The sequence below is a fragment of the Nicotiana tabacum genome, chromosome 16, assembly GCF_000715075.1.
Source record: "Nicotiana tabacum cultivar K326 chromosome 16, ASM71507v2, whole genome shotgun sequence".
Classification (NCBI taxonomy): domain Eukaryota; kingdom Viridiplantae; phylum Streptophyta; class Magnoliopsida; order Solanales; family Solanaceae; genus Nicotiana; species Nicotiana tabacum.
Window position 1 is genome coordinate 128,504,488 of NC_134095.1, and position 72,089 is coordinate 128,576,576.

At 38.2% G+C, this 72,089-nt stretch overlaps 2 protein-coding genes and 1 long non-coding RNA gene across 9 annotated transcripts; 1 reads left to right on the plus strand and 2 right to left on the minus strand.

Annotated features, from left to right (window-relative positions):
• Nucleotides 1-16,630: 16,630 nt before the first annotated feature.
• Nucleotides 16,631-25,490, minus strand: LOC107781923 (putative late blight resistance protein homolog R1A-10). 6 transcript variants are annotated; one of them, XR_012700286.1, is made up of 4 exons: nt 23,032-24,826; nt 22,261-22,379; nt 17,263-17,364; nt 16,631-17,001 (listed from the first exon to the last, which is right to left on the minus strand). XR_012700286.1 is itself a non-coding variant. In XM_075233345.1 (4 exons), exons 3-4 carry the CDS (start codon nt 22,261-22,263, stop codon nt 18,839-18,841), a joined length of 2,352 nt encoding a protein of 783 aa, XP_075089446.1. In that variant the 5' UTR covers nt 22,264-22,379; nt 23,032-23,064; nt 24,833-25,490; the 3' UTR covers nt 18,280-18,838. The 6 variants fall into 6 exon arrangements, 4 of the variants coding, with proteins under 4 accessions (XP_075089446.1, XP_075089445.1, XP_075089447.1 ...); XM_075233345.1 differs by lacking the exons at nt 16,631-17,001; nt 17,263-17,364 and adding exons at nt 18,280-21,187; nt 24,833-25,490 and having other exon boundaries at nt 23,032-23,064; XM_075233344.1 differs by lacking the exons at nt 16,631-17,001; nt 17,263-17,364 and adding an exon at nt 18,280-21,187 and having other exon boundaries at nt 23,032-23,064; nt 23,147-23,799.
• Nucleotides 25,491-43,325: 17,835 nt separating this feature from the next.
• LOC107781924 (uncharacterized) lies at nt 43,326-52,522 on the plus strand. Of its 2 annotated transcripts, none has more exons than XR_012700287.1 (3): nt 43,326-43,606; nt 51,928-52,137; nt 52,292-52,522. It is a non-coding gene; the product is annotated as an uncharacterized LOC107781924 (long non-coding RNA). The 2 variants fall into 2 exon arrangements; XR_001647114.2 differs by having other exon boundaries at nt 43,369-43,606; nt 51,765-52,137.
• On the minus strand, nt 52,181-56,078 carry LOC142170767 (putative late blight resistance protein homolog R1A-10). Its single transcript, XM_075233348.1, has 3 exons — nt 55,903-56,078; nt 53,010-55,372; nt 52,181-52,865 (listed from the first exon to the last, which is right to left on the minus strand). The coding sequence occupies exons 2-3, from the start codon at nt 55,313-55,315 to the stop codon at nt 52,622-52,624; spliced, it is 2,550 nt and encodes an 849-aa protein (XP_075089449.1). The 5' UTR covers nt 55,316-55,372; nt 55,903-56,078; the 3' UTR covers nt 52,181-52,621.
• Between the last annotated feature and the right edge of the window lie 16,011 nt (nt 56,079-72,089).

The window sequence follows — 72,089 nt, forward strand, 5'->3', positions numbered from 1 at the left end:
CAAGCATATGGTACTTAGAGTCGGACTTGTGACCTTCATTTTTTAGAGAGATAAGTGAAATTTCATTTGCTTCGATTTGTGTGTCAATATTTAAAAGGTGAGGTTCGATTAGGGAGAGTTGAGGATGTGAGAGTTTGGGTTCCACAATGACCAAAGTAAGTGAGAAAAGCTCTTTGATGAAATGTGTCAACTCTTGATGCTCTTGTGTCGCACTTGATCCATAGTTTTCAAAGTTTTAAATGTGTTAATGATGCATTCATATTGAGGGCAATTGTTAGTCCCAATTGATGCTTGTTGAGGTTATTTTAGGATAGCTGGAATCACTGGGATGTTTCTTTAAGGGGTGGGTCTTATTTTGTTTGCTTGAGGACAAGCAAAGGTTTAAGTTTGGGGGAGTTGATAAGTTAGGATTTTAAAGTGTTTATGTCCCTACTTGCCTATGCTTTGAGTATAAATTAATACAAAAACAGTCCCAAAATGCTCACAAGTTGTGCTTGATTGCAAGGTTGACTGACAAAGTGACGAGATGTCAAAAATCGGCTCAAAAAGGGGTGAAACCTGCTCAAGTATCAAAGACCAATAGACGTAAAGAAAAAGGGGCCTAGTGCGGACCGCGTAATAATGACCGCGGACGCACTAGGAGGTTCAGAGACTGGACATTTTCGAGCCTAAGGTCACACGGCCCGCAGAGAATCTTCGCGGCCACACTCCTTCTCTGTGCGGTCCGCGTTCATAGGGTTCACCAAAGGGGCATTTGTCCTCAAGCGGTATGCGGTCACGTCTGCGTAGACCGCGCCAGTTACCGTTGCGGCCGCGGTACACTCCCACGCGGTTCGCATCCCCCAGTTCAAGTCATCAAACAACTGAAACCCAAGAACCAGTGCGGCCGCGGTCCATTTTGTGCGGCCCGCACTGACCCCATAGGGGTATTTTTGTCCAGTTTTTCCAACCTAGTATAAATAGAACATTTTACTATTTTTTTAGAGAGGAGGTCAGATCTGAGAACAGGAGAATAGCTACGCTTGGTGTTGTAGCCATTTTTGGCATATTTGCTTCCCATTAACAATAGATTATTGTAGTTTCTTCTTAGTAATTAATTAATATGTGTAGTTCTTCATTTATTTCTTCAGTTTCTTCTTTAATTATGTGTAGCTAAACCCATTAACTAGGGTTGTGGCTCAACCCTAGTGTGGGTAATTGATGGGTGTTGTCATCTAGGGTTAGATTGACTATGGGTGTTTGTTATTTAGGTTGATTTTATGATTTAATTTAGAATTGGTGGTTGCAAACACTGATTCAAGCTTTGTGGGTTTAACTCTTCTTGAGAAAGAGAGTTTATGACCTCAAAATTGATCCAACAAGGAATTGGGATGGACTCATGAGAATTGATAGTCCCAATTAATGGGTTAAATCTCGAGAGAGTAATCACCCTACTTGAACCCTAGTTGCTTGGTCTAATTTGCCAACCCAATTGGTCTCGAGAGAGTCAATTGGGTAAAATCATTCTCTCTACCGAGAGGTGTGAGAGTGGGTAAAACTTGTGCAACGATTATAGCATAAACCCCAAACAAGTCAATCGAACCTAAGTAACATTTACCCGTCAACTAGCCACCAAGGTAATGCCACAACCCTAGTGCTCTTCCTTCCCATATAATTACAACTTAGCAATATTCTCCTAGCATAATCTAGCTTTAATCCGTAGTTTTATAATAGTAGTTATAAATACAAAAACTCAAAAGATGATTGAAGTGACATTAGAAGCACAACCACAACTCTAGGCTAGACAAAAAATACAACTCCACTACTAGCTCCTTGTGGAAATTCGATCCCGGACCTCTATTCGGGTAAAAGCTATTGTGATCTGCTCTTCCTACCATAGTGTAGTGTCGAGTCGGCAGCGATCAGTATCCACATCTGATAAGTTTCTAGTTTGTAGTTTTTCTTGTTAGGTATCATCTCTTTCCATTGTCCCTTATTTTGTACCCTTTGTTTTGTTTATTCCCTCTTCTTGAGTCTGTTTGGTCAGAACAAGTGAGAAATGACTTCAAAATTTGCTACCATCCTTCCAATTGAATAAAACAGAATATTTCTAGCACATCAAAGCAGCATAAGATAGGAAAGAATAGTATGCGCACTGAGTGGGTGGTGATTGACCTGCTTTTGGATTTATGTGAAATACAAAGGTTCGGTATATGTCAATTCATTAGCACAATGCAACATATAAAGGGTTTGGTTTTGAACGGATCAGAGGTATCTTCTGTGATAAGGGTGACAGAGAAAGTGGTTAGTCAATAAACAAGCAAGGTCCTTCGAGTTGAAATCAAAGTTATCATGGGAAGTGAAGGAGCAATCGCCCTCAAAGTCAAGGCCACAAACCAACCACCATGTTTAAACTCACATTTTTTCTTTATTTGAAACAGGGACGAAGACTATGTCCAAATCAAAGCTTGGAAGCTTGAATTTTTCAAGTGTCGTGCCCAAATTTTGTCTGCACAAAGGCGGTTTGAGAAGGGGAAAGAAAATTTGTTCGATCTGCAGGAACCCTCCATGAGGAAAGCATGGTTTAGGGGCAAGGAATTTTGTTCGTTCTGCAGAGATCCTTCAGGAAGAGAGCATGGCTTAGGTAAGTTCATTCTTGGCTTTTCAGGACCCTCCTGGATAATGGGATTTAGTTTTAAATGTTCAGGACCCTCCTAGATAATGGGATTTAGTTTCAAGTTTTCAGGACCCTCCTGGATAATGGGATTTAAGTTCAAGTTTTCAGGACCCTCCTGGATAATGGGATTTAATTTTAAGTTGTCAGGACCCTCTTGGATAATGGGATTTAGTTTTAAGTTGTCTGGACACTCCTGGATAATAGGATTTAGTTTTATGTTTTTTGGACCCTCATAGATAATTAGATTCAACGTAAGTTTTTACCTTGAGGAAATAGAATTTAGCTTTCAGGTTTCACTCTTAAGATGAGATTTAATTTTACTTTCTTCCAAGGCCCTCCTGGATAATGGGATTTAGCTTTTAAATTCTTAGAGCTCTTTTGGATAAAAGGATTCGATTAACACTCACAGATGTTCCAGGTACCAAACTGGGGCAGAAAAATTCTTTTGTTTAGTCTGTTTTGTTATAATGGCAGGCGCCCACCTGGAGAACAAGGGAATACATTTCATGTTTTGGAATCAGGCGCCCACCTGGAAAACAAGGGAATACATCTCAAAGATTCGGCATCAGGCGCCTACCTAGAAAACAAGGGAATCCATTTCAAGTTTTGGCATCAAGCGCCCACCTGGAAAACAAGGGAATACATTTCAAGTTTTGATATCAGGCGCCCACCTGGAAAACAAGGGAATACATCTCAAAGTTTTTGCATCAGGCGCTCACTTGGAAAATAAGGGAATCCATTTCAAGTTTTGGTATCAGGCGCTCACCTGGAAAACAAGGAAATACATTTCAAGTTTTGGCATCAGGCGCCCACCTGAAAAACAAGGGAATATATTTCAAGTTTTGGCATCAGGCGCCCACCAGGAAAACAAGAGAATACATTTCAAGTTTTGGCATCAGGCACCCACCAGGAAAATAAGGGAATTCATTTCGAGTTTTGGCATCAGGCGCCCACTTGGAAAATAAGGGAATACATTTCAAGTTTTGGCATAAGGCGCCCACTTGGAAAACAAGGAAATATATTTCATGTTTTGGCATCATGCTCCCACCTGGAAAACAAGGGAATACATTTCAAGTTTTGGCATCAGGCACCCACCTGGTAAATAAGGGAATTCATTTCAAGTTTCGGCGTCAGGTGCCCACCTGGAAAAAAAGGGAATACTGTCACGGCCCAAACCAGACCCGATCGTGATGGTGCTTCTTGTGAAGACAAGGCCAACCGACACAATTCCCCATGTCAACCATTTTCCATTAAAATTTGTTTTTATACCATTTATAAACCTTTAATATCATAATGAATATTTAAAAGAAAAATGCGGAATAATTACACAAGCCCAACATCGGGGTGTCACTAGTCATGAGCATCTACCAAGTTCTGAATATAACAAAAATAGTAAAATGTACTAAATACAGAAATGAAAATGAGAGGAAAGAAGTGGTGCTGCGAACGTCGTACAGCCACCTTGCTAACTTTGATGACTCTGCGTCTGAGCAACCAATACCCGCTACCTGGTTCTGAAATAACTGAATCTGCACACGAGGTGCAGGGAGTAATGTGAGTACTTCAACCCAGTAAGTAATAAGAGTAAATAAAGACTGAGCAATAGGAAACAACACCATTTTTAATTCCTTCCGACAGAATCCAGCTCTTGGTAAAAAACATTTAAATTCCTTCCGACAGAATCAGTAGGGATTCAACACCATTTTTAATAAAAGAGCTGAAAACCATAATCAACCCCTCAGACAAAACATAGTTCGTAAACAGCCCCTCGGGCAAAATAGGAGTCATAAACACCTCCTAACATGAAAATCTCAGTGGAAATAACAAAAGCCAAATCAATGATTAAGTTCTAAACACCTCATAAACCCCAGCTTAAATGAAAGTTGTTTAAAAAACATTTTCCTAACATTTTCGACAGAGGCTCAGTATAAAGATGAGTGAAAACAATCATTAAATCAACATATTCGATGGAAAGTCACTCTAAAGAGAAGTGAAAATCAATAAGTTCATAATCATGCCCCTCAGGCAAACATCACTCATGTGCATGTATATATCTATCGCCCCTCGGGCTAGCCTCTCAGTCACTCGTGACTCAACTCCTACCAATCAACACTCGCACTCAGCACTCACGCTCAATAGGTACCATATAGTAACCGATGCGGCGTGCAACCCGATCCATATATCGCTGCAGGGTGCAGCCCGATCCATATATATAGTCGACTGCGCTCACTGGGGGTGTGCAGACTCCGGAGGGGCTCCTACAGCCCAAGCATTATATCGCTGCGGCGTGCAGCCCGATCCATATATATATATATATTCCTCACAACCAGGCCCTCGGCCTCTCTCAGTCATTAACCTCACAATCAGACCCTTGGTCTATCTCAGTCATTAACTCACAATCACTCTGACCATCAGTAAAACAGGAAACCCAGCCCAAACAGTTTTCACATTTTTAAGAAATATAGTGATAAAACCAAATTTAAACAATAACCATGTAAAAACATGATTGAGGATATGCTTTAAAAAAAATAGAGTGAGGAAAAATAGTAAAAATGCCCTTAAGGGTCTCAACAGGTCAGCACAAGGCCCCAAACATGGCGTACATCCAAGAATATAATATCAATCTCTAGAATATGGAATATCATAAGGTTTCAAATCAAATATGCGACTTAACAATCGTACGGGATAGACCAAGTCACAGACCCCAACGGTGCACAACTCCACGCTCATCATCTATTGTGTGCCTCACCTCAAAATAAAACAACGATGTGTAATCCGGGGTTTCAAACCCTCAGGACAGTATTTACAATCATTACTTACCTCGAACCGGCTAAATCTCTAGCTCGCGATGCCTTTGTCCCTCAAATCGGCCTCCACACACGTCGAATCTATCCAAAATCAGAACAAGAACATCAAGATATGCTAAGGGAACAAAGCCCAAGCGAAAACAATCAATAAAGGGTACAAATCCCGAAATTAGCAAAACCCGAACCCCGAGCCTGCTTCTCGAAACTCAGAAATTTTTCCATCAATAGATTCTTCATCTCCCCACGAGTCTATGCATATCAAGAATACCAAAATCGGAGTTTACATGACCCCTAAAATCCTCAATTTAAGGCCTCTTATTTTCAAGCCAAAATCCTCCATTTTTAGCCCTTAAATTCCATTAATTACAGCCTTAATCCATGAAATACTACCATAGAAATGTGTTTTAAGCCGAAAATCCTTACCTTAACAAAGTCTCTTTGATTTCTCTCATCAAAATCGCCCAAAGCTCCCAATTCCGAGTTCAAAAATGGTTGACCCCTTCAAAAATCGCGAAGGAAGAAATATATACATTTTGCCCAGGCCTAACTGCATCTGCAGTCCAAAATCTGCCTCTTCGGTACCGCATATGCGGTCAATTCCTCCGCTTCTACGGAACTCACTTAAAGGCCACATACCGCATCTACGGTCACCTTTTCGCATCTGCGACTCCGTAGGTGCGGCCCATATACTGCATCTGCGACTCCTGGCTCTACTCCTCCAAACCACATATGAGCCTTCCCTTCCGCACGTGCGACACCGCACCTGTGGTCCCCAAACCGCAGATGCGAAAACACCAGAAGTAGCAACTTCAGCAGCTGCAATTACACTTCAACTCGTCCGTTAACCATCCGAAATTACCCCGAGGCCCCCGGGACCTCAACCAAAAGCACCAATATAACCCAATACCTTATTCAAACTTGATTCAATCATCAAAACACCTCAATCAACATCAAATCTACCAAATCACATCGGATTCAAGCCTAAGTTTCTAAAATCTTCCGAAATACACTTTTGATTAAAAACCCAACCAAACCTCGTCCGAATAACCTTAAATTTTACACACACATCCCAAATGACATGACAAAGCTACTGCAACTCTCGGAATTCCATTCCCACTCTTATATCAAATTCTCGCCCATCAACCGGAAATCTCCAAAATATCAACTTCGCCAATTCAAGCTTAATTCTACTCCGAACCTCCAAATTTCAACTTTTGGAATCAGGCGCCCACTTGGAAAACAAGGGAATTTAGTTAAATTTTCGGCATTAAGCGCCCACTGGGAAAATAAGGGAATTCATTTCATGTTTCGGCATCTGGCGCTCACCTAGAAAACAGGGGAATGCATTTCAAGTTTTGGCATCAGGCGCTGACTTGAAAAACAAGGGAATTCATTTCAAGTTTTGGCATTAGGCGCCCACCTAGAAAATAAGGGAATACAGTTCAAGTTTTGGCATCAGGCGCCCACCTGGTAAATAATGGAATTTTCAAGTTTTGGCATCAGGCTCCCACTTGAAAAACAAGGGAATACAGTTCAAGTTCTGGCATCAGGCGCCCACCTGGAAAATAAGGGAATACATTTCAAGTTTTTGCATCACGTGCCCACCTGGAAAACAAGGGAATACAGTTCAAGTTCTAACATCAGGCGCCCACCTAGAAAACAAGGGAATACAATTCATGTTATGGCATCAGGCGCCCATCTGGAAAACAAAGGGAATACATTTCAAGTTTTGGCATCAGGCGCCCATCTGGAAAACAAGGGAATACAGTTCAAGTTCTGGCATCAGGCGCCCATCTAGAAAACAAGGGAATACATTTCAAGTTCTGGCATCAGGCGCCCACCTGTAAAACAAGGAAATACAGTTCAAGTTCTGGCATCAGGCGCCCACCTGGAAAACAAGGGAATACAGTTCAAGTTCTGCCATTAGGCGTCCACCTGGAAAACAAGAGAATACATTTCAAGTTCTGGCATCAGGCGCCCACCAAGAAAATAAGGGAATACAGTTCAAGTTTTGGCATCAGGCGCCCACCTGGAAAACAAGAGAATACAGTTCAAGTTTTGGCATCAGGCACCCACTTGGAAAACAAGGGAATACATTTCAAGTTTTGGCATCAGGCGCCCACCTAGAAAACAAGGGAATTCATCTCAAAGTTTTGGCATCAGGCACCCACCTGGAAATCAAGGGACTTCATTTCAAGTTTCAGCATTAGGCACCCACCTGAAAAATAAGGGAATTCATTTTAGAAGTAAGCTCAAGACAATAGCAGGATCCGCCCGAAGAATGAGGCCGATTCAAGTTAGAAATAGCAAAGGCTCGTTTCAAGAGTGCAAGTCAACAGTTCAAGATGCGCGGCAGAGCCGCAGAGGTTTCAAGATCAAGTTTGAAGTTATATAGATAGGATTTTGTAATTCATAGATCATAGATTAGTCTAAGTTCCTTTTCATTTTATCTCGGTGTAATAAGGAGTTCAGCAAGCAGTAGCAGCCGCAGCAGTAGTGAGATCACAGTTTCTCAATAGTCCCAGCTACCAAAACTTTCAGAACTGCATTGGCATGATTCCTTTATAGACAAGGATATGTAGGAACTCTCGGAAGCCAGATTCGATCAGATCTTTCAAAAATTCTTCTCACGGTGTATCCAAATGGGCAAAATCGCTCGTATCTGCTCACTTTATCTTTGCCCAAAAATTCTTCTTGTTTCCGAGAAAAGAGAGGTAATTGTGAACATGTGATTTTTGCCCTATTCAAAATACTCCTATAAAATCAAAGGAATAGATTTTTTCCAATTATTTGCCATTTTATAGGATTTGTTTTATAGGATTTTATTAATTGTTTGCATTTTTGTGCACGTTTAATTTTTATAAAAATAATCATCATAAAAATGCCCCAAAAATATCAAAAACAAAACACCATGCATTGCATTTAGATTTTGTCTTCACATTTTTACGATTAATTTGTTAAGTAATTGCTTTATTAAAATAAAAATCACAAAAATTGGCTCATTTTATATTTAGCTTTTAATTTTAGATTAGCAATTTTCTCTTTTAATTTAGGATCAACTAATTTTTATAAATATTATAATTAGATAATTAGCTCAATTTTACATTTTAGATTAATTTAAAATTTAATTTAGGATTTTTATTAAAGAAAAGAAAAAAAAGAAAGAAAAAAAAGGAAAATGAAATAAGAAAAGGAATTGGAAAAGGAAAAGATGCCTAATTTGAAATTGGGCTAATTCTTACACCCAAAATCGGTCCAAACCCAAGCCCAAAATCCCCCATACCCGGTCTAGTCTCTTACATAAACCAAACAACATCATTATGTCACGTTTGATCTAGACCCTTCATCTAATCTGATCCAACGGCTCCGAACTCCCATCCCAATTACCTTAAAACTATCCAAATTGGACCCCCAAACCCTAGAGACCGGTCCTCACTTCCCCCATATCTCATCCCTGTTATCTCTCAAGTCACCACCGTCCGCCGCCGACCGGAAATTACGTCACAACAGTGGCAACACTCCAAACCACCCCAAACCTATACCAGATAATCACCAGCCTCCCCTTTATACTATCCCACAATCAATTTTCCCAAAATTCCCACCCATTTGCTTTTATCTCACATCTGAGACTCTAGCCTCAAACCCTAAAACACTTAAAAAAACAAAAATCATACCAAGTAACCCACAGCCTTCCCTCACCACCATCCCACCACCCTTGCTCCTAAATTCATCTTTTTATTTCTTCAAAATTCCAGAAAACCCCTAGCTTACCCATTTTGCTGATTTCTCTTCTGACTCCTCGAGTTTCAATGCACGATTTGAGTCTAAAATTACATTAACTATTCGTTCTCAGCAAGAATGATTGCTTAATGTATTTTTGGACCCACTTCAAAGTGCGATCGGAGTCTAGCCAACCAACTGATCCGGGGTCCGTTCCTTCATTCCTGAACCTCATTAGGTATTACTTTCCCCTTGTTTTCTTGCCCTATTTTTATATTCACTTATGTTCTGATCCACACCTATTGAAAATAAAATAAAATAAAAAATGAGTTGTTAGAATTTTTCTTCATCTCTGTCTTTTGTTTTGGTTAATTAAGCAGTAGCATTAATTAAAATCTTAGGATAAATTCCTTATATTGCGTATCTTTTCCAGTTATCTCTTCTTGCTCTTTTTTGTTTTAGTGTTTAGCTGCATGCTTTAAGTTATTACGTTATTTTGTGTTACTATTACCTGTTCGATTTGAATGTCTCATACTAGTTTCTTAGATTCAATCTGTTATGTAGTACTAGTTTAAGTTAGGTTGTCATTAGTCATTTGAATTAGATTTAGATTTCTGATTATTAAATCTGAAATTCATCATGAAATTGGGTCCTTTTAGATTTATTTTAAGATGCCAGATATCCACACTTTTGGCTTTGTTATTTGTTGTTTGATTAGTCTATTTGATATTTGCTTGTTTATTTTTGTTTGTCATAGTTTGTAAGTCATTAAGGACTTGTAGGGGTTAATCGAAGAAATAAAAACTTAAGGGGGTCATGGGAGGGGTATACAAACAAAAGTTTGGATAGAAGCTTCTAAATTTGGGGCAGCTGGCTCTATTTGGCCACCACAAAAATGTTGAAACTAATTAGAGGCTGCCAGCTATCCCATTTCTGTTAGAAAGATGCTTTTAGGGGCTGTGCGAGGGAATAATTCCCTGATTTCAGTTTTCCAGCACATGGCATTTAGGACAATAAATAGTACCCTTCTCTTCACTCAAAGGAGAGGCTGATACATATTTGAGACCTAAAAAAACCTTTTCTGAAAATCCAACTTACTCTTTCTATCAGCTTTTTGTTTTCTGCTTTTCACCTAAAGGTTTGGAGTGGTTTTCCTTGGAATTCCTGGGTTTCTAATTTGAAATATGGCTTGATACTAAAGCTGTATATTGGCTGATACTGCTATTTCTTTGCTGCTGAATTACTTTGTCTCTATTTAGTAAGTTTGGATCCATCTCTGAGCAGCTAGGTACACACTCCATCATGTGCTTAAGTATGTGTAAATTTGATATAAGATAAATGCAAGTGTCCTTCTTCTGTCCCTGTTAATGTTGCTAGTTGTTGTGATGTGATTCATTCATATAAATGCAACAATGTCTAAACCTGCATTGACCTTGCAATTCTTTGTTCATTCAGTATTTGTTATGCTATGAAAAGATATGTTTTCTCGTGTGTGTTAATTATAGGAGCTGTCATCTGTTGGTTTAAATTGTGTAAATTGCTTGGTCAGTCTTATTCAAAGTTCTGGTACCTGTTGGTTGAATTGATATGGTAATACAGCTAGTCGCATGTGTATATCCCCGACCTTCGTGAATCTGATCTTTAACATGGCCAGATTCATGAATCTCAAAGCTAAAATAGAGTTTTTGTTTTCATTGTACGTAAAAGAGTTGGCAGCCTCTTGAAAGATCATTGCTGGGAATTTCACTTATAGCTAATAAGGTAATCATTAGATAGTTTAGAACAAGTTGGTTTATCATTGCGTAGCTGAGTTTTGTTTTTCTTTTTTGTTCATTCAAGAGCTGGTATTCGATGATCCATAGTCTATTGTTACTGCCAAGTGGATATGGAATTTCAATATAAACAGATGTTGATGTATAAAGTATGCCTGTAAAGTATGATTTTAGTTTAATTACCTTTTAGTAGCGATTGAATGTGTAACAACGTATCCACTGTATTGCACTCTATGTTGTGGGTATGGAAACATGAAAAACACACCTTAACAGGAATTAGATCAAATACTGGGGGGGCCAATTTAGGCCGAATGACACCCCGCCTGTTTGGCCTAGGGTCTAGTTTGGTAGTTCACCCTGTATCCGCATGAAAGCATGTACTAATATTGTTCACATATTTTAGATATCATAAATGAGAAGCATGATTTGGATGCTAATGTTTTATTTATGTTATCATGTGGTCATATGTTAATTTGACTCAATGTCCAATGCTGTATTTTAAGTCTTTATATGCTATATATTTTGGAATTTGTATGAAGCTGTGCCTAAGAAGATAAATTGGGCCAGACTTGGAAACAACCCAAATAGAGTTGTGCATGTGAGTCTGGACACTTCAGGACATGGGCCATGGAGTATAACCCAATGTGAATTTACATGAACCTATGTTTTCCAGCCTTTATTTTATTACAACTTTTCAGCAGGTTAATTAAAAACAAATGGCATTTTTCAATTTGTTAGGGTCAGCAGATTCGAACTTATGGACTTTAGAATCAATGTGATTTAGAAACATAGACTTAAGGATCCATAACAGTCAAATGAATCAGATATGCCTAGAGTTTGATTCTTAGTTTTTCTGGCAAACCTCATAAACTAGTATATCAAAGAAGGGAATAATGAACCTCATAGTTTGCTTTAGGCACATAATTAAATCATCTTAATTACGGGTATGGTTCCCGTGGCATGGTTGTGATACCTAATTTTAAATTAGTTTTTAAGTATGAATACTCGTAATTCACTTTAATTTGAGCACAAATCTTTTGAAATAAATTGAGGTGTGTCATTCAATCACATAGTCTATGGCCCTCACACCAATATCTTAACTAATGTAGAAAAATGCTTTGAACTCTCGTAGTATTCTTTAGGCACATTAATTAAATAAATTATCATAGCTACGGGTACGGTTCCCGTGACGTAGTTGTGATACTTAATGTCCAAATTCGGGGGTATATTTATGTGACCCGGCCATAACAACTAATAATGTTAATAATTTAAACATGTTGTAAATCGTGGGTACGGTTCTCGTGAAACGATTTGCAATGTGTACCAAACAAACAAGTGTATGACAATCGTAACTTGTTCCAGAATAATTCCATTAATAATTAAAAGCGGTCAAAGGTTAAAGAATAGAATAGGTTTAAAAATATGCAATTAATAACATAATTAGGCCAATAATAATAGTTGAGCGATCGTGCTAGAACCATGGAACTCGGGAATGCCTAACACCTTCTTCTAGGTTAACATAATTTCTTACCCGGATTTTTGTATTTCACGGATTGTAAAAAAGAGTCAAACTTTCTCGACTCAGGATTCTAAACTGGTGACTTGGGATACCATAAATATCCCAAGTGGTGACTCTGAATAAATTAATAATCTCGTTTCGATTTTGTCACTTTAATTGGTAAAACTCCCCTATACCCCTTCCGGGGTAGAAAAGAAGGTGTGACACAATTCATTCATTAATCTGTTCTGTAATAATTTTGTAACAAACAACTCTGGGGAATTTAGTAAAATTGGGAAGGGTTTCTCATTTTCATTTGCTAAATCGGGTAGAATCCTACCTATAGGATCTCATTTGTACTGCTTCGTTTCATGCTTATAAGTTCTGTGTTATGTTTACATGCTAGAGATCCTGCCTATTAGATTGATGTTATGATTTGTTAGAAATCCTGCCTTTAGGTGTATCAATCTGTCCAATAAACGTGTGTTAGCAATCATGCCTATAGGATCAATATTCGGCTTAATTGTTTTCTGGTTCAATGTGTATAAATTCCTGCTCATATACTGCTCCATTCTAGAAATCATGCCTATAGGATAAAAATTAACTCAATGCTAGAAATCATGCCTATAGGATTAAAATCAGTTCGATGCTAGAAATCATGCTTATAGGATTAAAATTAGCTTATGGCTCGAAATTATGCCTATATGATTAAAATCAATTGAATGATAGAAATCATGCCTATATGGTAATAATCAGCACACTCGTAGAGGTCATGCATATAGGATTCTATTAACTGACTGGGAATTCGATTATCACTGTCAATCACTTATATAACATGCTTATAGGGTTGAACAATAATTCTGGACTTATGATTGTGATTTACTATTATGAAACGCCCAGATACTGTACTGAATTAAAATCAGTAGGTAAATATACGTATGCCCTAACACTCGCATTAAGAACTATCTCTGCATACTGTTGCTCGCATGTTCATCACATAAATATTCTGCCTATATGACTCTAAGATTAATAAAGCCTGCTAGATCAGTTGTTGCATTTGCTGTTTACATGAGGAGGTTAATGTGAGCCCATATCTGCTTTTATTTGAAAAGTTCTAATTGTTTTGCTTGTCGCCTAGCATTTTACAATTTTGATAATCTTAGGCCTAGTCTAGGACCTTCCTAAATAGAGGTCCCAATGCCTCTAGGACCTTAGGTAAAGGATGGGTAGTGCACGCATAGGACACGAGTTAGAATCAACTAGAGCGCTTTTAGGTAAAAACTCAAAGATAGTAATCGGGTAGTAGGAGATGATAGTCTGTGCCCGCTGAATAATATGAGTAACACCTCTCTTCTTGGGGGAGTTACAAAGTATTATTTATATTGCGCGTGGTGATCCTATAGGCTAAACAATTTAGGACCCCCATCCTTACTAATAGTTTATTTGCTTCCTTAGACTAATTAGCATAATTTATGTTCGATCGGGACCCACCGTTGTGTACCTCGAGGGGTGCCTAACACCTTCCCTATGAGGAAATTTGAGCCCTTACCTGATCTATGGTGATGCAAACTGGTATAATCTGAGTTATTTGCTATAGGTGCCCTAACGCACCTTAATCTGTTAGGTGGCAACTCTATCAACCAATTCATTTTCCCTACTCTCTCAAAAGGAGTTGTCAAATGTCGAAACCCGCTTTCACAAGAAAAGGGGGCGCGACACTGCCCTGATGTTGTGGATCCAAGGCCTTCCGAGTAGGGCGTTGTACCTCATATCACCCTCGATTACATGGAAGTTTGTTTCATGGATGGTCCCGGCCACGTTCACTAGCAAAATAATCTCACCTTTGGTGATTTCACTTGCCATGTTGAAGCTGTTAAGTACTCGGGTTGCAGGTACAATTTGATCTTGTAGGCCGAGTTGTTCTACGACCCTCGATCGACTAATGTTGGTCGAGCTACCTGGATTAATCAAAACACGTTTAATTTGAATTTTATTCATAAGGACATATATTACCAGTAGGTCGTTATGAGGTTTCTCGATCCCTTCTACATCCTCGTCGTTGAAAGACAAAGTCTCTTCCGGTAAGTAGTCATGCGTTCGCTTTTCCCTTGTGATTGTCACTTTGGTGCATTTAAATACCGATCCTTGAGAAATATCGACCCCTCCAATGATCACGTGAATCACGTTCTACAGTTCTTCTTGCTCGTTCTGTCTGTTTGAATCTCTGTTTCTGAAGTGGTTCTTTGCCCGATCACTTAAGAATTCCCGAAGGTGCCCCTCGTTGAACGATCAGGCTACTCCATCCCTTAGTTGTCTGCAATCTTCTGTTTTATGGCTATGAGTGCCATGATACTTTCATATTTGGTTTGAGTTTCTTTGGGCCGGATCAGTCTGTAGAGGTCGAGGACACCTGGTATCTTTGATACGACCAATGGCCGATACTATGGCGGAAACATCTACGCTAAAGTTATATTCTGACAATCGAGGTGCTTCTTTAGACCCGGCATCCCTATAGAAACCACTCTTGCTCATGAGCCCTCGGGAGCTCTATGCTCGATCATTCCGAATGGGGTTGTGTCCATGCTCGTTACTTCTCCGATCTCCACCGTATGGCTGATATTGGTCTCTGTTCGACTGCGGTTCCCGGTCGAAGTCCCTTTTAACTCTGTCCACGGGCCTTTTGGGATAAACCAACCCGGTTGGGGACCCAGTTGATCATCCTCGACCATTATCTTCGACTAATAACGATTATGTACATCGACCCAAGTGACAACTGGATATTCGATCAAATTCTTTTTTAATTGTTATGAAGATATAGAACTCCGATCATTGAGACCTTGAGTGAATGCTTGAACAGCCTAATCATCGGTGACCGGCAGAAAATCTATTCTCTCCATTTGGAACTAATATACGAACTCCCTGAGCATCCCGTTATCTCTCTGCCTTTCCTTGAATAGGTCCGATTTTCTTGCTGCAACCTTAATGGCTCCAGCGTGCGCCTTTATAAAGGAATCTGCAAGCATAGCAAATAAATCAATAGAATTGCGTGGTAAATTATGGTACCATATCATGGCACCCATTGATAGAGTTTCCCCGAATTTCTTCAGCAATACGGATTCAATTTCATCATCTTCCAAGTCATTTCCTTTGATGGTGCATGTATACGAGGTGACGTGCTCATTCGGATCAGTTGTCCCGTTATACTTCGAAATCTCGGGCATACGGAACTTCTTAGGGACTAGCTTCGGAGCCGCACTTGGGGGGAAGGGTTTTTGTACGAACTTTTTAGAATCTAGCCCTTTCAATATCGGAGGTGCCCCTGGGATTTGGTCGACTCTGGAATTATAAATTTCCACTTTCTTATCATTTTCCTCGATCTTCTTTTCCCCAATCTTGATTAGCTTTGTCAGTTCCTCGAGCATCTTTACGATAGCAGGATTAGTCGTCGTTTCTCCTCCATTTTATCTCTTTGGCACCGATTCGGTTCTATGAACAACTTCTTGTGATGGCCCGAGCTCAATCCTACTCGATGCACGATTCTAATTTTGGAGTTGTGCTATTGTAGCTTGTTGATTCTACAATATTTCGAATATTATTCGAAGTCTAAATTCCTCTTTTTTTCACCGCTCTGTGCGTTTTTATCGGTTGTTCGAGCATCTCTGCGGACGCTATTTTCAGATCGACGCCCAAATTTCCATTAATGGCGATATGGGAGCTGACGTCGATAGGGTCCACGTCCGGAGCTCCATCGAGGTTGACTGGAGGTACTCCATTTCCTGGGGCGGTTATGTTTCCGTTCTCGCCGTGAAGACCAAGGCCATTGTCTGTGTGTGTGGGCGCTACTTGAGAGTTTGATATGTTGATCCTGGAATCAATGACACTTTAAAGAACAAGCGTAAAATAGTCTGTGTTACAAAAATTGTACCAGGCAATCACTATTATCCTTAGCCCCACGGTGGGCGACAAACTGTTTACCTTTAAAATTGGATAACAATTAAACTTATAAGTGGTTTTAAAGATATGTGATTTCACTTGGCACAAACTGATAAATGTGAAAATTAACGTAAGAAACTAACAGTAAAATAAATCAAACCAATGTGATGAATAATTGTGGCCCTCGAGCTAGATCGCCCTTGAACAACAAAGTATGCTAAAAGTATGAACCAAACAATAGAGCTTAAATGAAAAGATGTAATATATTGCTTTGATCTGCGAGAATGTATGTGATTACAAAATGATTAGGACCCTCTTTATATAGTAGAGGAATTCTTTTTGTGGTACAATTATAATTACAGAAGGAAATCCCATGATGGGCTAAATATCCGGTCTTGGCTTGATACGTGCCGAGGTTTCCGCCACGATCCTCGCCTGATCACGGCTATATCGGGTTTCTGTTATTCGACCTAGCAGGCTTCTCCGTTCTCATTCGATCTCTTTCTCGCTTCGGACTCGGTCACGGTTGATATCGATCTTGATCAGCCATTGTTCCACGAGCTTATTAATTCATCCTCGTATTATGATCCGATATAACCGAGGCCGAGCCTTAATCTATCACCTCGATTTCAGTCAGTCATACAAAATTAAGCAAGCTCAATTATAAAGCGGTATCCTTAAAAAGTTGTTTTATACCAAATTAAACAAATACTTAGCAAACTTTTTTTGAGGACAAAATGAGGAAAATAGTAAGTACCATTCAAGCTCATGGAGCAAATTATGCTAACTTAAGGATGAGGCGGGAGTTGGATTTAATTCCCTTTCTAACATACAAGGCTATTTGCTATGAAACGATCGTGGAGACTGAGGACTCACCAGTGTCTATAGGCTTCTTTCATCACGGCAAAGTATTGTCTAAGGACCAATATCATTGCTAGAAAATAGATCTTTACTCAATCATAGAGCTGCAAAAAGCTCCTGGAGAGTAGAAAGAAAGCTGAGCCATATATGATATGGAAAGTTAATAAAGGAAATTCATTATTTTGATGGCACTTGGGGGTGTACAAAGAAAACCGATAAATCGAATCAACCCGATAGTTCGAGTCAAACTGAGAGAAAAATTCGATTATGGTTTGGTTTGATTTGGTTTGGTGTTGGAAAAAAATCCGACCATAATTGGTTTGATTTTAACTAAAGAAAGTCAAACCGAAACCAAACCAACTCGGCATTACATATATAGAAATTTTAGATATATTTAACATATAAATATACTTATTGTGATGTAATTTGCAAATATTTCTTAAACTTTTTTCATAATTTTATCATTTAAGGTATTATTTCAAGGTTGGACTTAGAACTTTTGAATGTTCCAATAAGTTTTATAGTCATTAATATTAGTAACTTAAATAAGAGATAAATAATGCTAACAAAAGCCCAAACCAAAATCAAATCAATACTAATGCTAACAAAAGACAGTCAGTTCAATACTACGAATGGCAATGTATTGAATATCTATTTTGGTTTTGCAATAATTTAGATAAAAATACGTAACCTATTTTTATTTTTTCTTTAGCGTTTAATCATGTAATTAATACTCCCTTATTAGTCTACTTATTTTCGCATGACTTAGTACTTTTAGATTATGTTTATTTTTATTATTGTTTTTTAATTAGCAATATGTATATTACATAATTTTATTGTCTTTATTGTTGAATATTCTAGGATAATGCCATGACATATCTTAGTATTTTGTATTATTTTCTTGGAAAATACCTTATATAGTTGTATCTTACCAGGATTAAAGAAATATTTTGAGCACAAGTTATATGTTTTGTCCTACAAATATTTTACCGGAAAAAACCCGAAAAACCTGAATAACCCGAAAACCCGATATTGAAAAACTCGAGTTTTATTGGTTTGGTCTTTAGATTAAATAACCCGACACAATTGGTTTGGTTTGGTAATTGCAAAATCCGAACCAACCCGACCTATGTAGCCCTAGGTGGCACAACCGGACAGGACTTGGTCCTTTAGCTCTTGTACTACAACCTGGAGGTAGATCAGGAGAGATTAAGGTCAAGGAATGCACTCAGGACAGTAGATGGAACTCCAACAAATTGTCTAAGATAGTCCATCCTAAATGCAAAGTCACATAGAACAGATTCATGTCTCTCGCACTTATGCAGACGATCAATGTTATTGGATCTTAGTTCTGATGGATAGTTCATTTGTTCTTCTGCTTGAGAGATCGGACAGACAAATAAAAATGACACATTTTCTAGGCTATGGCACAAAGGAATTCCTTTTAAAGCTTTCCTCTGTTGGAGTATTCTGAAGAAAAAACTTCATTTGGATGATACTTTATCTAGATTTAGTCAAAATATTATTTCCAAATGCACTTGCTGTAGGTCCCCTCGATCAGAAACCACCTCTCACTTTGAAAATGTGACAATTAAGAGTGTGGACCTAGTTTGTCACATCCTGAAGTTGCTTCTACTTCTTCCTTAATCTCCAAAGCTGAAGCCTTGACATTATCATCACAATAGAACACCTTGATTGTTGTAAGCGTTCCAATATCCGCAAAACTGTCAGGAATTTTCTCAAGCAATTCAACAGATCTTAGCACTAAACTCTCAAGCTTGGGAAATGATGATGATTCTGAGACATGCCATTCCCTAAGATGAACGCCTTGAAATTTTAAGATTCTGAGTACCGGGAACTCCATATCTCTCACGTCCCACTCATCTTGCTCGAATTTACACCCTTCATATATCAGTCTTTGAAGGTTGGGTAACCAAGCGATTGTGGAAGTTGCACTTGCTGGTATATTGACTTTTCGGAGGATCAGCTCTTTGAGACTTGAAGGAAAATAATAATTGGTGATATTACACATCGAACCAACCACGAGGGATTGAAGCTGTGTAAGAACATCCAATTTCAGAACTAGAGAGCTAGCTTCATCAATATCATTATCAGCTATCATGAGGAGAAGCTTTTGAAGATTGGGAAACCTCTCAATTAACTCTATATCCTCACGAAGTAAACACATGCCTTTAAAGGCCCTCAAATTCTCCATCTTAGACGGGCCTTCTTCAGAAACTGCAAATATCTCACGAGGTAAAAGTGTTAATAGGTCTACATGCTTTAGTTTCGTCATCTTCCAAATATGAGGTGTCGCCTCTACTATTCTCTCAGTATCCACCAGTAAAGTTTCCAGGTCGCACATGTGTGATACCCACTCGAAAAAAAACTTTTCAAAACACATTCCCAGGTATCTCAGGTAAACTAGTGATTGCAGTATATCTTCTATATTCGTATAATCCCCTGGAATGCAGTTCCTGAAATCCAACACTCTAAGAAGTCTAAAGTCTCCAACTGATGAGAAATGATACGAACGAGATAAATACTCTTTAGAAACAGTACCGTGAAAATTAGCCTCACTATTCCAAAAATCTCTATAAGCAAGAAAATCATCCACGTTATTAGTAACAAAGAACGATTTAAGTTCTTGTCCAAAAGATGTTCCTTTTTTGGAGCCGCTTGTGAGGAATCTATCTACTTCGTTGTTGAATCTCTGCAAATCACGACGAAGCTTATGGTCGAGGTGAATGCATACTCGATGTTCCTCATCATATGAAGGTTGATATTGGTTATTTGTCCCTATAACTTGCATGAACTTTTCTTCTTTAGTTTTGTTTAAGACAAAGTCACGCACTACATCATGAATTTGCAAGTACTTCACCTTGCCATCAAAGGCCGTCTTTGAAATCATTAGAAGGCTACTAGAAATTATATCGGTCAAGTAAGCTTCAGCTACCGCCTCCAATCCTCTCTCATCACTACATTGAACGAGGCCTTCGGCCATCCAGAGTAACATCAATTTAGATGCTCCAATTTTTTCATCCTCCCTAAATACTCCCATAGTCAGAAGGCAATGTCTCAAATGATCCGGTAAGTAGCGGTAACTTAACTGCAGTGCCAAGTTGCTCTCACTTTCAACTGCTCCAAGATGAGACTTTAAATTGTTTGCAACTTCACACCACTCTGAGACATTCCTTTCTTTCTTTGCCAGAATTCCACCAATCAAAACAATTGTAAGAGGCAGTCCTTTACAATATTCTGCAATTTGTACCCCAACATTCTCGAATTCAGGAGGGCAAGTTTCCTTTTGAAATGCTTTTTTCACCAACAATTTCCAGCTCGCTTCCCTTGTTAGGAATCGAGGGGAATAAGGATTGGTACAGTGCTCGACTTCCATTGCCACATGTTCAAGTCGAGTTGTTAACATGATTCTGCTTCCTTGTCTACCGATTGGAAAACATAATCTTAACTCATCCCATGCCTTTACTTCCCATACATCATCCAAGACAATGAGATATCTTTTGCCTATTAAACATTTGCGCAACATATCAGCTATGTCACTCTTCTTATCTCCATTGTACTTAACACCTGTCACTTGCTTATAGATGTCCCTCAACAGCTCTCTCACATCATATGATTGTGAAATGGTAACCCATGCTCGAACATCAAAGTGAGAAACAATAGAAGAATCTTTGAATATCTTTTTTGCCAAAGTGGTCTTTCCGAGACCAGGCATGCCAAAAATAGAGACAATATCCCGTTCCCTTATTCCTCTGGTCAGTAGCTTAATTATCTTCTCAGCATCATCCTCAAGCCCCACAGGTTCCTCTTCAGTTTCTTGAGTACTTGGTGTAGCAATCTCATTAATGTTGACATTCTCCATCCTAATTAGCTTGATCTCTTTTCGGGTTAAAATGCTTGCTGTCAGAGAGCAGTATGCCTAACAGGAGTAATAGTAATGACATGGTCAATCTCCAGTAAGCAATAAAAAAACCAGCAACTGTAGACAAAGACTATAAAGTAGGGGTGGGCAAAAAATCCGAAAAACCGAATTCCGAACCGAACCAAATTAATTTGGTATTTCGGTTTCGGTTTTTTCGGTTTTTCGGTCTAATTCGGTAATGAATTTTCGGTATTTCGGTATTTCGGTTCGGTTTTCGGTTTTATAATTTTACAAATTTGGTAAACTGAAATACCGAAAATATCCAAGTGACTAAGCCCAATTACCTATTTTATAGGCCAACGCGGCCAGGCCATGCCCCATCCCAGGCCCCAGCGTCCCACTCCCACTCCCACCCAGGCCCAGCTCCCCCAAGCCCAATCCCAATCAATACCCAAGTAGGCAAGTACCCAACCCAACACCCAAGTCGAGAATCAAATTAGGGCTTGCTTAGTGCTTAGCTTACTGCTTCAGTGCTTAGGTTAGAAGTTAGCCATTTCTTCGAGAAGAAGCCAAGAAGGAGACGAGAATCGACTGCGGATATCACTTATCAGTCTGCGATTCTAGACGAGAATCGACTGCTTAGGATATCAGTCTACGTCTCTACGAGTTACGACCAGTCGACATTCGAGCTCGAGTCTCATCTCATCTTCACCGGTTAACTTCACTACTTTGTAAGTTTTGTAAGTCTCATCTCATTCTCATGATCTCATCCCAGTACTCGACTACTCTCTGAGGTTTGTTTCAGTTTTTACATTTTTAAGTTTTGAACTTTTTGAGTTCAGAGTTCAGACGTATAAATTTTTTAATTTCTGATTTTCTGCATCAAACTAATTTAGGGTTATAGGAGGCGATTTCCAGCTCGATTCGATTCCTCACTCCTCACAAATTCCGGGCAAACGAAGTGTCGACTATCGAAGACGCTGCTGTCCTGTTCCAGTGTTCCGAGCTCGATTCAATTTCAATTTCAGAGGTTTGTTGTTTCGCTTTCTTTTGGTTGTACTGCTGATTGAATTTGTTTTTCTCATAAACAAGAATGGAACAAATTTATTAGAGGAGTATGTGTTGCATACCATATTACCATCCACCTGTCGGAACTTGAAGTTTTGTTACTTTGAATCCTTTCATTCTTGACCTCCCTAAGTGTAGTGCTTGCTCCAAGAGATTTTAGAAGCCAAATACTATGAGTTAACTGGAAGCAGAGAATGAGGAAAATCCATGAAATAAACCAATACTGTACAAAGACTATGAGTTTACTTTGAATCTGCGCATTTGGATCAATAATAATTTGGTACGGTATTTGGTATACACAATCGATAAACCGAATACCGAAATACCGAACCGAAATTCTTAAATACCGAACCGAAATACCGAACGTCCACCCCTACTATAAAGATCAGGAAAAAAATAGGTGCAAACAATGGTAATGCTCCAGTTAAGATTAGGAACTCTTAAAACCTAATGTAAAATTCTCCTTATGCATGAATTACATCAAGATATTCCCATTTTCAGATTCAGATTCCTTTACATAGATCTATAAATTCCCAATTCAATTAAACATTTACAGTTATACTTTATTTCATTCATTATTAATCCAGCTTATTAAATTTAGAATTCTGCATTCTATGACTAATATTTAAATATAGCGACATATTTCAAAGTAAATGAAATAGTAATAATTTTACAATCAATAACAGCACTGTATGAGTATAAATCCATGTTGTCTTAATTTAATTTTGAAACAAAAAATAGAAAAAAGAACTCATTGAAGTTTAAAAGCTGCTACCCTCCAATCTGAGACCAAGGAAATATGATTTCTATTCTTAAGCGAGAAAAACACTGACCTTCAATTCTATGAGGAGCGGAGAGCTTCTAATCTGCGGTGATAGAACTTAGAAGTTTAGTCAATTATTAGAGAGAAGGAAAAGGGCTTTCACATTGAAGAACCATTCTTTTTACCTACTGTGAGTCAATGAATGAGGCCTATTCACACTGTGAATCATTGAGAAATATACATATAACATTGTCCATGTTCAGATTCGGAATTTTTAATTATCAATGCCAGCTAGCTGTATATGTACAGTTTGAGTTTCTAATTTAGTAATCAGAGGAAAGGTTATTGCCCCTACCATCCAAACTCAAAAGTATTTCTAGAAATTGGTAGATTGTGGTATGCCACTATTTGGTAGCACAAAAGGTACGGGACACATTGGACTCCCTTTTTTACAAAGCAAATTCACATTTTAATACGGCAGAATAACCTAAATGACACTTATACTTGTCCCACTTTGTCATGTCGGTCCATATATTCTACAAAGTTTCATCCAGACATCTCTACTCGTTCAAAACAACTCTTTTAAACTCTTCCGACCTCACGTTGTCTTCAACGATCCAACGTGGATGACACATCCATGTCCACCTCAAATTTTTTATGCCACATCATTATTTTTTCAATTCATTTCAGAATTTTCTACTTTATTTTTTATTTTATTTTCACTTCACTCCTCCCTCTACTCTCTATTAGGGGTGTTCATAAAAACCCGAAAAATCGGGCCAAACCGAAAACCAAACCAAACCGACCAAAAAAATCAATACTTTTTTATTTGGTTTTGGTTTTTAATTTTAAAAACCGGTCAAATTTGGTTTGGTATTGGTTTTAATCAGAAAAAAACCAAACTAAACCGACTATAGGATTAGCTATTTCAAATTTATTATTACACTTATATATATGTATATTTTTATACAAAGTTTCAAAAAACTTATGGTAAATGTTAATAGTTTGCACTTTTAGTATAGTTCTTTACCTTTACATTCTAGTTTGATTTGTAGATTTCTTTTGTTAAGTGTAAGAATCCATTTCTTGTTAAAAATAATATATTTTTAATTGAGTCATTAAATTATTCATCACTATTTGATTAAATTATCATTAATATATCTTGGTAAATAATAAATTTCTCAATGGGCAATTGATTTGATAGTGTTACATTGAAAATGTGGTCGCTGGAATATGTGTTTGGTAGTGTATGTCTTATATTTAAGAAAAAACCGACAAATAACCGGAAAAAAAAACCGAAAACCCCCGACATAAATCGAATCGAGGAAAAACCGACTTAATTGATTTGGTTTGGTTCTAATATTTGAAAAACCGACTTATTAGTTTGGTTTCTTTTTAGAGAAAAACCGATCCAAACCGAACCATGAACCCCCTACTCTCTGTCTCCTGTTATTCCCACCTGTATGCCGCCACCCTCACCACCCCGAACAGTCCCCCCTCCATTAATTCACCTTCGCAACCCCAAAAATTCTCTAGCTCTACCCCAAATACTCCCAGCAATCATTCTTCAAAATACTCTTTGTCAAATGAAAACGAAAAAAAAAAAATCAAATAGATAATAGAATTAACACTTCCTAAATCCTTACAAATCACAGCCACCCTATCCGAAATAAAACGCTGGAATAAAATCCGAAATAAAACGCTGGAATCATGCTATTTCTATCTCATTAGAAACAGAGAATAAAAAAGAGGGGTTTGTGAATATCTGCTATAATTTTTCGAGAGATTAAAAATGAAAGAGGAACAATTGAAACTACAGTCACTATAAAATCCAATAATTTTCACAAATCAAACAAGATTTGGGTGCTCACCCGCCATTATAGATCAGATTCAGGCACCCCTTTTAGTATTTCTCGTCCGATTTGATTGAACTACTAGGGTTGTTTTATATTCTATTATGGAGGGGTGATACATAAGAAAAAATTATGGTGGTCATCGATGGTCTCCGCGCCGGTGATGGTTCGAACTTTTCCGGTGTGTTCCTCGCCATTGATGGTTCGAAGGTTTCAGAGGCGTATTCAGGATTTTGAGGCCATGGGTGCGCCATCTATAATTTTAACGTAATTTTTTATGCTTATCATAATGTCAATTGATGTAAGAAAATTTATATGTTTTGACTTATTAAAATTTATATGTTTATGAGTTATTATTAATTTTAAACATTATCCAAAGAGATAGACTATACTCTTTTTAAACCATTAAGTTTTTTACCATCAAAATTTAAAATAAAGAGAGAATTAAAATAGAATATTATTAAGAAGTTAATACTGTAAAAACAAAAATTTGTACAAAATTTATCGCGAAAAAGAAGCACAAAAATACCAAAAAATCTCAAAGCATAGGACTCATTCTTTATATGTGAACTGCTTACCCAAATATATATATATTTCGTTATAAAAGTTATAGACAAAAGTTCAATAATTTGATTGGAATACAAATATGATTATGTGATAATTTAATTTGAAAAAAAATATTTAAGCAAGTCTCATCGAGTATTTAAGATCTTGTAGTCATATAAATTATTTATAGTGAAACAAATTTATAATAGTTCAAAATAGAGACAAAACTCAAATTAAAATAATACTAATAGCTAATATTCGAATCATTAATTTGTTAGTTACCATGAAATTTTGGAGAATTAATAGGATTGGTAATGCTGTCAAGAATCAAGATGAGAAAGAAAAGGAAATCTAGAAAGGAGCAAAAAAGAAAAGTAGAATAAAAACCAGGAGAAGAGAGGAAGAGCTAAATAAAGTAAAATAATGAGTGCCCATCTGGGCTCGAACTTGAGGCACCAAACCTCTTGTTTTGACCATGGGTGCCAACTGCAATACATAGCAAATTTTATCAAAAGTTATACAAGAAATCTATATGATCTATCAAGTAGGATGAGTTCACGTGCCCCACTTTCCTCAAGGTAAATCCGCCTCTGGATAGTATGAATAAGTTATATTGGAACAAAACAAGTTTACATAGAGCAAAAGATATAATAAGGATTTATATAGTTGAATCCTAACTTGATAGAGATATAAGTATAGTGTAACTACAAGTGTACTATTTGGCTGCCTAAATATAATTACAGATTAAATTTTAAATAAAGTAATTCTCAAAACTTAAAAGTTAATATGATTAATGAATGAGACCTATTAACAACTGTGAATTATTAAGAAATATAATATTGTCCATATTCTGACTATGAATTTTAAATTATCAATGCCAGCTAGCTTTATATATATGTACAATCTAGTTTAGAATTTAGTAATGAGAAACGTATCTTAAAACACATAATCATATCTTATGTCACATTATTCAATGATTTAGCTGGTGAATTCGAGGAATTCTTTTAGTTTTACGTTATTGCCCCTATCAACCAAACTCCAAAATATTAGATTTGCACTGTGCACAAGAAAGTACAACTAAGTAGCGGACACATAATTTGTGAGTGGGAGACAACTTAATTATGTAGGAAGACTAAAGTGAGCCAATCTTGATAAAAAAAGATTAAGAGGGGGGGGGGGGGGGGTGTGCAAAACTAAGAAGACGAAGCAGGTTGAAATTAGTTGTTGATAGTTAGGAGCTCAATCTGAAGGCCAAGGAATCAAGCTGCTCGAGAGTTATTAACATCTTAGCTTTTGTGGCATTTTGATTGTTGTGAACCAGCCCAGGTAGTCATTACACAGTAGTTTAATCTGAGATGATTAATGTCACTATTGCTCATGCAGTCATGTTTGGAACCATTCACATGCTTAAAGTATGGCCAATGAAGTTTGCAATTTCTTGTTATGATAGCAGCAGGTGTAGATGTTAATGGAAATAGGATGTACATTCTATTATAGGAGAGATTAAAACAGAAAAGGTGAATGAACTATTCACATGGTGAATCTACCAAAGAAGCTACGAGTAGATGGACGGCTAAAAATAATACTCCATTCGTTTCAATTTAAATGAGTTAGTTTGACTTGACAAAAAGTTTAAGAGTATAAAAAAAAAGACAGACTTTTGAAACATGTGACCCTAAAAGCTTAAGGGATAAACGCTTTTTGGGGCCATGACATTTGGATACTATAAAAACTTCTCATTAAGGGTAAAGTGAGTAACATAAAAATTTAAAGTTGAATTATTTTCAAATATAGAAATGTGTTATTCTTTTTAGTACGGACTAAAAAGGAAAGTGTGTCATTTAAATTGAAACAGATGGAGTATATAAGATCGGTACATGGGCTAGTGGAATGTCCCCTTCCAATTCTATTTAGGAATAATAGGACGGGAACTGAGCAAGGACTCATGCTCTCTCTCACAAAACCTTTTTCAAGTAATTCATCAACTTACCTTTGAAGCTCTTTTGTCTCTTCTGGATTACTCCTATAAGTACATGGGCTAGTGGGCTAGTGGAATGTCCCCTTCCAATTCTATTTAGGAATAATAGGACGGGAACTGAGCAAGGGCTCATGCTTTCTCTCACAAAACCTTTTTCAAGTAATTCATCAACTTACCTTTGAAGCTGTTTTGTCTCTTCTGGATTACTCCTATAAGTACATGGGCTAGTGGGCTAGTGGAATGTCCCCTTCCAATTCTATTTATGAATAATAGGACGGGAACTGAGCAAGGGTTCATGCTCTCTCTCACAAAACCTTTTTCAAGTAATTCATCAACTTACCTTTGAAGCTCTTTTGTCTCTTCTGGATTACTCCTATAAGTATGCCTATTTTGAATTTGTGCTCCGGCACAAAGTCAATTTAGTGCTCAATGCCATGCAAAGGTTGTAGACCGTTAGGGATATCCTCAGAGAAGATATCATCAAAATCCTGCAAAAGAGAAGAAACACTACTTGGCAAATAAATAGTTAGTAACTCAGAATTAACCAAATCTTCTTTTTAAGTAAGCAGTATAATGGGAAGCCCCTCTTTCTTGCGTTCAAACACTCTTTGGCTTTTATGTACAAACTCTCCTTTTTTTTTCCTTTGCCTCTTTCCGCTCACCAAAACTTTCCTTTTAATCACTCAAACCCTCTTTTACCACTTTGCTCAAGTTGTTGCGCTCTCTCTCTCTCTCTCTTGACCATCTCTCTTTTTTTTTTCTAGCTCTTGGCCTTCTTTCTTTTCTTTTCCCTCAAACTCACTTTTTTTTCTCCCATTTGTTTTTCCATTATTTCTCTCAATCTCTTTTGATCCTCAAACACTTGAAAAGGACTTAAAGATGCAAGAGTATACTTCTTACCATTAAGTTCAAGAGAATATCTATTCTTTCTTCCATCATGAAAAGTATTCCTATCATATTGCCACGGACAACCTAACAAGATGTGACAAGCTTGTATAAGAACCACATCACAAAGAACATCATCCACATACCTACCAATATTTAAGAAAATCATGCATCGTTTGTTGACTTTCAGTTCACCACTGTCATTCAACCATTGGAGTCTATATGGGCTTAGAGTTTTTCATGCATGCAAGCTCTAACATGTTCACCAAGTGTGAACTCACCACATTAGCACAACTACTACTATCAATAATCATAAAACAAGTTTTCTACTTTATTCCACACCTAGTATGAAATATATTCTCCCTTTGTTCTTGTGAGCACGTGATTTTTGCCCTATGTGAGAATTACTCCCAAAAATTCAAAATAAAATAATTTTCCTTTGTATGCAATTTTGAGAATTTTCGTGGCATTTTTGGATAATTATTTGTATTTGTTCGTGAATGTTTATTTATTAGATTAATAAAAAAAATCAAAAATATGTCGCATTTACATTTAGGATTTAATTCTACAATTAGGAGCAATTAAGTTTGTTTTACAAGAACAAAAAATCATAAAAATAATATACGTTGCATTTTTAGCATTTAATGTCCGAATTGTGTGATTTTATCGTAATTGCTATTTAATTATGTGTTAATTGTTATTAAGAGTTAATTTGTACTTTTATAAATTAATTTAGTTCTATAGGATAATTTAGGATTTTTAGAATTTAGTTTTAGTTTAAGAAAAAATAAAAGAAGAAAAAAGAAGCAATAAAAGAAGAAGAAAATCGGATTGGGCCTTTTCTTCAATTTTAAACCACAAGCCCAAAACCAGATAACCCCTTAACCAAACCCCTACTGGGTCAACCCGACCCGGTCCGCCCCATAACCAAACGAGTTACCCCCTCCTTCCCATTTTTCACTCTTCATTTCCCCAAACCCTAAAACACCTGCCCGCCCCCTCTCCTCTCCTTCTCCAAACGAACCACCTTACCCAAGCGACCCCTCCAGCTCCAAGCCCTCACCTTCATGGCAGCCGCTGCTTCGTCTTCTTCATCGCCAAACCAGCAGCCCTCACATCCTGTCGACCAGCTCAACCAGTTCGTCGACCTCCGGCCATGAACGACCATAGTCCATCGAGCTCCAGCCAGTCACCATGGTTGCTGCTTCTTCTGCTTCGTCTTCAACTCCAGCCATGGACGAACCACCATGAACGACCACGTCGACCTCCAGTCCAAAACGAGCTCCATCTCCAGCAACAATGGCCGATGCTTCGTCTTCAACTGCCATCGCCGCCACCAGCAGCTCGTCCAAACAACCAACTTCATCTCCTTCGCCATTTCCTCCAGTCGCCGAAAAAACTAGCAACGACCACTCCATATGAGCGACCACCATCGCTTCTGCTACGTCCAGCCATGAACGACCACCGTCGACTCCATCAGTTCTTCGACCACCCAACGTTCAGCTTCATCCGGGAACGACCACAAACCAGTGAACTCGATTGTCACTGCATCAAAAACGAAAATGGGTTGAAAATAGTGATTTTTGTTCAGGCAGTACATCGAGGTTCCGTTCGAGTCCGGGTCTGTTAGTCAAGCGTCGAAACAGTGTTGCAAACGAAGTTATGTTTCATCGGAAGTTCAACATTGTTCGACGTCAGATCGTTAGCATAAAGGTCAGCCATAGTTCGTTCACGGATTTTTGCTACTTTTTCTTTGGTTTCGTTTTAATATGTGGTTTCATTTTTGAACATTTTCGCATGATATTCCTACTGCATATTCGTTGAAATTGTATGTGTGTGCATTTTGGACGACTTTCCTACTATTCTGAGTTCGATCGATGCTCAAGTTAGTGATTGAAATCTACTCGTTTATTCCGTTAAGTTTGTTCGGATATGAATCTGACTCTGTTGATTATTCATGAACGTTGTCGATTAGGAGTTTGTTTGTCGAGTTTGTTATTCACAATTTGATTATTAATTGGAAATTGATTAGATGAATTGGTTATAGCTGCTAAAGTTTGGTTAATTGACTTACGAGGATTGGATATAGTTGATGGGGTAGAATGGTAAATTGCAGTATTTTCAGGGGCATTTTCGGGATTTTGAGTCTTAAAAATGATCAATTTGAGTGCTCCGTCCACTAGGCACTAATAATATTAAAATAATACATAGTGGGGGACAAAACATTAAGTAGTGGGATTCAAAAGGGGGATGGGGAGAAGATGGTGGGATTAATTTAAGTGCTTCAAGTTTGGCTATAAATAAGAAGAGTTTGACACAAGTTAAAAGGAGGAATTTTGGAGAGTTGAATAGGCTGAATTTTTAACACCTAAAAATTCAGTAATTGGAGAAAGTTAAAAGAGAGGGTTGAGAGATAAAAAACTGAAAAGTGAAGTCTTTCTTCCATTGTTAAAAATCAGTGCTAGTTTGCTACTGTATCATTGAAGCTTCAAGCTTCTTTTCTCTTTGAGTGTTTGAAAACCAGAAAACTACCGCCTATGTCTGGTCCTTTCTGTTGCTGCCTGTGATTGCATTTGGTATTGCTGGGGTCTCAAGTGGGTTTTTCCTTGGTTACTACTTGGGTATTTGCTACTACTTCACTGGTTATTGCTGGATTTTTGCTTGATTTTAAAATGTGTCACTGGTGTGAAAATACCAACCTTGTTCTAAACTGGGAAAAGTGCCATTTTATGGTAGACGAGGGTATAGTGTTGGGTCACAAGATCTCGAAGCGAGGAATTGAAGTTGATAAGGCCAAGATCGAGGTTATTTCAAGGCTTCCTCCCCTACTTCTGTCAAAGGAGTGAGGAGTTTTCTTGGGCACGCAGGTTTCTACCTGAGGTTCATCAAAGATTTTTCTAAGGTAGTTAACCCATTGTGTAAATTGCTAGAGAAAGATGCCAAGTTTGTTTTTGATGAGAAATGCATGGAGGTTTTTGAGCTCCTTAAACAAAAGTTGACAACTACCCTCATTATCACCACATAAATTGGAGCTTACCATCCTCATATGCGACGCGAGTGACATTGTGGTGGGGGCGGTTTTAGGCCAAAGGATCAACAAGATGTTCCACCTGGTGTACTACTCAAGCAAGACCATGAATGAGGCTCAAAGGAACTACACAGTCATCGAAAAGGAGTTGTTGCCTATTGTTTTTGCTATGCAAAAGTTCCGTCCTTACCTTATGGGGGCTAAAGTTATTGTGCACACCGACCATGCTGCCCTTAGGTATTTGATCACCAAGAAAGATTCAAAAGCAAGATTGATGAGATGGGTTCTTCTCCTTCAAGAGTTTGATTTAGAAATTGTTGACCGGAAGGGTAGCGAGAATCAAGCGGCGAACCACTTGTCCCGTTTGGAGGAGGAGGGGAGGCTTTGTGCCGGCCTTGAGATCAATGATACATTTCCCGACAAGCAACTCCTTGCGGTGTCAATGAGTGGAATATCGTGGTTCACCGATATTGCGAACTATCTTGTTACCGGAATCATCCCGTGTGAGCTCTCTTCTAACCAAAGGAAGAAGCTCAAACAGGATAGCTTGGATTATTATTGGGAAGAGCCCTATTTGTTTAAGATTTGCACCGATGGTGTGATTCGACGATGTATCCCGGAAGAGGAGCAATTGGGTATTTTGGAAGCTTTCCATTCCTCACCCTATGGTGGCCATCATGGCAGGGCGAAAACGGCTTCTAAAGTGCATAGTTGCGGATTTTATTGGCCTTCTTTGTTTAAAGATGCTGATGATGTGGTCAAAAGATGTGATGAATGCCAACGAGTCGATGGAATTTCAAAAAGGGATGAAATGCCCCTCAATACAATTCTCGAGGTAGACATTTTTGATGTTTGGGGCATCGACTTCATGGGTCCTTTCGTGAGCTCTTGTGGAAACACTTACATTCTGATAGCGGTAGATTATGTATCCAAGTGGGTTGAAGTCGTGGCTTTTTCCAACAAAGAAGCCCGGAGTGTTGTGGCATTTCTTAAAAAGAGTATCTTCATGAGGTTTGGCACTCCCCGTGCTATCGTTAGTGACTGGGGATCTCACTTTTGCAGCAAAGCTTTTGATTCATTGCTAGCCAAGTATGGAGTTAATCACAAAGTAACCACCCTCTATCATCCTCAAGCTAGCGGTCAAGTGGAAGTATCCAACCGAGAAATTAAGAGTATCTTGTCTAAAACTATAAATGCAAATAGGACCGATTGGTCGAAAAAATTGGATGATGCTCTTTGGGCCTATCGGACAGCTTACAAGACTCCGATTGGTATGTCCCCATACCGGTTGGTGTTTGGGAAAGCTTGCCATCTTCTGGTGGAATTGGAGCATAAGTCTATGTGGGCCTTGAGGAAGTTGAACTTAGAATGGGATGTTGCTGCAAATCTGAGGGTTGAACAACCTAATGAGCTCGATGAGTTTAGATTCCATGCATACTCCACCTCGTCCTTGTATAAGGACAAAATGAAGTACTTTCACGACAAATATGCTCGGGGCAAGGAGTTCAAAGTTGGGGATATGATTCTCTTGTTTAATTCCCGGTTACGTCTGTTTCCGGGTAAGCTCAAGTCAAAGTGGAGTGGGCCATTTAAAGTTGTGTTCACGACCCCGTTTGGTGTTGTTGATCTTAAAAACAAAAATGGTGAAGTATCCAGAGTCAATGGTCACCGGGTCAAGCATTATCTCGAAAAGTTTGATGGCAGCCACGTAGTGGCGCTTCTTCATCTAAAGTGATGTGGTGGTAACATGCGTCATGCCGCGACGTTAAATCAGGCGCTTCTTGGGAGGCAACCCATGTGTAGCTTAGGATTTTTGAGCTAACTGTTTCTGAGACGTTGCAGGGATTGTGTTGAAACAGTGCAAAACAAAGTTGGAAAATGGCATAGTCTCTGAAGATTGCCAGTGCGGCCGCGGTGCATTTTGTGCGGTCCGCACTGGCATGAGTTAAAAGGGGAACTCTCTGAAGTTCTTCACCGCGGATGCGGTCAAGCTAGTGCGGTCTGTGGTGGACTGATGCGGCCACGGTACATGTTTGTGCGGTCCGCGTAGGCTTCATCACGAGGGGTCACACAAATAAACCCAGCACGGTCCGCGGTCACTTTTGTGCGGTCGTGCTGGTAGGTGAGTACGGGTCCTACTGGGGCTCTATAATTAGAGACCAAGGGTCTCATTTTACCCTTTTTGCAAATTGGAAACCCAGAACCCTAATTCTACTGTTCATCCCCATCCAAAACTGAGATTCTTGCTTGTGTGGATATATTGCATTCATTCTTCATAATCCTGGTAACATTTCATGCATTTTTGATTATTACTCTTTTATTTTTATTTTAATTGCTTACCAGTAGTCTGTAACTTCTTTGCCTTCACAATTGTCTTCGAATTGTTAGTCTAGGGTAGCTTCCATGTTAGTTTGAAATAACTAAGGATTGGGTACATGAGTAGGGACAAGTAGGGGTAAAAGTTGAACAAAAATAGAACAAAAGCATGCAATCCCTAGTTTACTCACTGAACCTAACCCAGTGCGGCCCGCGGTCGCCTTAGTGCGGTCCGCGGTGCCCTAACGCGGTCTGTGTTATGCTTCCACGCGGTCTGTGATGCTTGAATGACTGAGGAACAACTTGTGTCTAGCGCGACCGCGGTAATGTTTGTGCAGTCCGTGCTAGCCCACCGCGGTCGCGACTCCATTTTGTGCGGACCGCGGTGTGAGATTCAGAGAAGACCCTTCCTGGGATTTTGATCAGTGCGGCCCGCGGTCGCCTTAGCGCGATCTGCGGTGCCTCCAACGCGGCCGCTTTCCTAATGGCGTGGTCCGCGGTGCATGGTTCTGCAGCAGTGTCTGCAACTTTCATTTTGCTTCTGCAATTTTAATTCAGTCACATGTTTCACTGCCTGTGCTTCAACTAACAATGTTAGATGTGTTTGTTTGTAGACAATGGTAAAACAACGAGGAAGAGGTGCTAAACAACCCGGCCGAGGTGACTCCTCCCGGGGAGGAAAAGGGAAACAAGTTAAACTCACTTCCCAACCTAAACTGAAAACATGTAAACAAATTGCTATAGACGACCAATCGGGGAGTGAGTACGTACCATCCCAGGACCTCTCTTCTGATTCAGGGCCAGCTACTGCAGTCCCGGCTTCACATACTGCCCAAGCCCCACAACGTATACATTTTGAGTCGTTTGATGGCTCAACAGCAGGCAGTGGTGAATACTCCACCTCTCCCACAACTTCAGTATCTGGGGAGAGTGCAGAAGACTGGACTAATAGTGATAATGAGGTACCGAACAGTGGGGTGCCCCAGGTTGGGGGTGTTGAGAGAACTAGAAAACCTGAAGTTTGGGAAGATCGGTTTGTCAGCCAGGTGGCGTTCCACAAATTTAGAGAATGGTGGTCGGCACGGAAGTTGATACTTGAGCGGAGCTTTATTGACAAAGACCTTCTACCCCTAAAACCCAATGTGCATAGACAGTTCCAGGCTCGAGCGGGTTGGGAGTTCCTTAAAGACAATTGTTTGAAGGCAAATGAGAATATGGTCAAGGAGTTTTACAGCAATGTGGCTCATATCATGAAAGGCACTAAAGTGACGAAAACAACAACAACAACAACAACAACCCAGTATAATCCCACTTAGTGGGGTCTGGGAAGGGTAGTGTGTACGGAGACCTCACCCCTACCCTAAGGTAGAGAGGTTGTTTCCAAATAGACCCCTGGCATCCTTCTCTCCAAGAACTTCCCACCTTGCTCTTGGGGAGACTCGAACTCACAACCTCTTGGTTGGAAGTGACGAAAGTGACGAAAGTGAAACAAAAATGTGGTTTCACCGGGAAGGCATTGAATGAGTATTTGGGGTTCATTGACGAAGATAAGTCCCTTTACAATGAAAAGTTAGCAATGGGTAAGGAGGTTCGTCCGTGGTTAGCTTCGTACCTGGCAATTATGGGTATGGTTCCATAATGGCTACAAGCAGGGACCAAAATACTTCGAAGAACTTTCAACTTCGAGGCTAGAGGGTGGTTGACCTTTGTATGCAGTCGGCTCGATCCAACCACTCATGATCAGACTATTCCACTTGCCCGAGCGGTTATTATTACTTCTATTATGGCAGGTTACCCTATCAATGTGGGAAATGTGATATCCCGCACCATTTCTGTAGTAGGGGTTGAGCATGACCGGAACTACCCTTTTCCCAGCACCCTTACTATGTATTTCCAGGACTTGGAGGTGGAGAAGAGACCGTTTAACGTCAAGGTAAAACCTGTGGCTCCATTTTCCTGGTACAGTTTGAAGGGGCTAGACAACCCCAAAGACAAAAGTTACAAGCCGCCTTCCTCTACTCCAGTTGGCCAGTCTAAGGAGCCAGTGGCGGTAGTGTCTTCGGTTGAGCCCCCCACAGAGCCTTCCACCATGCCTACGGTCACCACTGATGATGATTTACCTCCACGACCCTCCTCTTTTGTTGGACCCAGTACTTCAGTTGACACGGGGGTCCCTTCTTCCCAGACTCATCCTTTCACGGCCCTGCAGTTGAGCCGGACACTAGCTAGTTTGAACAACTGGATGTCAGTTGCGACATCCAAGTTGTGTACATTGTCTGCTACAGTTGAGGCCCATTAAGCACCTTCCACTACTCAGTTTCCTTAGTCCATTGAGGACACACGCAAAAGCTCCTGGAAAATCAGGAGAAGATTATGAGGACTCAGGACGCCTTGACTATGGCGGTAGATTCACATAGCAAGGCTTTGAGGGAGCTTGCCTAGGAGTACAAGAAGATGAGGAAGTCAAGGGCGTCCAAGGAGTCGGTGAGAGTGCTACGGACTGATGTGGATAGGCTATTGGCAGACCAGATGCCTTTAGACTTGTTATTCGGGGATCCAGCCCCAGCAGCAGCACCAGTGCCACAGCCACGGCAGGAGCAGAAGCAGGAGAAGGCACCCAGGCCCCCAAGGAAGAAGAGGAAGCTCCGCAGTTCAGTTGGTGCAGTTATTGAGCTACCAGACCCACAAGAGACCCCCTCCAGTGATGCACCTATCAGTCAGCCGGTTCAGGAGCAGGCCCCAGTCCCAACAGTTGAGCAGCAGGAGATCGGGAACTAGTCTGAGGTTCCCATACATACAGAGGACTTGGGGACCACTGATGATCCCATACAGACGGACCAGGCCTAGGGAGATCCTATATCCTTTCTGTTGTTTTGATATTTATTTGATAGTTAGCATTGGGACAATGCCAGCTTTTACTCGTGGGGTTGCGCCCTACTTTTTCTGGATGACTGTATATATATAGATTCTTAGTTTATTTTTATTGATTTTGTGTTTTTTTACTTTGGGCTGTATATAACTTTACATTTCTGTATATATTCATCCCCCATTGTATATTCTACTCCCCTACTGTACATATTATTCTATTTTCTATTTTCGCTAAATTTTCATTTTTAGCTTTGTAGTTAGGCTCGTAGTCGCTTTTTTTGATTTTTGCGTTTCCAATAAGCCCTTGGTTTTCTTAATGCCACGGTTCTTTCCAAGGGTGGAGTATTGTGCGAACCGGGTGGCTCTTCCCAATGATAGATGGCGTGACAACCTTCTTAAAGGTTTGAGTCTACTTCTTTGATTTTTCTTTTGTTTTTGATAAGCGTAGTTAAAGGCACCTCAAGCAAGGTTTCACTTGGGCCTAACACATTTGTCTTTGATCCTATGGTCAAAGATATAATGTTGTGTTTTTGATGGTGAAAGTTGTGGCTTTGAGACTCTTGCATTGACCAAACGATCATCATGTGGTCTTTTTGGACCATTGTGTGTTTAAATCATAACTAAGGTCGTTGTAGTCCCTCGACTCGATATCTTTAGCAAATCCCTAGCGTGTGTGGTGAGGAATTGAAATTTGAGTCCAAGTCCCGAGCCAATGGTCTAGAACTTTCCCTAAATGTCTGTTGAGGCGAAATCCTAGGTGAAATTTGACTTGAGAAATGATTATAAGCTCTCCTTGATCCAAATGCTAAGTTGAACAATTTCATAGCCTTCCAATGAAATAATCCCTAGTTAACCCTTTTGAGCCTTAAACCTGTTTCTTTCAAGAACCAATGCTACAAGCCTATACCCGTTCTAAACGATTACCCTCTCTTGGCACCCAAATTTTCCCTTGAGTAATGGCAAAAATCTAAGTTTGGGGGGAGAGACAAGAAAGGAAGCAAATCAGTAAGGTACAAAAGAAAGAAAAGAAGGCAATGAAAAAGCAAGAAAAGAAAAAAGACAAAAAGAAAGTCTCATGTGAACAAGAATAAAAAGGGATTCAAGGAAAACAAAAGTGAAAAACAAAAGGTGTGGAGAAAGTAGAAAAAGGAGAAATGTTTGAATTGTATAAGAAAGAGTGACAATGTATCTCTCTAACCCCTTGTAAAGAAGTGAAATCCTCAAAAAGAGCCAAGAAAGTTGTGCCGAAATGAATCAAAAGAAGTGCTTAAGGGAAGATTGAACCCACGTGAATAAAAATATGTCCTACCCTTGCCTAAAAGCCTTTAAAATGATTCCACAAAAGCCCTATTTGATCTTAAGTTGAAGGGAGCTTACATTAGTGGATACTTACATAAGGGGCAAGCATATGGTACTTAGAGTCGGACTTGTGACCTTCCTTTTTGAGAGAGATAAGTGAAATTTCATTTGCTTCGATTTGTGTGTCAATATTTAAAAGGCGAGGTTCGCTTAGGGAGAGTTGAGGATGTGAGAGTTTGGGTTCCACAATGACCAAAGTAAGTGAGAAAAGCTCTTTGATGAAATGCGTCAACTCTTGATGCTCTTGTGTCGCACTTGATCCATAGTTTTCAAAGTTTTAAATGTGTTAATGATGCATTCATATTGAGGGCAATTGTTAGTCCCAATTGATGCTTGATGAGGTTATTTTAGGATAGCTGGAATCACTGGGATGTTCCTTTAAGGGGTGGGTCTTATTTTGTTTGCTTGAGGACAAGCAAAGGTTTAAGTTTGGGGGAGTTGATAAGTTAGGATTTTAAAGTGTTTATGTCCCTACTTGCATATGCTTTGAGTATAAATTGATACAAAAACAGTCCCAAAATGCTCACAAGTTGTTCTTGATTGCAGGGTTGACTGACAAAGTGATGAGATGTCAAAAATCGGCTCAAAAAGGAGTGAAACCTGCTCAAGTATCAAAGACCAAGAGACGTAAAGAAAAAGGGGCCTAGTGTGGACCGCGTAACAATGACCGCGGCCGCACTAGGAGGTTCAGAGACTGGAAATTTTCGAGCCTAAGGTCACACTCCTTCTCTGTGCGGTCCGCGTTCATAGGGTTCAGCAAAGGGGCATTTTTCCTCATGCGGTACGCGGTCACGTCTGCGCGGACCGCGGTTCGCATCCCCCAGTTCAAGTCATCAAACAACTGAAACCCAAGAGCCAGTGCGGCCGCGGTCCATTTTGTGCGGCCCGCACTGACCCCACAGGGGTATTTTTGTCCAGTTTTTCCAACCTAGTATAAATAGAACATTTTACTATTTTTTTAGAGAGGAGGTCAGATCTGAGAACAGGAGAATAGCTACGCTTGGTGTTGTAGCCATTTTTGGCATATTTGCTTCCCATTAACAATAGATTATTGTAGTTTCTTCTTAGTAATTAATTAATATGTGTAGTTCTTCATTTATTTCTTCAGTTTCTTCTTTAATTATGTGTAGCTAAACTCATTAGCTAGGGTTGTGGCTCAACCCTAGTGTGGGTAATTGATGGGTGTTGCCATCTAGGGTTAGATTGACTGTGGGTGTTTGTTATTTGGGTTGATTTTATGATTTAATTTAGAATTGGTGGTTGCAAATACTGATTCAAGCTTTGTGGGTTTAACTCTTCTTGAGAAAGAGAGTTTATGACCTCAAAATTGACCCAACAAGGAATTGGGATGTACTCATGAGAAATGATAGTCCCAATTAACGGGTTAAATCTCGAGAGAGTAATCACCCTACTTGAACCCTAGTTGCTTGGTCTAATTTGCCAACCCAATTGGTCTCGAGAGAGTCAATTGGGTAAAATCATTCTCTCTACCGAGAGGTGTGAGAGTGGGTAAAAATTGTGCAACGATTATAGCATAACCCCAAAACAAGTCAATTGAACCTAAGTAACATTTACCCGTCAATTAGCCACCAAGGTAATGCCACAAACCTAGTTCTCTTCCTTCCCATTAATTACAACTTAGCAATATTCTCCTAGCATAATCTAAGCTTTAATCCGTAGTTTTATAATAGTAGTTATAAATACAAAAACTCAAAAGATGATTGAAGTGACATTAGAAGCACAACCACAACTCTAGGCTAGAAAGAAAATACAACTCCACTACTACCTCCTTGTGGAAATTCGATCCCGGACCTCTATTCGGGTAAAAGCTATTGCGATCTGCTCTTCCTACCAAAGTGTAGTGTCGAGTCGGCAGCGATCAGTATCCACATCTGATAAGTTTCTAGTTTATAGTTTTTCTTGTTAGGTATCATCTCTTTCCATTGTCCCTTATTTTATTCCCTTTGTTTTGTTTATTCCCTCTTCTTGAGTCTATTTGGTTAGAACAAGTGAGAAATGACTTCAAAATTTGCTACCAGCCTTCCAATTGCATAAAATAGAATCTTGCTAGCACATCAAAGCAGCATAAGATAGGAAAGAATAGTATGCGCACTGAGTGGGTGGTGATTGACCTGCTTTTGGATTTATGTGAAATACAAAGGTTCGGTATATGTCAATTCATTAACACAATGCAACATATAAAGGGTTTGGTTTTGAACGGATCAGAGGTATCTTCTGTGATAAGGGTGACAGAGAAAGTGGTTAGTCAATAAACAAGCAAGGTCCTTCGAGTTGAAATCAAAGTTATCATGGGAAGTGAAGGAGCAATCGCCCTCAAAGTCAAGGCCACAAACCAACCACCATGTTTAAACTCACAATTTTTCTTTGTTTGAAACAGGGACGAAGACTATGTCCAAATCAAAGCTTGGAAGCTTGAATTTTTCAAGTGTCGTGCCCAAATTTTGTCTGCACAAAGGCGGTTTGAGAAGGGGTAAGAAAATTTGTTCGATCTACAGGAACCCTCCATGAGGAAAGCATGGTTTAGGGGCAAGGAATTTTGTTCGTTCTGCAGAGATCCTTCAAAAAGAGAGTATGGCTCAGGTAAGTTCATTCTCGGCTTTTCAGGACCCTCCTGGATAATGGAATTTAGTTTTAAGTGTTCAGGACCCTCCTAGATAATGGGATTTAGTTTCAAGTTTTCAGGGCCCTCCTGGATAATGGGATTTAAGTTCAAGTTTTCAGGACCCTCCTGGATAATGGGATTTAATTTTAAGTTGCCAGGACCCTCTTGGATAATAGGATTTAGTTTTAAGTTGTCTGGACACTCCTAGATAATGGGATTTAGTTTTATGTTTTTTGGACCCTCATAGATAATTAGATTCAACGTAAGTTTTTACCTTGAGGAAATAGAATTTAGCTTTCAGGTTTCACTCTTAAGATGAGATTTAATTTTATTTTTTTCCAAGGCCCTCCTAGATAATGGGATTTAGCTTTTAAATTCTTAGAGCTCTTTTGGATAAAAGGATTCGATTAACACTCACAGATGTTCCAGGTACCAAACTGGGGTAGAAATTTTTTTTTATTTAGTCTGTTTTGTTATAATGGCAGGCGCCCACCTGGAGAACAAGGGAATACATTTCATGTTTTGGAATCAGGCGACACCTGGAAAACAAGGGAATACATCTCAAAGATTTGGCATCAGGCGCCTACCTAGAAAACAAGGGAATCCATTTCAAGTTTTGGCATCAAGCGCCCACCTGGAAAACAAGGGAATACATTTCAAGTTTTGGCATCAGGCGCCCACCTGGAAAACAAGGGAATACATCTCAAAGTTTTTGCATCAGGCGCCCACTTGGAAAATAGGGGAATCCATTTCAAGTTTTGACATCAGGCCCCCACCTGAAAAACAAGGGAATATATTTCAAGTTTTCACATCAGGCGCCCACCAGAAAAACAAGAGAATACATTTCAAGTTTTGGCATCAGGCACCCACCAGGAAAATAAGGGAATTCATTTCGAGTTTTGGCATCAGGCGCCTTGCCCTATTCAAAATACTCCTATAAAATCAAAGAAATAGATTTTTTCCAATTATTTGCCATTTTATAGGATTTGTTTTATAGGATTTTATTAATTGTTTGCATTTTTGTGGACGTTTAATTTTTATAAAAATAATCATCAAAAAAATGCCCCAAAAATATCAAAAATAAAACACCATGCATTGTATTTAGATTTTGTCTTCGCATTTTTACGATTAATTTGTTAAGTAATTGCTTTATTAAAATAAAAATCACAAAAATTGGCTCATTTTATATTTTTAGCTTTTAATTTTAGATTAGCAATTTTCTCTTTTAGGTTAGGATCAACTAATTTTTATAAATATTATAATTAGATAATTAGCTCAATTTTACATTTTAGATTAATTTAAAATTTAATTTAGGATTTTTATTAAAGAAAAGAAAAAAAGAAAGAAAACAAAGGAAAATGAAATAAGAAAAGGAATTGGAAAAGGAAAAGATGCCTAATTTGAAATTGGGCTAATTCGTACACCCAAAATCGGTCTAAACCCAAGCCCAAAATCCCTCATACCCGGTCTAGTCTCTTACATAAACCAAACAACATCATTTTGTCACGTTTGATCTAGACCCTTCATCTAATCTGATCCAACGGCTCCGAACTCCCATCCCAATTACCTTAAAACTGTCCAAATTGGACCCCCAAACCCTAGAGACCGGTCCTCACTTACCCCATATCTCATCCCTGTTATCTCTCAAGTCACCACCGTCAGCCGCCGACCGGAAATTGCGTCACAGCAGCGGCAACACTCTAAACCACCCCAAACCTATACCAGATAATCACCAGCCTCCCCTTTACACTATCCCACAATCAGTTTTCCCAAAATTCCCACCCATTTGCTCTTATCTCACATCTGAGACTCCAACCTCAAACCCTAAAACACTTAAAAAAACAAAAATCATACCAAGTAACCCACAGCCTTCCCTCACCACCATCCCACCACCCTTGCTCCTAAATTCATCTTTTTATTTCTTCAAAATTCCAGAAAACCCCTAGCTTACCCATTTTGCTGATTTCTCTTCTGACTCCTCGAGTTTCAATGCACGATTTGAGTCTAAAATTACATTAACTATTCGTTCTCAGCAAGAATGATTGCTTAATGTATTTTTGGACCCACTTCAAAGTGCAATCGGAGTCTAGCCAACCAACTGATCCGGGGTCCGCTCCTTCATTCCTGAACCTCATTAGGTATTACTTTCCCCTTGTTTTCTTGCCCTATTTTTATATTCTCTTATGTTCTGGTCCACACCCATTGAAAATAAAATAAAATAAAAAATGAGTTGTTAGAATTTTTCTTCATCTCTGTCTTTTGTTTTGGTTAATTAAGCAGTAGCGTTAATTAAAATCTTAGGATAAATTCCTTATATTGCGTCTCTTTTCCAGTTATCTCTTCTTGTTCTTTTTTGTTTTAGTGTTTAGCTGCATGCTTTAAGTTATTACGTTATTTTGTGTTACTATTACCTGTTCGATTTGAATGTCCCATACTAGTTTCTTAGATTCAATCTGTTACGTAGTACTAGTTTAAGTTAGGTTGTCATTAGTCATTTGAATTAGATTTAGATTTCTGATTATTAAATCTGAAATTCATCATGAAATTGGGTCCTTTTAGATTTATTTTAAGATGCCAGATATCCACACTTTTGGCTTTGTTATTTGTTGTTTGATTAGTCTATTTGATATTTGCTTGTTTGTTTTTGTTTGTCATAGTTTGTAAGTCATTAAGGACTTGTAGGGGTTAATCGAAGAAATAAAAACTTAAGGGGGTCATGGGAGGGGTATGCAAACAAAAGTTTGGATAGAAGCTTCTAAAATTTGGGGCAGCTGGCTCTATTTGGCCACCACAAAAATGTTGAAACTAATTAGAGGCTGCCAGCTATCCCATTTCTATTAGAAAGATGCTTTTAGGGGTTGTGCGAGGGAATAATTCCCTGATTTCAGTTTTCCAACACATGTCATTTAGGACAATAAATAGTACCCTTCTCTTCACTCAAAGGAGAGGCTGATACATATTTGAGACCTAAAAAAACCTTTTCTGAAAATCCAACTTACTCTTTCTATCAGTTTTTTGTTTTCTGCTTTTCACCTAAAGGTTTGGAGTGGTTTTCCTTGGAATTCCTGGATTTCTAATTTGAAATATGGCTTGATACTAAAGCTGTATATTGGCTGATACTGCTATTTCTTTGCTGCTGAATTACTTTGTCTCTATTTAGTAAGTTTGGATCCATCTCTGAGCAGCTAGGTACACACTCCATCATGTGCTTAAGTATGTGTAAATTTGATATAAGATAAATGCAAGTGTCCTTCTTCTGTCCCTGTTAATGTTGCTAGTTGTTGTGATGTGATTCATTCATATAAATGCAACAATGTCTAAACCTGCATTGACCTTGCAATTCTTTGTTCATTCAGTATTTGTTATGCTATGAAAAGATATGTTTTCTCGTGTGTGTTAATTATAGGAGCTGTCATCTGTTGGTTTAAATTGTGTAAATTGCTTGGTCGGTCTTATTCAATGTTCTGGTACCTGTTGGTTGAATTGATATGGTAATACAGCTAGTCGCATGTGTATAGCCCCGACCTTCGTGAATCTGATCTTTAACATGGCCAGATTCATGAATCTCAAAGCTAAAACAGAGTTTTTGTTTTCATTGTACGTAAAAGAGTTGGCAGCCTCCTGAAAGATCATTGCTGGGAATTTCACTTATAGCTAATAAAGTAATCATTAGATAGTTTAGAATAAGTTGGTTTACCATTCCGTAGCTAAGTTTTTTTTTCTTTTTTGTTCAATCAAGAGTTGGTATTCGATGATCCACAGTCTATTGTTACTGTCAAGTGGACATGGAATTTCAATATAAACAGATGTTGATGTATAAAGTATGGCTGGAAAGTGTGATTTTAGTTTAATTACCTTTTAGTAGCGATTGAATGTGTAACAATGTATCCACTGTATTGCACTCTATGTTGTGGGTATGGAAACATGAAAAACACACCTTAACAGGAATTAGATCAAATATTGGGGGGGCCAATTTAGGCCGAATGACACCCCGCCTGTTTGGCCTAGGGTCTAGTTTGGTAGTTCACCCTATATCCGCATGAAAACATGTACTAATATTGTTCACATCTTTTAGATATCATAAATGAGAAGCATGATTTGGATGCTAATGTTTTATTTATGTTATCATGTGGTCATATGTTAATTTGACTCTATGTCCAATGCTGTATTTTAAGTCTTTATATGCTATATATTTTGGAATTTGTATGAAGCTGTGCCTAAGAAGGTAAATTGAGCCAGACTTGGAAACAACCCAAATAGAGTTGTGCATGTGAGTCTGGACACTTCAGGACATGGACCATGGAGTATAACCCAGTGTGAATTTACAGGAACTAATGTTTTCCAGCCTTTATTTTATTACAACTTTTCAGCAGGTTAATTAAAAACAAATGGCATTTCTCAATTTCTTAGGGTCAGCAGATTCGAACATATGGACTTTAGAATCAATGTGATTTAGAAATATAGACTTAAGGATCCATAACAATCAAATGAATCAGATATGCCTAGAGTTTGATTCTTAGTTTTTCTGGCAAACCTCATAAACTAGTATCAAAGAAGGGAATAATGAACCTCATAGTTTGCTTTAGGCACATAATTAAATCATCTTAATTACGGGTATGGTTCCCGTGGCGTGGTTGTGATACCTAATTTCAAATTAGTTTTTAAGTATGAATACTCGTAATTCACTTTAATTTGAGCACAAATCTTTTGAAATAAATTGAGGTGTGTCATTCAATCACATAGTCTATGGCCCTCACACCAATATCTTAACTAATGTAGAAAAATGCTTTGAACTCTCGTAGTTTTCTTTAGGCAGATTAATTAAATAAATTATCATAACTACGGGTACGGTTCCTGTGACGTAGTTGTGATACTTAATGTCCAAATTCGGGGGTATATTTATGTGACCCGGCCATAACAACTAATAATGTTAATAATTTAAACATGTTGTAAATCGTGGGTACGGTTCTCGTGAAACGATTTGCAATGTGTACCAAACAAACAAGTGTATGACAATCGTAACTTGTTCCAGAATAATTCCATTAATAATTAAAAGCGGTCAAAGGTTAAAGAATAGAATAGGTTTAAAAATATGCAATTAATAACATAATTAGGCCAATAATAATAGGTGAGCGATCGTGCTAGAACCATGGAACTCGGGAATACCTAACACCTTCTTCTAGATTAATATAATTTCTTACCCGTATTTTTGTATTTCACGGATTGTAAAAAAGAGTCAAACTTCCTCGACTCAGGATTCTAAACTGGTGACTTGGGATACCATAAATATCCCAAGTGGTGACTCTGAATAAATAAATAATCTCGTTTCGATTTTGTCACTTTAATTGGTAAAACTCCCCTATACCCCTTCCGGGGTAGAAAAGAAGGTGTGACATAATTCATTCATTAATCTGTTCTGTAATAATTTTGTAACAAACAACTCTGGGGTATTTAGTAAAATTGGGAAGGGTTTCTCATTTTCATTTGCTAAATCGGGTAGAATCCTGCCTATAGGATCTCATTTGTACTGCTTTGTTTCATGCTTATAAGTCCTATGTTATGTTTACATGCTAGAGATCCTGCCTATTAGATTGATGTTATGATTTGTTAGAAATCTTGCCTTTAGGTGTATCAATCTGTCCAATAAACGTGTATTAGCAATCATGCCTATAGGATCAATATTCGGCTTAATTGTTTTCTGGTTCAATGTGTATAAATTCCTGCTCATATACTGCTCCATTCTAGAAATCATGCCTATAGGATAAAAATTAACTCAATGCTAGAAATCATGCCTATATGATTAAAATCAGTTCGATGCTAGAAATCATGCTTATATGATTAAAATTAGCTTATGGCTCGAAATTATGCCTATATGATTAAAATCAATTGAATGATAGAAATCATGCCTATATGGTAATAATCAGCACACTCGTAGAGGTCATGCATATAGGATTCTATTAACTGATTGGGAATTCGATTATCACTGTCAATCACTTATATAACATGCTTATAGGGCTGAACAATAATTCTGGACTTATGATTGTGATTTACTATTATGAAACACCTAGATATTGTACTGAACTAAAATCAGTAGGTAAATAGACGTAGGCCCTAACACTCGCATTAAGAACTATCTCTGCATACTGTTGCTCGCATGTTCATCACATAAATATCCTACCTATATGACTCTAAGATTAATAAAGCCTGCTAGATCAGTTGCTGCATTTGTTGTTTACATGAGGAGGTTAACGTGAGCCCATATATGCTTTTATTTGAAAAGTCCTAACTGTTTTGCTTGTCTCCTAGCATTTTACAATTTTGATAATCTTAGGCCTAGTCTAGGACCTTCCTAAATAGAGGTCCCAATGCCTCCAGGACCTTAGGTAAAGGATGGGTAGTGCACGCATAGGACACGAGTTAGAATCAACTAGAGCGCTTTTAGGTAAAAACTCAAAGATAGTAATCGGGTAGTAGGAGATGATAGTCTGTGCCCGCTGAATAATATGAGTAACACCTCTCTTCTTGGGGGAGTTACAAAGTATTATTTATATTGCGCGTGGTGATCCTATAGGCTAAACAATTTAGGACCCCCATCCTTACTAATAGTTTATTCGCTTCCTTAGACTAATTAGCATAATTTATGTTCGATCGGGACCCACCGTTGTGTACCTCGAGGGGTGCCTAACACCTTCCCTATGAGGAAATTTGAGCCCTTACCTGATCTATGGTGATGCAAACTGGTATAATCTGAGTTATTTGCTATAGGTGCCCTAACGCACCTTAATCTGTTAGGTGGCAACTCTATCAACCAATTCATTTTCCCTACTCTCTCAAAATGAGTGGTCAAATGTTGAAACCCACTTTCACAAGAAAAGGGGGCGCGACACTGCCCTGATGTTGTGGATCCAAGGCCTTCCGAGTAGGGCGTTGTACCTCATATCACCCTCGATTACATGGAAGTTTGTTTCTTGGATGGTCCCGGCCACGTTCACTAGCAAAATAATCTCACCTTTGGTGATTTCACTTGCCATGTTGAAGCTGTTAAGTACTCGGGTTGCAGGTACAATTTGATCTTGTAGGTCGAGTTGTTCTACGACCCTCGATCGACTAATGTTGGTCGAGCTACCTGGATTAATCAAAACACGTTTAATTTGAATTTTATTCATAAGGACATATATTACCAGTAGGTCGTTATGAGGTTTCTCGATCCCTTCTACATCCTCGTCGTTGAAAGACAAAGTCTCTTCCGGTAAGTAGTCATGTGTTCGCTTTTCCCTTGTGATTGTCACTTTGGTGCATTTAAATATCGATCCTTGAGAAATATCGACCCCTCCAATGATCACGTGAATCATGTTCTACAGTTCTTCTTGCTCGTTCTGTCTGTTTGAATCTCTGTTTCTGAAGTGGTTCTTTGCCCGATCACTTAAGAATTCCCGAAGGTGCCCCTCGTTGAACGATCAGGCTACTCCATCCCTTAGTTGTCTGCAATCTTCTGTTTTATGGCTATGAGTGCCATGATACTTTCATATTTGGTTTGAGTTTCTTTGGGCCGGATCAGTCTGTAGAGGTCGAGGACACCTGGTATCTTTGATACGACCAATGGCCGATACTATGGCGGAAACATCTACGCTAAAGTTATATTCTGACAATCGAGGTGCTTCTTTAGACCCGGCATCCCTATCGAAACCACTCTTGCTCATGAGCCCTCGGGAGCTCTATGCTCGATCATTCCGAATGGGGTTGTGTCCATGCTCGTTACTTCTCCGATCTCCACCGTATGGCTGATATTGGTCTCTGTTCGACTGCGGTTCCCGGTCGAAGACCCTTTTAACTCTGTCCACGGGCCTTTTGGGATAAACCAACCCGGTTGGGGACCCAGTTGATCATCCTCGACCATTATCTTCGACTAATAACGATTATGTACATCGACCCAAGTGACAACTGGATATTCGATCAAATTCTTTTTTAATTGTTATGAAGATATAGAACTCCGATCATTGAGACCTTGAGTGAATGCTTGAACAGCCTAATCATCGGTGACCGACGGAAAATCTATTCTCTCCATTTGGAACTAATATACGAACTCCCTGAGCATCCCGTTATCTCTCTGCCTTTCCTTGAATAGGTCTTATTTTCTTGCTGCAACCTTAATGGCTCCAGCGTGCGCCTTTATAAAGGAATCTGCAAGCATAGCAAATAAATCAATAGAATTGCGTGGTAAATTATGGTACCATATCATGGCACCCATTGATAGAGTTTCCCCGAATTTCTTCAGCAATACGGATTCAATTTCATCATCTTCCAAGTCATTTCCTTTGATGGTGCATGTATACGAGGTGACGTGCTCATTCGGATCAGTTGTCCCGTTATACTTCGAAATCTCGGGCATACGGAACTTCTTAGGGACTAGCTTCGGAGCCGCACTTGGGGGGAAGGGTTTTTGTACGAACTTTTTAGAATCTAGCCCTTTCAATATCGGAGGTGCCCCTGGGATTTGGTCGACTCTGGAATTATAAATTTCCACTTTCTTATCATTTTACTCGATCTTCTTTTCCCCAATCTTGATTCGCTTTGTCAGTTCCTCGAGACATCTTTACGATAGCAGGATTAGTCGCCATTTCTCCTCCATTTTATCTCTTTGGCACCGATTCGGTTCTATGAACAACTTCTTGTGATGGCCCGAGCTCGATCCTACTCGATGCACGATTCTAATTTTGGAGTTGTGCTATTGTAGCTTGTTGATTCTAAAATATTTCGAATATTATTCGAAGTCTAAATTCCTCTTTTTTTCACCGCTCTGTGCGTTTTTATCGGTTGTTCGAGCATCTCTGCGGACGCTATTTTCAGATCGACGCCCAAATTTCCATTAATGGCGATATGGGAGCTGACGTCGATAGGGTCCACGTCCGGAGCTCCATCGAGGTTGACTGGAGGTACTCCATTTCCTGGGGCGGTTATGTTTCCGTTCTCGCCGTGAAGACCAAGGCCATTGTCTGTGTGTGTGGGCGCTACTTGAGAGTTTGATATGTTGATCCTGGAATCAATGACACTTTAAAGAACAAGCGTAAAATAGTCTGTGTTACAAAAATTGTACCAGGCAATCACTATTATCCTTAGCCCCACGGTGGGCGACAAACTGTTTACCTTTAAAATTGGATAACAATTAAACTTATAAGTGGTTTTAAAGATATGTGATTTCACTTGGCACAAACTGATAAATGTGAAAATTAACGTAAGAAACTAACAGTAAAATAAATCAAAACAATGTGATGAATAATTGTGGCCCTCGAGCTAGATCGCCCTCGAACAACAAAGTATGCTAAAAGTATGAACCAAACAATAGAGCTTAAATGAAAAGATGTAATATACTGCTTTGATCTGCGAGAATGTATGTGATTACAAAATGATTAGGACCCTCTTTATATAGTAGAGGAATTCTTTTTGTGGTACAATTATAATTACAGAAGGAAATCCCATGATGGGCTAAATATCCGGTCTTGGCTTGATACGCGCCGAGGTTTCCGCCACAATCCTCGCCTGATCACGGCTATATCGGGTTTCTGTTATTCGACCTAGCAGGCTTCTCCGTTCTCATTCGATCTCTTTCTCGCTTCGGACTCGGTCACGGTTGATATCGATCTTGATCGGCCATTGCTCCACGAGCTTATTTATTCATCCTCGTATTATGATCCGATATAACTGAGGCCGAGCCTTAATCTATCACCTCGATTTCAGTCAGTCATACAAAATTAAGCAAGCTCAATTATAAAGCGGTATCCTTAAAAAGTTGTTTTATACCAAATTAAACAAATACTTAGCAAACTTCTTTTGAGGACAAAATGAGGAAAATAGTAAGTACCATTCAAGCTCATGGAGCAAATTATGCTAACTTAAGGATGAGGCGGGAGTTGGATTTAATTCCCTTTCTAACATACAAGGCTATTTGCTATGAAACGATCGTGCAGACTGAGGACTCACCAGTGTCTATAGGCTTCTTTCATCACGGCAAAGTATTGTCTAAGGACCAATATCATTGCTAGAAAATAGATCTTTACTCAATCATAGAGCTGCAAAAAGCTCCTGGAGAGTAGAAAGAAAGCTGAGCCATATATGATATGGAAAGTTAATAAAGGAAATTCATTATTTTGATGGCACTTAGGGGTGTACAAAGAAAATCGATAAATCGAATCAACCCGATAGTTCGAGTCAAACTGAGAGAAAAATTCGACTATGGTTTGGTTTGATTTGGTTTGGTGTTGGAAAAAAAATCCGACCATAATTGGTTTGATTTTAACTAAAGAAAGTCAAACCGAAACCAAACCAACTCGGCATTACATATATAGAAATTTTAGATATATTTAACATATAAATATACTTATTGTGATGTAATTTGTAAATATTTCTTAAACTTTTTTCATAATTTTATCATTTAAGGTATTATTTCAAGGTTGGACTTAGAACTTTTGAATGTTCCAATAAATTTTATAGTCATTAATATTAGTAACTTAAATAAGAGATAAATAATGCTAACAAAAGCCCAAACCAAAATCAAATCAATACTAATGCTAACAAAAGACAGTCAATTCAATACTACGAATGACAATGTATTGAATATCTATTTTTGTTTTGCAATAATTTAGATAAAAATATGTAACCTATTTTTATTTTTTCTTTAGCGTTTAATCATGTAATTAATACTCCCTTATTAGTCTACTTATTTTCGCATGACTTAGTACTTTTAGATTATGTTTATTTTTATTATTGTTTTTTAATTAGCAATATGTATATTACATAATTTTATTGTCTTTATTGTTGAATATTCTAGGATAATGCCATGACATATCTTAGTATTTTGTATTATTTTCTTGGAAAATACCTTATATAGTTATATCTTACCAGGATTAAAGAAATATTTTGAGCACAAGTTAAATGTTTTGTCCTACAAATATTTTACCGGAAAAAAACCCGAAAAACCTGAATAACCCGAAAACCCGATATTGAAAAACCCGAGTTTTATTGGTTTGGTCTTTAAATTAAATAACCCGACACAATTGGTTTGGTTTGGTAATTGCAAAATTCGAACCAACCCGACCTATGTAGCCCTAGGTGGCACAACCGGACAGGACTTGGTCCTTTAGCTCTTGTACTACAACCTGGAGGTAGATCAGGAGAGATTAAGGTCAAGGAATGCACTCAGGACAGTAGATGGAACTCCAACAAATTGTCTAAGATAGTCCATCCTAAATGCAAAGTCACATAGAACAGATTCATGTCTCTCGCACTTATGCAGACGATCAATGTTATTGGATCTTAGTTCTGATGGATAGTTCATTTGTTCTTCTGCTAGAGAGATCGGACAGAAATAAAAATGACACATTTTCTAGGCTATGGCACAAAGGAATTCCTTTTAAAGCTTTCCTCTGTTGGAGTATTCTGAAGAAAAAATTTCATTTGGATGATACTTTATCTAGATTTAGTCAAAATATTATTTCCAAATGCACTTGCTGTAGGTCCCCTCGATCAGAAACCACCTCTCACTTATTGAAAATGTGACAATTAAGAGTGTGGACCTAGTTTGCAAATGCCATGGGCATCAGGTTGGATTCTAACTAGATTAGAACCCTTCTTGGAGCTGGTGGGTGCATCAGTACAACAATTCATGCAAGATCCTTCCTATTTTCGTTACATAGGAACTATGGAAGAGAAAGTGTGCTTGTCAGGTACGGCCAAACTCAAACTACAGTATTTAGAGTTATTTAGCAGTTTATTTTCAACACAAGTTACTATTGATAAAACATTTTAAACACTATTCCCCTATTACTTATGGTGTTCCAGTTTACTGGTGTAATGAGAACACCATGCTTATCAATACAGATGGAGGCTTTTCATGGAGAGAGAAGCAAGCAGGAGCGAGAGGCGTAATGAGAGGGAAGATGGCTCAATGGTGCTTGCCCAAAGAAAAGCTCAACTACTACACTAACAACATGGCATTAAGTCTAGCCTGCACTAATTGACTTGAGATACAATCATTTTATGGGCTTATACTATGTCATACTGGAGATGGATTCAAAGATCATAATTGACATGATGGATGGGGTACACAAACCTTCATGGAAGCTTCAGCACTAGATTAGCAATATTCAAGAATGTCTTTGCAGTCCATTGCTTTAAATATAGTAGCTGATATTCCATCAAAGTAGGGGTCTAATCAAAGGCGAAACCGACTGCCGCTGCCGCTGCTTCTTCTTCTCCCTTCTCTTTTTCTTCTGCTTCTACTTCTGCTTCTACTTCTGCTGCTGCTTTGTCTTCTCCTTTCTCTTTTTCTTCTGCTACTGCTTCTTCTTCTACTTCTGCTGCTGCTTGGTCTTCTCCTTTCTCTTTTTCTTCTGCTACTGCTTCTTCTTCTACTTCTTCCTCTTTCTCTTCCTCTTCATATTCTCTTTGTTCCCTATTTTTTTAACAACAATAATTAATGTAACATAACATAATGATATAAACATATTCTGCAGTTATAACAACAATAACGTAATGAACTAAACTCATAAATTGAATTATCAGGAAAAAAATTAAAAAAGTAAAAAGAAAGACATACCGAGAGTAATGTGGAAAAATATAGACCTTGAGATTGTCACATCCTGAAGTTGTTTCTACTTCTTCCTTAATCTCCAAAGCTGAAGCCTTGACATTATCATCACAATAGAACACCTTGATTGTTGTAAGCGTTCCAATATCCGCAAAACTGTCAGGAATTTTCTCAAGCAATTCAACAGATCTTAGCACTAAACTCTCAAGCTTGGGAAATGATGATGATTCTGAGACATGCCATTCCCTAAGATGAACGCCTTGAAATTTTAAGATTCTGAGTACCGGGAACTCCATATCTCTCACGTCCCACTCATCTTGCTCGAATTTACACCCTTCATATATCAGTCTTTGAAGGTTGGGTAACCAAGCGATTGTGGAAGTTGCACTTGCTGGTATATTGACTTTTCGGAGGATCAGCTCTTTGAGACTTGAAGGAAAATAATAATTGGTGATATTACACATCGAACCAACCACGAGGGATTGAAGCTGTGTAAGAACATCCAATTTCAGAACTAGAGAGCTAGCTTCATCAATATCATTATCAGCTATCATGAGGAGAAGCTTTTGAAGATTGGGAAACCTCTCAATTAACTCTATATCGTCACGAAGTAAACACATGCCTTTAAAGGCCCTCAAATTCTCCATCTTAGACGGGCCTTCTTCAGAAACTGCAAATATCTCACGAGGTAAAAGTGTTAATAGGTCTACATGCTTTAGTTTCGTCATCTTCCAAATATGAGGTGTCGCCTCTACTATTCTCTCAGTATCCACCAGTAAAGTTTCCAGGTCGCACATGTGTGATACCCACTCGAAAAAAAACTTTTCAAAACACATTCCCAGGTATCTCAGGTAAACTAGTGATTGCAGTATATCTTCTATATTCGTATAATCCCCTGGAATGCAGTTCCTGAAATCCAACACTCTAAGAAGTCTAAAGTCTCCAACTGATGAGAAATGATACGAACGAGATAAATACTCTTTAGAAACAGTACCGTGAAAATTAGCCTCACTATTCCAAAAATCTCTATAAGCAAGAAAATCATCCACGTTATTAGTAACAAAGAACGATTTAAGTTCTTGTCCAAAAGATGTTCCTTTTTTGGAGCCGCTTGTGAGGAATCTATCTACTTCGTTGTTGAATCTCTGCAAATCACGACGAAGCTTATGGTCGAGGTGAATGCATACTCGATGTTCCTCATCATATGAAGGTTGATATTGGTTATTTGTCCCTATAACTTGCATGAACTTTTCTTCTTTAGTTTTGTTTAAGACAAAGTCACGCACTACATCATGAATTTGCAAGTACTTCACCTTGCCATCAAAGGCCGTCTTTGAAATCATTAGAAGGCTACTAGAAATTATATCGGTCAAGTAAGCTTCAGCTACCGCCTCCAATCCTCTCTCATCACTACATTGAACGAGGCCTTCGGCCATCCAGAGTAACATCAATTTAGATGCTCCAATTTTTTCATCCTCCCTAAATACTCCCATAGTCAGAAGGCAATGTCTCAAATGATCCGGTAAGTAGCGGTAACTTAACTGCAGTGCCAAGTTGCTCTCACTTTCAACTGCTCCAAGATGAGACTTTAAATTGTTTGCAACTTCACACCACTCTGAGACATTCCTTTCTTTCTTTGCCAGAATTCCACCAATCAAAACAATTGTAAGAGGCAGTCCTTTACAATATTCTGCAATTTGTACCCCAACATTCTCGAATTCAGGAGGGCAAGTTTCCTTTTGAAATGCTTTTTTCACCAACAATTTCCAGCTCGCTTCCCTTGTTAGGAATCGAGGGGAATAAGGATTGGTACAGTGCTCGACTTCCATTGCCACATGTTCAAGTCGAGTTGTTAACATGATTCTGCTTCCTTGTCTACCGATTGGAAAACATAATCTTAACTCATCCCATGCCTTTACTTCCCATACATCATCCAAGACAATGAGATATCTTTTGCCTATTAAACATTTGCGCAACATATCAGCTATGTCACTCTTCTTATCTCCATTGTACTTAACACCTGTCACTTGCTTATAGATGTCCCTCAACAGCTCTCTCACATCATATGATTGTGAAATGGTAACCCATGCTCGAACATCAAAGTGAGAAACAATAGAAGAATCTTTGAATATCTTTTTTGCCAAAGTGGTCTTTCCGAGACCAGGCATGCCAAAAATAGAGACAATATCCCGTTCCCTTATTCCTCTGGTCAGTAGCTTAATTATCTTCTCAGCATCATCCTCAAGCCCCACAGGTTCCTCTTCAGTTTCTTGAGTACTTGGTGTAGCAATCTCATTAATGTTGACATTCTCCATCCTAATTAGCTTGATCTCTTTTCGGGTTAAAATGCTTGCTGTCAGAGAGCAGTATGCCTAACAGGAGTAATAGTAATGACATGGTCAATCTCCAGTAAGCAATAAAAAAACCAGCAACTGTAGACAAAGACTATAAAGATCAGGAAAAAAATAGGTGCAAACAATGGTAATGCTCCAGTTAAGATTAGGAACTCTTAAAACCTAATGTAAAATTCTCCTTATGCATGAATTACATCAAGATATTCCCATTTTCAGATTCAGATTCCTTTACATAGATCTATAAATTCCCAATTCAATTAAACATTTACAGTTATACTTTATTTCATTCATTATTAATCCAGCTTATTAAATTTAGAATTCTGCATTCTATGACTAATATTTAAATATAGCGACATATTTCAAAGTAAATGAAATAGTAATAATTTTACAATCAATAACAGCACTGTATGAGTATAAATCCATGTTGTCTTAATTTAATTTTGAAACAAAAAATAGAAAAAAGAACTCATTGAAGTTTAAAAGCTGCTACCCTCCAATCTGAGACCAAGGAAATATGATTTCTATTCTTAAGCGAGAAAAACACTGACCTTCAATTCTATGAGGAGCGGAGAGCTTCTAATCTGCGGTGATAGAACTTAGAAGTTTAGTCAATTATTAGAGAGAAGGAAAAGGGCTTTCACATTGAAGAACCATTCTTTTTACCTACTGTGAGTCAATGAATGAGGCCTATTCACACTGTGAATCATTGAGAAATATACATATAACATTGTCCATGTTCAGATTCGGAATTTTTAATTATCAATGCCAGCTAGCTGTATATGTACAGTTTGAGTTTCTAATTTAGTAATCAGAGGAAAGGTTATTGCCCCTACCATCCAAACTCAAAAGTATTTCTAGAAATTGGTAGATTGTGGTATGCCACTATTTGGTAGCACAAAAGGTACGGGACACATTGGACTCCCTTTTTTACAAAGCAAATTCACATTTTAATACGACAGAATAATCTAAATGGCACTTATACTTGTCCCACTTTGTCATATCGGTCCCTATATTCCACAAAGTTTCATCCAGACATCTCTTCTCGTTCAAAACAACTCTTTTAAACCCTTCCGACCTCACGTTGTCTTCAACGATCCAACGTGGATGACACATCCATGTCCACCTCAAATTTTTTATGCCACATCATTATTTTTTCAATTCATTTCAGAATTTTCTACTTTATTTTTTATTTTATTTTCACTTCACTCCTCCCCTCTACTCTCTATTAGCGGTGTTCGTAAAAACCCGAAAAATCGGGCAAAACCGAAAACCAAACCAAACCGACCAAAAAAATCAATAATTTTTTATTTGGTTTTGGTTTTTAACTTTAAAAACCGGTCAAATTTGGTTTGGTATTGGTTTTAATCAGAAAAAAACGAAAAAAACCGAACTAAACCGACTATAGGATTAGCTATTTCAAATTTATTATTACACTTATATATATGTATATTTTTATACAAAGTTTCAAAAAATTTATGGTAAATGTTAATAGTTTGCACTTTTAGTATAGTTCTTTACCTTTACATTCTAGTTTGATTGGTAGATTTCTTTTGTTAAGTGTAAGAATCCATTTCGTATTAAAAATAATATATTTTCAATTGAGTCCTTAAATTATTCGTCACTATTTGATTAAATTATCATTAATATATCTTGGTAAATAATAGATTTCTCAATGGGCAATTGATTTGGTAGTGTTACATTGAAAATGTGGTCGCTGGAATATGTGTTTGGTAGTGTATGTCTTATATTTAAGAAAAAACCGACAAATAACCGAAAAAAACCAAAAACCCGACAAAACCCGACATAAACCGAATCGAGGAAAAACCGACTTAATTGATTTGGTTAGGTTCTAATATTTGAAAAAACAACTTATTTGGTTTGGTTTCTTTTTAGAGAAAAACCGATCCAAACCGAACCATGAACACTCTACTCTCTATCTCCTGTTATTCCCACCTGTATGCCGCCACCCTCACCACCCCGAACAGTCCCCCCTTCATTAATTCACCTTCGCAACCCCAAAAATTCTCTAGCTCTACCCCAAATACTCCCAGCAATCATTCTTCAAAATACTCATTGTCAAATGAAAACGAAAAAAAAAAAATCAAATAGATAATAGAATTAACACTTCCTAAATCCTTACAAATCACAGTCACCCTATCCGAAATAAAACGCTGGAATAAAATCCGAAATAAAACGCTGGAATCATGCTATTTCTATCTCATTAGAAACAGAGAATAAAAAAGAGGGGTTTGTGAATATCTGCTATAATTTTTCGAGAGATTAAAAATGAAAGAGGAACAATTGAAACTGCAGTCACTATAAAATCCAATAATTTTCACAAATCAAACAAGATTTGGGTGCTCACACGCCATTATAGATCAGATTCAGGCACCCCTTTTAGTATTTCTCGTCCGATTTGATTGAACTACTAGGGTTGTTTTATATTCTATTATGGAGGGGTGATACATAAGAAAAAATTATGGTGGTCATCGATGGTCTCCGCGCCGGTGATGGTTCGAACTTTTCCGGTGTGTTCTTCGCCCTTGATGGTTCGAAGGTTTCAGCTATAACCAGTGATGAATTTTCGACTAGCTCCGATGACATTCCTAGTCTGCTTGATTTTTTTTTGAACGAAGTTCCTGTTGATAACTTATCTTTATTCTAACAATTTTGCCTAAGAAAACAATGATGATTTTCTATCTTTGATTCTTATGAAAAGAAGAAGTTATGACAATGGCAGCAACACGAAGAGAACATGGGTTCTTCGCTAGTCTTCTTTTTTCTATTTTTCTTTTTTTTTTCTTTTCTAATTTTAGTCATTTTCTGCTGAATTATTGTATTCACGCTCTTTTTGCGCGTGTGTATCAATCATTTTAGCCACCTCAGCATTATTTACGCCACATAAGCTAGGTCAACGGTCAAAGGAGTTTAAAATAATGTGTTTTAATCACTATAAGTGTCTCGATGAAATTTTGTGGAGTATAGGGACCGGCATAACAAAGTGGATAAGTATAAGTATCATTTAGGTTATTCTCCCTTTTAATATCTTTATGGGTTTTTGGGGCACACTCATGCTTCCCACTTCCCCACTTTTTAAAAATCATTCTTATCTCTTCTTTCCACAAAGAAAAAAGAAAGAAAGACTCACTCTCACTCTCACTCTCACTCACTGATGTCTTGATATTATACTTCATTTATTTATTTATAAAGATATTCAAATTTTCATGAGCATGGCTTATGTATTTCTTCTTAAAAATGTTCTTAGAAATTATATGAATTAATTAATGATGCAAGTAAATTTCTAAAGTGTTAGTATTAGAGGCGTATTCAGGATTTTGAGATCATCGGTGCGCCATCTATAATTTTAACGTAATTTTTTATGCTTATCATAATGTCAATTGATGTAAGAAAATTTATATGTTTTGACTTATTAAAATTTATATGTTTATGAGTTATTATTAATTTTAAACATTATCCAAAGAGATAGACTATACTCTTTTTAAACCATTAAGTTTTTTACCATCAAAATTTAAAATAAAGAGAGAATTAAAATAGAATATTATTAAGAAGTTAATACTGTAAAAACAAAAATTTGTACAAATTTTATCGCGAAAAAGAAGCACAAAAATACCAAAAAATCTCAAAGCATAGGACTCATTCTTTATATGTGAACTGCTTACCCAAAGTTATAGACAAAAGTTCAATAATTTGAGTATATATTTCGTTATAAAAGTTATAGACAAAAGTTCAATAATTTGATTGGAATACAAATATGATTATGTGATAATTTAATTTGAAAAAAAATATTTAAGCAAGTCTCATCGAGTATTTAAGATCTTGTAGTCATATAAATTATTTATAGTGAAACAAATTTATAATAGTTCAAAATAGAGACAAATCTCAAATTAAAATAATACTAATAGCTACTATTCGAATCATTAATTTGTTAGTTACCATGAAATTTTGGAGAATTAATAGGATTGGTAATGCTGTCAAGAATCAAGATGAGAAAGAAAACGAAAACTAGAAAGGAGCAAAAAAGAAAAGTAGAACAAAAACCAGGAGAAGAGAGGAAGAGCTAAATAAAGTAAAATTATGAGTGCCCATCTGGGCTCGAACTTGAAGCACCTCTTGTTTTGACCATGGGTGACAACTGCACTACATAGTAAATTTTATCAAAAGTTATACAAGAAATCTATATGATCTATCAAGTAGGATGGGTTCACGTGCCCCACTTTCCTCAAGGTAAATCTGCCTCTGCATAGTATGAATAAGTTATATTGGAACAAAACAAGTTTACATAGAACAAAAGATATAATAAGGATTTATATAGTTGAATCCTAACTTGATAGAGATATAAGTATAGTTTAACTACAAGTGTACTATTTGGCTGCCTAAATATAATTACAGATTAAATTTTAAATAAAGTAATTCTCAAAACTTGAAAGTTAATATAATTAATGAATGAGACCTATTAACAACTGTGAATTATTAAGAAATATAATATTGTCCATATTCTGACTATGAATTTTAAATTATCAATGCCAGCTAGCTTTATATATATGTACAATCTAGTTTAGAATTTAGTAATGAGAAACGTATCTTAAAACACATAATCATATCTTATGTCACATTATTCAATGATTTAGCTGGTGAATTCGAGGAATTCTTTTAGTTTTACGTTATTGCCCCTATCAACCAAACTCCAAAATATTAGATTTGCACTGTGCACAAGAAAGTACAACTAAGTAGCGGACACATAATTTGTGAGTGGGAGACAACTTAATTATGTAGGAAGACTAAAGTGAGCCAATCTTGATAAAAAAAGATTAAGAGGGGGGGGGGGGGAGGGGTTGCGCAAAACTAAGAGGACGAAGCAGGTTGAAATTAGTTGTTGATAGTTAGGAGCTCAATCTGAAGGCCAAGGAATCAAGCTGCTCGAGAGTTATTAACATCTTAGCTTTTGTGGCATTTTGATTGTTGTGAACCAGCCCAGGTAGTCATTACACAGTAGTTTAATCTGAGATGATTAATGTCACTATTGCTCGTGCAGTCATGTTTGGAACCATTCACATGCTTAAAGTATGGCCAATGAAGTTTGCAGTTTCTTGTTATGATAGCAGCAGGTGTAGATGTTAATGGAAATAGGATGTACATTCTATTATAGGAGAGATTAAAACAGAAAAGGTGAATGAACTATTCACATGGTGAATCTACCAAAGAAGCTACGAGTAGATGGACGGCTAAAAATAATACCCCATCCGTTTCAATTTAAATGAGTTAGTTTGACTTGACAAAAAATTTAAGAGTAAAAAAAAAGACAGACTTTTGAAACATGTGACCCTAAAAGCTTAAGGGATAAACGCTTTTTGGGGCCATGACATTTGGGTAACTATAAAAACTTCTCATTAAGGGTAAAGTGAGTAACATGAAAATTTTAAAGTTGAATTATTTTCAAATATAGAAATGTGTTATTCTTTTTAGTACGGATTAAAAAGGAAAGTGTGTCATTTAAATTGAAACAGATGGAGTATATAAGACCGGTACATGGGCTAGTGGAATGTCCCCTTCCAATTCTATTTAGGAATAATAGGACGGGAACTGAGCAATGGCTCATGCTCTCTCTCACAAAACCTTTTTCAAGTAATTCATCAACTTAACTTTGAAGCTCTTTTGTCTCTTCTGGATTACTCCTATAAGTACATGGGCTAGTGGGCTAGTGGAATGTCCCCTTCCAATTCTATTTAGGAATAATAGGACGGGAACTGAGCAAGGGCTCATGCTCTCTCTCACAAAACCTTTTTCAAGTAATTCATCAACTTACCTTTGAAGCTCTTTTGTCTCTTCTGGATTACTCGTATAAGTAGGCCTATTTGGAATTTGTGCTCCGGCACAAAGTCAATTTACTGCTCAATGTCATGCAAAGGTTGTAGACCGTTAGGGATATCCTCATAGAAGATATCATCAAAATCCTGCAAAAGAGAAGAAACACTACTTGGCAAATAAGAAGTTAGTAACTCAGAATTAACCAAATCTTCTTTGTAAGTAAGCAGTATAATGGGAAGCCCCTCTTTCTTGCGTTCAAACACTCTTTGGCTTTTATGTACAAACTCTCCTTTTTCTTTCCTTTGCCTCTTTCCGCTCACCAAAACTTTCCTTTTTATCACTCAAACCCTCTTTTACCACTTTGCTCAAGTTGTTGATCTCTCTCTCTCTCTCTCTTGACCATCTCTCTTTTTTTTCTAGCTCTTGGCCTTCTTTCTTTTCTTTTCCCTCAAGCTCACTTTTTTTTTCTCCCCTTTGTTTTTCCATTATTTCTCTCAATCTCTTTTGATTCTCAAACACTTGAGAAGGACTTAAAGATGCAAGAGTATACTTCTTGCCATTAAGTTCAAGAGAATATCTATTCTTTCTTCCATCATGAAAAGTATTCCTATCATATTGCCACGGACAACCTAACAAGATGTGACAAGCTTGTATAAGAACCACATCACAAAGAACATCATCCACATACCTACCAATATTTAAGAAAATCATGCATCGTTTGTTGACTTTCAGTTCACCACTGTCATTCAACCATTGGAGTCTATATGGGCTTAGCATTTTTCATGCATGCAAGCTCTAACATGTTCACCAAGTGTGAACTCACCACATTAGCATAACTACTACTTTCAATAATCATAAAACAAGTTTTCTACTTTATTCCATACCTAGTATGAAATATATTCTCCCTTTGTTATTGTGAGCACGTGATTTTTGCCCTATGTGAGAATTACTTCCAAAAATTTAAAATAAAATAATTTTCCTTTGTGTGCAATTTTGAGAATTTTCGTGGCATTTTTGGATAATTATTTGTATTTGTCCGTGCATGTTTATTTATTAGATTAATAAAAAAAATACAAAAATATGTCGCATTTGCATTTAAGATTTAATTCTATAATTAGGAGCAATTAAGTTTGTTTTACAAGAACAAAAAATCATAAAAATAATGTACGTTGCATTTTTAGCATTTAATGTCTAAATTGTGTGATTTTATCGTAATTGCTATTGAATTGTGTGTTAATTGTTATTAAGAGTTTATTTGCACTTTTATAAATTAATTTAGTTCTATAGGATAATTTAGGATTTTTAGAATTTAGTTTTAGTTTAAGAAAAAATAAAAGAAGAAAAAAGAAGCAATAAAAGAAGAAGAAAATCGGATTGGGCCTTTTCTTCAATTTTAAACCACAAGCCCAAAACCAGATAACCCCTTAACCAAACCCCTACTGGGTCAACCCGACCCGGTCCGCCCCATAACCAAACCAGTTACCCCCCCCCCTTCCCATTTTTCACTCTTCATTTCCCCAAACCCTAAAACACCTGCCCGCCCCCTCTCCTCTCCTTCTCCAAATGAACCACCTTACCCAAGCGACCCCTCCAGCTCCAAGCCCTCACCTTCATGGTAGCCGCAACTTCGTCTTCTTCATCGCCAAACCAGCAGCCCTCACGTCCCGTCGACCAGCTCAACCAGTCCGTCGACCTCCGGCCATGAACGACCACAGTCCGTCGAGCTCTAGCCAGTCGCCATGGCTGCTGCTTCTTCTGCTTCATCTTCAACTCCATCCATGGACAAACCACTATGAACGACCACGTCGACCTCCAGTCCAAAACGAGCTCCATCTCCAGCAACAATGGCCGCTGCTTCGTCTTCAACTGCCATCGCCGCCACAGCAGCTTGTCGTCGACCAGCAGCTCTTCGACCAGCAGCTCGTCCAAACAACCAACTTCATCTCCTTCGTCATTTCCTCCAGTCGCCGAAAAAACCAGCAACGACCACTCCACATGAGCGACCAGCATCGCTTCTGCTACGTCCAGCCATGAACGACCACCGTCGACTCCATCAGTTCTTCGACGACCCAACGTCCAGCTTCATCCGCGAACGACCACAAACCAGTGAACTCGATCGTCACTGCATCAAAAACGAAAATGGGTTGAAAACAGTGATTTTTGTTCAGGCAGTACATCGAGGTTCCGTTCGAGTCGGGGTCTATTAGTCAAGCGTCGAAATAGTGTTGCGAACGAAGTTATGTTTTATCGGAAGTTCAACATTGTTCGACGTTAGATCGTTAGCATAAAGGTCAGCCATAGTTCGTTCACGGATTTTCGCTGCTTTTTCTTTGGTTTTGTTTTAATATGTGGTTTCATTTTTGAACATTTTCGCATGATATTCCTACTGCATATTCGTTGAAATTGTGTGTGTGTGAGTTTTGGACGACTTTCCTACTATTTTGAGTTCGATCGATGCTCAAGTTAGTGATTGAAATCTACTCGTTTGTTCCGTTAAGTTTGTTCGGATATGAATCTGACTCTGTTGATTATTCATGAACGTTGTCGATTAGGAGTTTGTTTGTCGAGTTTGTTATTCAGAGTTTGATTATTAATTGGAAATTGATTAGATGAATTGGTTATAGCTGCTAAAGTTTGGTTAATTGACTTAGGAGGATTGGATATAGCTGATGGGGTAGAATGGTAAATTGCAGTATTTTTAGGGGCATTTTCGGGATTTTAAGTCTTAAAAAATGATTAATTTGAGTGCTCTGTCCACTAGGCACTAATAATATTAAAATAATACGTAGTGGGTGACAAAATATTAAGTAGTGGGATTCAAAAGGGGGATGGGGAGAAGATGGTGGGATTAATTTAAGTGCTTCAAGTTTGGCTATAAATAAGAAGAGCTTGACACAAGTTAAAAGGAGGAATTTTGGAGAGTTGAATAGGCTGAATTTTTAACACCTAAAAATTCAGTAATTGGAGAAAGTTAAAAGAGAGGGTTGAGAGATAAAAACGAAAAGTGAAGTCTTTCTTCCACTATTAAAAATCAGTGCTAGTTTGCTACTGTATCATTGAAGCTTCAAGCTTCTTTTCTCTTTGAGTGTTTGAAAACCAGAAAACTACCGCCTATGTCTGGTCCTTTCTGTTGCTGCCTGTGATTGCATTTGGTATTACTAGGGTCTTAAGTGTGTTTTTCCTGGGTTACTACTTGGGTATTTGCTACTACTTCACTGGTTATTGCTGGATTTTTGCTTGATTTTAAAATCTGTCACTGGTTTCTCGTTGTTATTTGTTACTGGTTGCTGGGTGTTGCTGTTGTTGTATGCTACTGCATTTCTGCTGATCTTCATCTTCTTTTGCTTCCAATATCAGGTACACAACTGATACGCTGGTTACTGTAAGCTGAAACATGAAGCATGAATACAAATAAAGAGTTGAAGTTTTAATTTGATTTAGTTTTGCTACTGATTGTACTTAGGACATTCTATACACTACTGTTTTGTAAAAAATATTCTGCCATTTCTGTATAACTGGACAGTGTTATAGTAATGTAGTCAATAATGTCCCGTTGTTTTAGTTTGGTTATTAGGTAGTATAGGTTCAAATGCATGTTAAATAAAACCAGGCAAGTAGACTGTTTTAATATCATGGCAATCTAGCTCCAACAATCAATTGTTTGAATTTAGGATTAAAACTAGACCCTTAAGTTACTTCATGCCAATTAATTGCTCTTTCTAAAACTTGCATGTAACTTGCTTAGTTAGATACTATCATCTTATATCTCCGTAAGTGCAAAAATTGTGAACATGTGTAGAAATAATTAACTAGGCCCAATATTGGAATAAGACGGCCCAAGTCACGTTTAATACTACATGCGGTGAACCTGGGCCCACGTTGGCCAACGGGCTGTCCATATTGTGTTTACATTCTGACTTAACAAATTGCGTTCGGAACCCGACTATAACAACTCGTAAGCATGTAAATAAATTAGGACCTTTTCTCTTTCATTTTTTAGAGACAAATTTAATAGAAAAAATGTAGGCACTTTAGGATTATCCTTTTAAAATAAACGAGATGAGCCTCGCCCAATAAAACGCACAAGTTGCGGGGCCCTCAATAATTGGTTAATAATTGTATAGACTTCGGGATCGGCCGTTTAGCAAATTTCACGGCCTTACCCAAAATAATGATACGCTAGTCGCTTTAGGCGCGCCTTTAACAATTTACTTTCTTAAACTCGGGTGCACATTTATGTGACCCAAATCCAAATCTCAACAGAGTCGAAATGTGTTGATAACCACGGGTACATTGATGTGACGTGGTTTGAGATACATTTTTCATAATGTTGTAATTCTCTGTTAAAATAATAATAATAATAATAAAAGCGGTAAAGAGTTTAAAGTTTGCACACAAGTTCATAATTGTATAAAATCAGATAATTAAGCTAAATACGACAGTTGAGCGACCGTGCTAGAACCACAGAACTCGGGAATGCCTAACACCTTCTCCCGGGTTAACAGAATTCCTTATCCGGATTTCTGGTTTACGGACTATAATACAGAGTCATTCTTTTCCTCGATTCGGGATTAAAATCGGTGACTTGGGATACCATAAATCTCCCAAGTGGAGACTCTGATCCTTAAATAATAAATCCCGTTTCGATTGTCCTTTAATTGGAAAAACTCCACTAACCCCTTACGCCTTTGCGGCAACGCGGGTGAAAAAGGAGGTGTGACAGCTCTGGCGACTCTGCTGGGGATTTAACCCAGAACCACTGGTTCAGGGTTAGAAATTCGAGCTTAGAATAATTGTTGTATTTGGCTTTATCGTATGATTGAGCTTAAATGTGCAAAATGATGCTTTTTTACCGCTTTGATTTTATTTGAACTGTACATATAAACTGTGCCGAAACCTTCTCTTCTCACCTCCGGGGATGTGCTTACTGGTTGAGACTCCCTATTCTGTTAGTGATATACCCTAAAATAAAAGAGGCTCGGAAAGTTTCTAAGCCGGCTGGCTTTTTGGTTCCCGGAAAGGAGCTCCTTCCTCAACTCGAGTTGTCCGCTCTGGTACACTGTCTAGAACATATACACAGGTTGAACCTAGAATAACTTGACTTCATGCCGGATCCCTAGTAGGAACGTTTATTTTCATCATGTTGCATTTGACTTAGGGGACTCAACACAGGGGTTGGGTCCGTCTAGGACAATCAACCTGAAATGAAAAAAGACCATCCTACTGCATCCTGTTTGTTTTGCACATTTATTTGCTTCAGATCTGCATGCTGACCGACTTCTGAAAATACTAGAATATTGAAAAGAAAAAAAATAGCAGTGTAGAAAGATAATTCTGAGTTACCGGCGAACTCTGCCAAAATTTTGTGAAAAAAATGTTTTTTTAGTGTAATTTATTTAAACAAGTCTTGTTGTCAGAATTAGTTTATTGTCACGGCCTGAACTACGCGGGTCTGATTCTCACCGGATGTGAGATACGTAGGCAAATCTCTTCGGTTTCGGCCCACCATATTAAAAAAAAATCCAAAAAATATTTTTAATTACTCGCTTCTTTAGAAAGTCTTTCTTTTAGACCTCAATTTTAAAAAAAAATAATACAAAAATATTTCCTTTTAATCTCTCTCAAAATCCAAAATATTTGTTTAAATTCAAAAGAAAATTCAAGATTCAAAAATATTTTTCTTTTCTTTTGTAGTATTTCTTTCATAAATTCAGAGTAATAGTCCAAAAATATTTCCTTTCTTCTTTAGAAGTTTTTTTCGAAATTTCCAAAAAAAAAAAGAAAAATAAAAAGAAGTTAAAATTCAAAAAATATTCCTTTAGACGTCTTTCTTTTCAAAACAAACAAACAAACAAACAAATCGAAATCCAAAAATATTTTCTTTCTTCTTTGTAAAGTATTTTATTCGAAAAAAAAAGTTAGTTTATTTTCTTTATTCCTGATCGGCCTGAACTACGCCGGTTTGATTCTCACAGGATGTGTAATACGTAGGCAGCTCTCATCGGGTCCAACATCCCCTTTTGCAAAAATAGCCAAAAAATGTCAAAAATTTTAATTTTTCGTCATAGTGTTGAGTGATGTTGTTTTTGTCAGAAATAGTCGAATGTTCCCAAAAAGGACGCCGGAAGGCTGACTTTGCATAAACGGACACCTTTGGTCATGTTTTTAGGATTTTTGTCGGTTAGCTAACGCAGCCTTAAAATCTTCATCCCCGAGGTGCTGAAAGGCCGCGTTGGCAAAACCCGGTCTTTTATTTATTTTAATTTGAAAAATAATAAGAAAATAGTCAGTGGTCAAGAATACCGTTTAGATTTTTAAAGCCGAGCCAGCTTCGGCAGTGTCTTAAACTGTTCTTGCCGAGATAGCCTTAGAGTATCTTTCAGTTGTCAAAAGGCTATTTTCGTAAAAGAACGGACAAGTTTGTGAAGTGTCATAAAATAATCTTCCCGGCCTCAAAATTCATGTGAAATTGGGAAGGGGCCACGTTTGCAAAAACAGTCGTTTGGTTAAAATCGGCATATAGAGGAAGGAATCTGTCATTTTATTTTTCTTGAGTTTGTATTTCTTTTGATTAGAGTATGTGGGCCGTTTGACTTTCGAGTCTATTGTTCGTCTTTAAGTGATTCCAAAAAATGTTTTATTGTTGTTTACCTTTTATGTGGCAGAACTACGCCTGGTCTGATTCATGCGGGGACATGATACGTAGACAATCCACATAAGATTCGACCACCATTAAAAAGAAAAAAAAAGAGAAAAAAAATAAAAGGGAGCACAATTACAAGAAGCCGGAATGACGCACATAACTGAAGCAAATGCATGATAGAAAGGGTTAATTGCCTAGTTGCATTGCATCCTTAATGTGTGTTTTCTTATCTATTGAAAACCCTAACGCTAACAGGTTGCTTCTCATTTTGTTCCTTTTCAATCTTTAGAAAGGTGGTTGGTTGTGGTCCTGAAAGTAACACTTCCCTGCAACACAAAGGCAAAAGACAATGGCATAAACAATAGAACTGAGTGGGTTGGTACCGATGCCGGAAAGCAGTTGGTTGAACATGACTACGGGTTGGTAGAAGAGGTAAGAATGTTGAGACAGCATGTGGCAGGCATGTATCGGGCATGGATGACTGGGAAAACACCACCCCCGCCACCGCCTAGCTTCCCGAACTCTGTCCTTACCCAAGCACCTAACACAATAACGGATGATCCCCCATACTCTCCATATCTACCCGCTTATAATAGCTTTCCCAGCCACCCCAGTAGCTCCATCACTCATCATCCAACTATATTCTCCCAACGCTACTTCTCTCCACGGGACTCCCAAAAACATGCTTCACTTTCCCAGTACCCAGCTCCACAAAATGCCTATCCACCCTCACAAGCCTACCGAAAGCCCTCTGGATCAAGTTTCCGGCCCAATCAAGCATTTAAGAATGAGAGGTTGCTGAAAAAAGAAAAGGCTTTCACCCCTATTGGAGGATCATATGCCGGTTTGTTCCAAAAGTTGAAGCAATTGGACATGTTGAAGCCGATTCATATAAAAATGCCAAACCCTATGTCAAAGAAGTTTGATTTTTTCTGAAGGTGCGCATATTGCTCAGACGCCCCGGGGCATGACACAGAGAAGTGTTGGAAGCTGAAGAAAGCAATTCAGAAGCTTATTGATGCAGGTGACATTGTTGTGCAAAATCTAAATGCAACAGACACTAGCCAAAGTCCGTCGCCTATTCGTAATGAGATGCATATGTCGAATATGACTTGTTTTGAAAAGGAATATGAGAAGTCTTCTGAGATCCTCGGAGGTCCGCGCGTTGCAGAGTTTTCAGTGCTATCAAAGGTTGCTCTTAAGAATGAGCCCGTAAAGGGAACCCAAAAGCAATTTGTTAAGAACAATGAGATGGAAATTGGTGGAGGTCCCAGTAATGTTGATGCCGAATTCAGTGGCTAAGATGTCGAGCTTGGCAGTTGGAAAGACGCTCCTTTATTAGTTGGTCAGGGAGGAGTTTTGGTGGTTCATTTTGTTATCATTTTTGTTGTCTGGGTTATTTGAAGGGTTGTAATCCAGACATTGTCTTGTGTCAAACCCTCTTATCCTTCCATTTTTGTCATAGTGGTTTGTTTAGTGTTGTCTAGGTTCGTTTTAGGTTTGTTTTAGGTTGTACCCCCAGTTGTTTTGCTTGTTTCGTTATACGAACCGTTTCACCGCTTATCTAATGCAAATTCCGATCTTTTGTTACATCCAGTCATTTTCTTTGTTTAGTTCTTTTTATCCTTTTGTTTTTTCCTTGTTCAACGCCAATTCTAGTGACATGACATGCGCGCACAGTTTGGGCCTAATCTTAAGAATTAATTATAAAGCCATTGGGAGATGATCGGGATACTTAAGGGAAATAAGAACAGCTTGAGATCATTTGAAGCCCGAGCCACGTGAAACTGGGGCAAGTAAAACATAAAGAAAAACCGTAAAAGCAAGTTAGCCATATTGACAAGGGGGCCGTTCATGGTAACAAAAATGAGAGTATTGCCCCACGGTGCTTTAAAAATGACAAATGAAAAGGCGAATGTGTGGATATGGTTATCAAGTCCGGCACAATCCGAAGATGTGGCGAATGTTTAATTGTGTTGTTTATGCTTGGCATGCTTTGAAGATTGGAATGACGAAGACATTTTATTCTGCTATCTAAACACTTTATCCTTCGTTAACCCTTTTGAGCCTTATTGGTTTTCTTTCGTACCCCTCGTTCGGAATCAATAGCAAAGACTAGAAAACACAAGCATGGAAGATAAAGAAAAAGAAAAAAAGAGGAAAAGAAAATAACAGAAACAACAAAACAACAAAACGACAAAGGAGAAAGGAGAAAGGAGAAAAGAGAAAGAGAAAGAAAAGAAAAGAAAAGATAATAATAAAGGAAAAAAAATAAAGAAAGGAATTGGGAACTACGTTTGACCTGATTCCTCAAAGAGGATACGTTGGCGCTTCACGGCTCGGTCATAGTGTGCATAGTGTAACAAAAAAAAATCAAAAATTCCCCCAAGCAAGAAACCGGGGCAGAAGTTGTGTTTGATGTAAAGAAATCTGGTTCCGAAGGTTGTAAATTTTGAACCCAAATTGATTCGTTTTGAGCCGCTAATACCCTTTCTTTCTAGCCCTATCCAAAACCCCACGTTACGGTCCAAAGAAAGACCTTTTGACCAGTCTTCGAAAGATGCCAAGTCATGCAAATGGAAGTCGAAAAATAACACTCTGATCCCCGACAGAAAAGTAATAAAATGAGAGTCTTATCGGTGAAAACCTTCACGGGCACCTTGAGGCGGCTATAAGTTGAGAGAAAAACCAAAATGAGAGAGGCTTGATAGTGAAAACCCTTCGGGCACTACAAGTCGAATAAAGATTGAGAATCATACAGGAAAGCACCAGACGAAGATTGTGAAAGACGATTAACGATGGAGGATAGGCCACGTGTGCATGCCATGGCTAATAGAGTTGGTATCCACATCTGATAGATTTTACTTCGTAGTTTTCTTGTTAGGAGTCATCTCTTTCTTTTGCCTTTTACTCTGTTCCTTTTACCTTTGTCATTTCCTCTTCTTGAGTCTCTTTGGTCAGAACAAACAAGAAATGATGTCAAAATTTGCCATCAGCTTTCCAATTATGCAAGACGAGATCTGACTAGTACGTCAAAGTGGTATAAGGCAGGAAAGAACAAGCGCAATGAGCTGGTAATAGTCAACGTGCTTTGAGGTTCGCGCAAAATACCCAAGATTGGTCCATATCAATTCAGGGGCAGTGCAACAAAAAGAGGGCCAGGGGGATTGAACCCGAGGGTATATTCTATGATGAGATTGACAAAAGGATGGACCAGTGTCAAGAAGGATATCCCCAGCAGAAATCGAGGGTTATAAGGCCAAGGCCAGCGGAAAATCAAGAAAGAACAACGCGGAAAAGCAATGGACATAATTGGGAAATTCATAGGAGACTCAAAGGTTGGGGAAATGCCAAGTTCACGGACAGTACCGAAAAAGAAGATATTGGGTCTACACCAGGAAAGGGTATTTCAGTAACACAGATGATGGAGGAAGTGGTTAATCAATGAACATGCAAGATCTTCAAGTGAAATCGGCTGGCATGAAAATACATGAGGTCAGATAAGGAGACTGGAAAAATGGTTAAGAGGTTGTGAATAAGGAATCGTCAAGAAGGTCGGAAGGTATCAACCCAGTTCAAGATGGTCAGACAACGCATAGATGGAAAATGGTTGATAGCATCCCCAACAGGAGTATTGCAACCAACCACCATGTTTAAACTCACAAGTTTTCTTTGTTTGAAACAGGTATGGAAGCTATGTTCATATCAAAGCTTGGAAGTTTGAAATTTTCAGGTGTAATGCCCCGATTCTGCTTACGCAAAGGCTATTGAGAAGGTCACACATCACCACTAGGAAAAGCATTTCCTAGTCGGGTTTTCAAGTTATATTTTGTTGTAGGAGATGCACTTCTTAAATTGAGATTTTACCCTTAGGAAACGCACTTCCTAGTTTGGATCATATGAGTTTTAGTCACTGAAGTTCTCACTTCTAGGAGACGCACTTCCTAGTCTCGGTCATTTAAATTCATTCCTAGGAGACGCACTTCCTAGTTTGAGTCATTGAAGTTACACCTGTAGGATACGCACTTCCTAAATTGAGAGTTCATTCATAGGAGACGCACTTCCTAGTTTGAATCATTGAAGTTTCACCCCTAGGAGATGCACTTCCTAGTCTGGGTCTTTCGGGTTATATTTTTGCTTTAGGAGACGCACTTCCTAAATTGAGATTTTCTCCTAGGAGACGCACTTCCTAGTCTGGTTCATTTAAGTTCATTCATAGGAGACGCACTTCCTAGTTTGAATCATTGATATTTTACCCCTACCCCT

What these genes read in the sequence shown, in the direction of transcription:
- LOC142170767 (XM_075233348.1), bottom strand. Translation starts at nt 55,315, where the DNA reads ATGGAGAATGTCAACATTAATGAGATTGCTACACCAAGTACTCAAGAA. An exon ending in ATTTTTCCACATTACTCTCG is followed by an intron (nt 52,866 to 53,009) that starts GTATGTCTTTCT and finishes TTAAAAAAATAG; the next exon opens with GGAACAAAGAGAATATGAAG.